General features: G+C 38.2%; 1 protein-coding gene and 1 pseudogene across 1 annotated transcript; both read right to left on the bottom strand.

Annotated features, from left to right (window-relative positions):
• Nucleotides 1-28,558: 28,558 nt before the first annotated feature.
• On the bottom strand, nt 28,559-36,661 carry LOC142538622 (uncharacterized; annotated as a pseudogene).
• Nucleotides 36,662-39,290: 2,629 nt separating this feature from the next.
• Nucleotides 39,291-40,609, bottom strand: LOC142539100 (uncharacterized). The gene is made up of 2 exons (XM_075644390.1): nt 40,379-40,609; nt 39,291-39,967 (listed from the first exon to the last, which is right to left on the bottom strand). Exons 1-2 carry the CDS (start codon nt 40,518-40,520, stop codon nt 39,438-39,440), a joined length of 672 nt encoding a protein of 223 aa, XP_075500505.1. The 5' UTR covers nt 40,521-40,609; the 3' UTR covers nt 39,291-39,437.
• Between the last annotated feature and the right edge of the window lie 31,480 nt (nt 40,610-72,089).

Below are 72,089 nucleotides of genomic sequence, written 5' to 3'. Positions count from 1 at the left end.
TAGGAAGTTAGCTATTCATTATTCAAAGTGTAAAACTTTGAATATGAAATTAACATGCTAATTATATTTAAATGAATAAATAAAGGAAAAATATAGAGAGAAATATTATGAACTCAAAGGTTTGTTCATAGAATGAGGGATATCTCAATACATTACAATGCACCCCTATTTATAGCCAAATTTGGGGAGACAACCACAAATAAAATATAATTTTTTTACACATAAGTCTTCATTGGTGTTCCAAGATATTATATTATATTACACACCATTTTTGAAAATCTTCTTCTCCGAATTTGCTTCTGCACATAAAAAAAACATGTGGATAATTGAGTTGTCTAGTTATGGTATTTTTTTCAAACCATTTGACCAAGTAATTTGAGATATATGGTCAAAATACTAGAGCATGGTAAAACTGCCACTCTTTTGGTAACTTTATTTGTTGCTTAATTTAATCCCAATTGTGAGAGAATTTTTATCTCATGCTTGCCACCAATATTATAGATATTAACATCAACTTTCTATAGGTCCAAGAATCATCTTAATCCCATTTGCAACGCCAAGTTTATTCTTGTTTTATCGAACCTGTAAAAAATAGTAAAAACTTGTAATTACACAACAACTTATATTTTATACAATTTATTATAAAACATATAATATTTAAACATTTAATAAAACAAAAACTATATATTTATATTATAAAACATTTAATTAATGTACAATTTTTATGTTTATCACTAGGAGCACTGCAGCACTACTGCTTTGCACCATACAGCACCGCGGCACTGCACTGGTACCGCCTAGACGCCTATCTGGCGCTGCAGCGCTGGTTTTGGTAGCTTTGGGCTTCGAGTTTAGGTGCTATTGCCTTCTTTGGGTACTAATACGTCGTTATGTCCAAGCTTGATGAGAGTAAGACTAGTGGTTATGAGTCTTGAATGTGATATTTGAGTCACAGTTTAATAGGGGTTCAGGTTTTTCCATTGCTTGGGAAATGTCAATTCTTCACATCAGGATTTGGTTCGGGGTTCGATGTCATGGTTTAGTATGATGTTTAAATTGGTCAAGTCCCGAGTGATCTAGAAATTTATAAGTTATTTATTACTTTGGTGGTGAGTTTGATTTGTATGATTAAGTTATGAAATTTGAGTTGCTTGAAAATGTGTTAGTAAGTGCAGCGAAAGCCCAAGCGAGATCCAACGAATCCCTCAACGCTATGTAACTATGTTCGACGTTCAAAAGAAAATATTTTATGTTTTTGAGGTATGCTAATTGTGTTGTGACCAAATATGAACGGATTTGGAAGCCGGAGAACGTGTCCGGGCACCTCTCAACCCCGGTATAGTATGACCGAGTTTGGATCAGGATTGGAAAATGGTAAAGTATGACCAGGGACCATTCAACCCGGTAAAGTATGACCGAAGATCTTATGTATGTGGTAATGGACTAACCTGCCAGCCCAGTACTGTGGTTTAGTCTGATCAGACACACTATATTATGAGTCACTTGCTTTGAAACATATCTCTATGCAAAATGATGATGATACACATGTTTAAGTATGTATGATGCAAGTATGTTTATGAAAACGTTTATGAACCGATGGCACGTCTATGGTATTGTAAGTATGTTCAAAATTAAGTAACGTATGTGCTACTTTAAAATGCATGTGGTTTTATTTTACGTTACTTGCTATTCCCAGTTTATACATGTTGAGTTTTTAGACTCATAAACTTTATCCATGCAGGTGAGGACGAGTATGAGGAGACGAGAGGCGGGGATCAGTGAACTGGCTCGGACTGTGCGGTGGACTAACCCGAGGACCGCTTAGTTTTCAAGGATTTTTATGCATGTTATTTGATTTACTCTGATTTTTAAGGAAATTATTTCTTGTTGTTTAAAACAAATACTTTTGCAAGTTCGTCACATTCCAAATATTTTGTCAAACATTTTATTTGTATTGCATTTTGAATGATAATTACTTATTTAAGAAAATTTTTATTTTTCCGTAAATTTGAAGTATGTTTATGTTTAAAAGTACGGTATGTTACAGAAGGAGTTCGGGTGTACTACTGACCCATTTGTGGCAGAGGGTTGGATACAGTGACTGGAATTGCACTTCAAGTATTTGGACATGAGACATGGCGACAGAGTCAGGTGCGCCACATTAATGCTGAGGGATGATGCATCCCTGTGGTGGTAGGGAGCAGCATATAGAGTGGATTTGACTACCCTCGCATGGAATCATTTCAAAGACATTTTCTACAATTAGTATTTTCCAACTGACGTTAGGGACGCCTGACATGAGAGTTTATGAGTCTCCGACATGGGGACTTGTCTGTGGCTGAGTTCATCAAGAGACTCACTAGAGGCTACCACTTTGTGCCCCTTATAGCGAGAGTAGCAGCGAAGAATTTTAGGCACTTTATGGATGGCTTTAGACCCACTATACACCGGGATGTCATGTTGATGAGGCTGGCTACTTATGATGCTGCCACCGCTTGTGCTTTTCAGGCAGAGCAGGCCTTGAGGGATATTGACGCGGAGATGCAGAGGAAGAGGCATCAAGCCCAACAGAGCCCACAACCGCAGAAGAAATAGTTAACAGGGCCACCTGGGAATCAGGGGAAACAAAAGCCCCAGGGACAGTTCAAGAAGCCCGGACAACAGAAGACACCACAGGCTCCAGGTGCTCCTAAGCCAGAGGAGAGACAGCCTTGCAAGGAGTGCAACCGGTTCCACTATGATAAGTGTATGTAGGGGACCTTCAAGTGTTTTATCTGCAAAGAAGAGTGCCACAAAGCAGGTGACTGCCCTAGGAACAAGGGACCTATCACTGGCAAAGCCTATTTGATGCATACCGAGGAGGCGGAGGCTAAGCCAGATTCGACACTGATCACCGGTAGCATTTTTTCTTAAAACTTTTTTATTTATCGCCCTGTTTGCGTGGAATATTATGTTGCATGATGGGATAAACTTTGGGATTGAGAACATAGAATAAGTAGGTTGCATGTTCTAGTAGGTGGACTTAAGGGTGAACTGACTTAATTAAGAGCCTTAAAGGTCAAATTGCAACAACCCAAAATTTAGAAGGACCAAATTGCAAAAATCTAAAGTTTAGGGGCTAATTTACAAATTTACAATAAATAGGAGCTGTTTTCGCGTTTTTGGAAATTTAGGGATCCAATTTAATGACTGTAAAAATTCTTAAGCCTAAATTGATTTGATTCGAAGTTTTTATGGGGTTGGAATGAAAATTTTCGAAAAATGGGGGACAAATTGAAGAAAATTCGAAACTTTAGGGTTGAAAAAGCAATTTGAGAAAATTTCTAGAGTCAAATTCTGTAATTTTTGAAGGATTACTAGGAATAAAATGGGGATTTTTGGGAGTTTTGGGTATTTAACGATATAAAATTTCCTTAAGTCTCAACACGATTGGATTTGATGGTATGTTTTGTCGCAGGAAGGATATATATTTCAATTGTAGCCACGTATACATTGCTAGATTCCGGAGCTACACATTCATTTATATCTAAGACATTTGTCAAACGACTAGGGATCATACCAGAGGCCATGGATTTGGGATTTAGAGTTTCGATTCCTTCTGGCGATCAGATGTTTACCTCGAAGATAATGAAGAGTTTGGAGCTTTGATTACAGAAAAATTGTGGTACATGCAGATTTTATTGTGCTACCGTTTCCTGAGTTCGACATTATTCTGGGTATGGAATTGCTTTCTTCGAACCGAGCCCAGCGGAAGTCAATTATTATTGAAGCAGCCAGACATCAGCAGATGTCTTACATCATTTCTTGCATCTGTGCAAGAAAATTTATGTGGAGAGGCTTCCAAGAATTTCTGGCGAGTATTGTGACAGTGAGCGAGCCAGTCAGTCAGAGGCTAGAGTATGTCGAGGTGGTCAGTGATTTTCCCAGTTTTTTCCCGAACGATGTTTCAGACATTCCACCAGATAGAGAGATTGAATTTTCTATTGAGTTGATGCCAGGTATAGTGGCGATTTCTAAGGCACCCTATTGTCTAGCACCTGCAGAGATGAAAGAGTTGAAGGATCAGATTCAGGACTTGCTAGACAAGGGTTTTATTCGCCCGAGTTTCTCTCCATGGGGCGCACCGGTAATGTTTGTGAAGAAGAAAGAGGGCAGTATGCAGCTCTCTATCGATTACAAGGAACTGAACAGGTCGCAGTCAAGAACAAGTATCCTCTACCTAGGATTGCGAATCTATTTGATCAGATTCAGGGAGCATCAATGTTTTTAAAAATAGATATCCGATCAAGATACCACAAGTTGAAGGTGAGATAGTCTGATGTACACAAGACGGATTTCAAGTTGCATTATGGACACTCTGGATCAATTCGTCATAGTTTTCATACACGACATTCTGATATATTCGAAGAACAGAGAGGAGAATAGTCAGCACTTGAGGACCGTGCTACAGGCTTTTGAGGACAGACAGTTGAACGCCAAGTTAACCAAGTGTTAGTTCTGGCTAGACAGAGTGGCGTTTTTGGGCCACATCATATCCCGAGATGGAGTCGAGGTTGATCCCAGCAAGGTTGAGGCAGTCAGAGATTGGCTAGTGCCGAAGAGTGTGATCGAGATCCGCAGTTTCTTTGATCTAGCTGGGTATTACAGGAAATTCATCAAGAGTTTTTCTTCCATTATGTTGCCATTAATCGCATTGATGAAGAAGAATGTGAAATTTTCTTCGAAATATGAATGTCAGAAGAGCTTTGATAGACTGAAGCAGGCATTGACTTAAGCGCCAGTCCTAGCTATGCCATCAAGGCAAGAAGATTTTTTGCTATATACGAATGCTTAGATGCTCGGTTTGGGCGTAGTTCTGATGCAGCATGGACAGAGTTATTGCCTATGTGTCCAGACAGCTGAAGGTGCATGAGAATAATTATCCGACTCATGACCTCGAGCTAGCAACAGTAGTATTCGTCCTGAAGATTTGGAGGCACTATCTATAATGGGGAGAAGTGCAATATTTTCACCAATGACAAGAGTCTGAAGTAATTTTTCACACAAAAAGACCTGAATATGAGGCAGCGGAGATGGTTGGAGTTAGTGAAAGACAATGATTTCCCATTAGCTACCATCCGGGTAAGGCTAATGTGGTCGCAGATGTCCTGAGCAGGAAGCACAAAATGATTGCTCAGTTGTCGGTACAGAGACCATTGCGGCTGAGATTCAGAGGTTTGAGCTTACAGTTTATTCCAGGGGAGATTCTCCCAATCTTTCTACCGTGACAGTACAGTCGACACAGAGGGACATGATTCGAACAAGGCAGATTTTTGATGAGCAATTACAGAAGTGGAGGCAGAGAGATGTGTCTAAGGGCCTGTGGTTGTATTCAGTTGAGGATGGCATAGTCAGATATCGTAACCGACTGTGAGTTCCTAGCGGTGATTCCATGAGAGAAGATATTATGAGAAATGCCCACAACACCCGCACTCCATTCATCAAGGGAGTACAAAGATGTAAAAAGATATGCAGTTTTTGTATTGGTGGCCAGGCATGAAACGAGATATTTTGCGTTTCATGTCTAAGTTTTTGACATGTCAGCAGGTTAGGGTCGAGCATCAGAGACCTGTAGGAAAGCTGTGACCGCTCCCTATTCCCGAGTAGAAATAGGAGAACATCACTATGGATTTTGTGACAGGGCTACCGAGGATCGTTGGATGGTATAATGCCATTTGGGTGATAGTTGATCGGCTTACCAAGTCAGAACATTTTCTGCCGATCAAGAAGACTTTCACCATGACACAGTACCCAGAGCTGTATATCAGAGAGATAGCCAGACTGCATGGATTCCAATGTCCATCGTGTCAGACAGGGACCCGAGATTCACGTCTGAATTTTGGAAGAGTCTGTATCAAGCATTGGGTACCAAGCTACTTTTCCGTACAGTCTTCCATCCTCAGACTGACGGTAAGTCTGAGAGGTGATTCAGATATTGGAAGGACCTGCTCAGAGCTTGTGTGATCGACTTCCAGGGCGGCTGGGAGCCGAAGTTACCTCTTGTGGAGTTCACGTACAACACCAGCTATCAGGAATCTATTGATATGGCTCCATATGATGCACTTTATGGGAGAAGTGTAGATCACTAATCTATTGGGATTAGGTAGGGGAAAGAGCAGAGTTGGGGCCAGACAATGTCAGACAGACTGAAGAGCTAGTGGTCAAGATCCGCGACATGATGAAGACCACTCAGAGCCTACAGAAGAGTTATGTAGATCAGCGGCACAGGAATCTAGAGTTTGCAGTGTGTGTATTCATGAAGGTCACACCGATGAAGTGTGTGATGTGATTTGGCAAGAAGGCCAAACTCAGTCCTAGATTCATAGGACCATTCGAGATCCATGAAAAACTTGGGACACTAGTTTACAGAATCGCATTACCGCCGAATTTGGCGGGAGTTCATAGCATGTTCCATGTCTTTATGCTGCGGAAGTACATGTTGAATCATTCGCATGTGCTCAATTCGAGGCTCTGATGCTGACGACAAACCTGTCTTTCGAGGAGAGACCTACCCGGATATTGGACAGTCAGGAGAGGAAGCTCTGGAATAAGGTGATCTAGATGGTCAAAGTCAAGTGACTAAATCATTTTGAGGAGGAGGCTACTTGGGAGACTGAGACATAAATGAGGGGTCGTTACCCGGAATTATTCGGCACGTATTATATTTCGAGGACGAAATTCAATATAAGAGGAGAAAAATTATAAAGTCTATAAAATTCGAATTACGTAACCTGACTACATGCAATATAGGGTTTTTTTTAAAATATGTGTTTAATTATTTTTAATGCATTAACTGTATGATCATGCCATGAATAGGTGTTTTATGTCATGATTCGTTAGATTTCATGTTATAGGGCTTTTAACAGTATTTCAAGCTCGAACGAGGAACAAGATCGGGAACAGTTAAGAAAAAATATTTTTATTAAATAATTATTTTTAATTATTTAATATATGGTATAAATATGGGTTATTTAGCAAGTCCGAGGACTTGTTGAGGGTCTAGGAAATATTTTCTAAAACGTACCTAAACGAAATATTTTACGGGAGTATTTTTGGCCTTAATGAGACTATTTTAATACATAATGGGTCCAAAATCCTACTTAATCTCATTATTTATTTCATTAAAAGCCCATTATACTAATTATATTTTATTTAATCTATCTCCCAAAACCCAAAACACACTACCTCATTTTCGGCCGCCTCTCTCCCCACCTTCAGCAGCACCTATTCCACTTGGTTTTTCTCAAGGTTTTTTTTCAAAGGAACTCCTCCCCGAAGGTTTTCGGCCGCCCCTCTCCCCACCTTCAGCAGCTATTCCACTTGGTTTTTCTCAAGCTTTTTTTCAAAGGAACTCCTCCCCGTCCCTTCGATGTCTGTTATACGCGATCGCATCAAAGTTTTTGAGCGTAAATATGCAAAGGCATGCCCTATACCTCGTTTTTTCTCATCATTCACATAATTTTATGTTTGTTTTTATGTTTATGCATGAGAAATACCAGATTTATCATCTTGCATCGGCTTTACATGTTTTTTAACAAGAAAACCTTCATAAACTATGTCATAGAGCTCACGTTTTTCCTTGTGCGTGTAAGGGGCTGCAAGATCACAACTTTTAATGGCTGTGGCATGTCAAGATCGAAGTCTCTAAGGGGTAGATCAAATCGGATCAGGTCTAGGTGAAGGGGCCGATCGTTTGGGTCGTGTGTTGTAGATATCAGATAGATTAGGTAAAAAGGAAGATCAGCCGTGCATGGCTCGTTCCAGGTGCTGTTTTAGGTCATGAGTGGTCCGTGTCAGGGTTTGTGATGGTCCTTGATTGGCTGATAGTGAGTTCAGGCGTGGATCGAAGCCTGATGACAAGCTAGGTCAAAATTTCTGGCTAGTTCGGGTAATTCTTTGATGAACCAAGTGATCTACGTGCATGGGGTTAAAGTCCACGTCTAGGTCCGTCCAAGAGGGTCCAAATGTGGTCTTGGAGAGGTTGGTTTGAGTATAATCCAGGCTGGTTGGGAGTAGGGTAAAGTTTGGCTTCAAAATTTGATTTTGGGATTTTCCCTCAGGATTGGCGCCGTGGCACTGGCACATGGCGCCTAGGCTCTTAACAAGCGCCGCGTTAAGTGCCTATGCTCTACATTACATGGCTCCTAGGCGATAGTGCAGTATATGTAGTTCCAAGGTTTCTATGGATATTGCTCGTTTTGGGGGTTCCAGTAGGTCATCCCTACATGTCAATGATTATAAATACTTTTTGAGGTGTTTTAATAAGTTTGGTTGGCTTCAGGTCGAAATTTTGAGGTCCTAGGATAAAATAGTCAATTAGGGTTTCCAGAGGCAAAATTGTCATTTTTCACCCGAGTCGAGTTAGCTGTCCTGACAGCGCTCAGTTAACTGAAACTTCATGTTTAAAATGTTATGCTTATTATGAATATGAATTTCTAAGAAAATACGGAAAATACATTGTTTGCTTGGTTTTAAGAAAAAGTACATATATTCATGAATTTTATAAGTGGTGAACACGATGATATGTTTTTCAAGGAAGTGAGTTAGTTGTGATTAATAAGAACACGAACATGTAAGGCGAATGCCCAGTGGATGGGTAAAACTGTCGCTGATGTCCCCGCCGCCGGGTACCTTGGTTAGACGTAGATGGATCCATCGAATTAGAGTTGATACGAAAGTCACAACTAATGATCTAAATTCAATAAAGGAAAATGAAAACGTATATGATTACATGATGAGATATATTTTGAATATATTGACGTTACGATATTTTTACGTTCATGCTTTTAAGATCGTGAAGTTTATTTTAATTACAGTACTTTTAAATGTCGCATGTTGTTTATACGTATTTGTTATAATGGTTCAGGTGTGTTGTGTCTTTAGACTCAGTAGGTGTGATTGATATAGTGAGTATGATGAGGTAGAGACTGGAGGTGCCGAAAACTGAGTAGGCGGAGCTGGGAGTGTGCACGATAACCCGAGGACTTTATGTTTTTCCTCACTATATATTAATGAGTCAGGAGTGAAACATAGTTTTTATGCATTTTATACATTTTGATACGTTGATGATTTGGTAGGCTTTTGAATATTTCATGTGAGTCTTTTTAAAACAGTAGTCTAGGGTTGGGCTTATGTTTAGGCTTTTATTTAATGGCAGGTATTTTTATTTAGTGGTTGAGTAGCTTTTAAAAGCGAACAATTGACCGCTTTTATTGCATGCATTTGTTTGAATATAATTTCGAAAATAGCTTACAAAAAAAATTTATAGTAGTATTTTAGTAGTAGACGTCACACTAATGTATACAATCATAATTGTAGACTATTCCACTCGATAAGTGAGAACCACTTGGACAGTCCGATGGAAGGTTGTTCAGTGAATCATCATACGATCACCCATCCGTGTGAATGGACATCTCCATGACTTTGCAATGAAATATGGCGTTTGCATCACAGATGCTAGCCTAAAGTTCGAGCGACTTTTATCCTTGTTTTAGGCGGTTGGTTCAACTAAGAACCTATTTAGAATATGCTATACACTTCCTAATGAGTTTCATGATCTGACATTGGAGACATACCTCATGGTACCTATTGTATATTCAAGGACTTTATCTATGTAGCTTGCATGGGTATACAGATAAATTATGAAGGATCGTTTGCTAAGCATCTTTCGGATGCTTCAAACAAAATATTCTCAAATGAGCTGCAATAGCTCGTGTTCTAAAAATATTAACACCGATGAATTAAATCGAGTTTGGTTTAAAACCAAGCGGAAGAAACTCGAAGTAATCCTTCGTGAAGAAGACTGTTATATTAGAAAATATTTTATCTTATGTAAACTGAATAATCGAAAAAGGGTAGATTAGTTTTTGCATTCATGAGTTCAGTTATGGTGACAACTGAACTGACGGATACTCTAACTGATCCAAACAGTTTGAAAACAATAGTTAAACAATTAAATACACAAGATATGTTTATGGATGTTCGAAGACTTCAACTGCTCCTACGTCACCCATTCTACCGCCTCGGGTAGGATCCACTAGAAGACTTTTATTTATACAAAACTTTTTACAAACCCACTAGCTAGGACTTACACCACTGCCTAAACTGAACTCCTAGACTAGACTGAAGGCAGAACCTTCCAGTCAACACTTCTTTAATGTCTATGTGAGAAAGACTACATACACAAGTTTAACGTCTTTGTGGAAGACTGTATTTGAGTGATTGAAAGTGTTTGTGTGTGTGAGAACTGAACAAGGATGTTCTCACACACTGAGGGAAATAAGCTTCTAATCTAAGCTGATATAACTGTGAAGAGTTCTCTCTGAGCTGATTGCTTCTAAAAGCTGATGTACAATGAGCGTGCCCTTTCGTTTCTCTCGTATATGCTTAAAAACTTCTTTTTTCTCACTCTTTTTCTTGTTGTTGCTCTGCTTCTTGTTGAGTCTTCACTGATCTTCTCTTTATATATGCGGGAGAACTGAACGTACAGTGAGACACACTTGTTGTATCCGTTGCATCTTGAATTCGTTTCTTGTACTTTGTGTCTCGACTTTTCGACTGCCCTTCTGAAACGTTTTGTCTTTAATGATCTGATGCAACGTCCATTATTGTCCTTTGACTGGACAATGGCTTTATACCTTCACGTACAGCTGGATTCCATTGAAAGAGTTTGTCTTCATCCATAACTGAAATATTCTGACTGATGCTTCGAACTGATCAGTTGAACTGATCTTCAGTTGGGCTGATGAAATCAGTTGACTCGTCATTTGAACTGATTTCACTCTTGTTCAGTTGAACTGATTTAACTCTTGTTTAGTTGAACTGATCTCAGTTGGGTTTCTTCATCAGTTGAACACTCTTTCGGCTGGCCAGGCTTCTAAAGTTCTCCTGCTCAACCACCTATCAACTGGACAATCAGCTGGACTGCTCAATTGACGTAACAGTTATACTGATTCATTTTGAGCGGTCAGTTGGGTCTTCATTTTGCGATGTAAACAGCTCGTGAGTAATCCTATATGCTGCACACTAAGGTAGATTATTAGTAACACAATTGACAAGTTTTGTTATCATCAAAATCAAGATTGCGAACTTGAAAAGTTCCAACAATCTCTCCCTTTTTGATGATAACAAAAACTTGACCAGTTAAGCGCAATATATTCAGTTCAAGGGTTAGTATATTCAAACATCATTCAAGGCTTCCCCTTTATAACTGAATTTAAATAAATTTTGAAAAAAAAAACTCCCTCTCCAAATCCAAAAAAAAACTTTTAAGAGAGATAATCAGAATTAAGAAAATACTTTTCAGTTTATGAAAAGAAAATAATTTTTCTTAACAACTGAATTTTAAAACTGATTGATAATACTTTTATTTTGAGAGAAAAACGAAAAACTCCCCCTCAGAAACTGAATAAGACCCGTATCCGAAAGATATTTATATAGTCATTCATTCAGAAATTATAATTATTCAAGCAATGTAGACAAGAGATTTGGAAATGTCCATTCAGTCACAATGAAACACAGACTGAACAAATATGATGTTTATTTAAATAAATTTCCTTGTATTTACATCTGAGTACATACATCAGTTGAACAAGAAAGATTACTACAACGGTAGCATATTTTAAACAACAGCAGATATCAGTTGGTTTATGCAACAGAACTGGATATACCATCAACTGGTTGCTTGACTGCTTGAACTACTGCATCGGTTGTGAGTTCATTTTGTTAGAGAAACGAGTTAAACTGCTTGAACTTTACTTCTTCGTAGACTAACTGGTCGAGCAGACTTTGACTAGGCTCAACTGGAATACAGTTGGTGATTTAATCAAACAACGTCCCAGAATGGATGATTTCGTCTGAAGAACAGCTGACCTGGTAAACTTGCAACTGAAAACTTGTTCAACGCTGTGCATCTTTGTAGATGATTCTCAGTCCCCTGCAGGCTGATTAAAACCCCTAAGCAAAGAGTTTAAAGAAGTGGCTACAATATTAGTTGCAGAGACAATACTGTCAACTCTTTTCTAAAGAGCGACATATAAATATTTTCAAATAGTTTTGAAAAAATTATGAAATACTTTTAAATAGCTTTTAACACTATTTTTAAAATAAAATTTTAAAACACAGTTTTCTTCAAATGTTCTTCTTAGATCAACCTGCTCTGATACCAATTGAAGGATCGTTTGCTAAGCATCTTTCGGATGCTTCAAACAAAATATTCTCCAATGAGCTGCAATAGCTCGTGTTCTAAGAATATTAACACCGATGAATTAAATCGAGTTTGGTTTAAAACCAAGCGGAAGAAACTCGAAGTAATCCTTTGTGAATAAGACTGTTATATTAGAAAACATTTTATTTTATGTAAACTGAATAACCGAAAAATGGTAGATTAGTTTTTGCATTCATCAGTTCAGTTATGGTGACAACTGAACTGACGGATACTTTAACTGTTCCAAACAGTTTGAAAACAATAATTAAACAGTTAAATACACAAGATATGCTTATGGATGTTCGGAGACTTCAACTGCTCCTATGTCACCCATTCTACCGCCTCGGGTAGGATCCACTAGAAGACTTTGATTTATACAACACTTTGTACAAACCAACTCAGCTAGGACTTACACCACTGCCTAAACTGAACTCCTAGACTAGACTTGAAGGCAGCACCTTCCAGTCAACACTTCTTTAATATCTATGTGAGAAAGACTACATACACAAGTTTAACGTCTTTGTAGAAGATTGTATTTGAGTGATTGAGAGTGTTTGTGTGTGTGAACTGAACAAGGATGTTCTCACACACTAAGGGAAATAAGCTTCTAATCTAAGCTGATATAACTGTGAAGAGTTCCCTCTGAGCTGATTGCTTCTAAAAGCTGATGTGCAATGAGCGTGCCCTTTCTTTTCTCTCGTATATGTGTAAAAGCTTCTTTTTGCTCACTCTTTTTCTTGTTGTTGCTCTGCTTCTTTTTGAGTCTTCACTGATCTTCTCTTTATATAGGTGGGAGAACTGAACGTACAGTGAGAATCATTTGTTGTATCCGTTGCATCTTGAATTCATTTCTTGGACTTTGTGTCTCGACTTTTCGACTGCCTTTCTGAAATGTTTTGTCTTTAATGCTCTGATGCAACGTCCATTATTCTCCTTTGACTGGACAATGGCTTTGTACCTTCACGTACAGCTGGATTCCATTGAAAGAGTTTGTCTTCATCCATAACTGAAATATTCTGACTGATGCTTCGAACTGATCAGTTGAACTGATCTTCAGTTCGGCTAGTGAAATCAGTTGACTCGTCATTTGAACTGATTTCACTCTTATTCAGTTGAACTGATCTCAGTTGGGTTTCTTCATCAGTTGAACACTCTTTCGGCTGGCCAGGCTTCTGAGGTTCTCCTGCTGAACCACCTATCAATTGGACAACCAGTTGGACTGCTCAATTGACGTAACAGTTAGACTGATTCATTTTGAGCGGTCAGTTGGGTCTTCAATTTGCGATGTAAACAGCTCGTGAGTGATCCTAGATGCTGCACACTAAGGTAGATTATTAGTAACACAATTAACAAGTTTTGTTATCATCAAAATCAAGATTGCAAACTTGAAAAGTTCTAACAAATTATAATGTCATAATCGAATGGAATCGTAAAATATTATTACAATAAAAAATTTTTATAACATGAACCACAAGTTGGCTTGTCGGGAACCTACTCTAGTACAATGTGCTACTTGCTTCAAGTTCTTCATACTTGAACTCAAATTATACCAATAATTGTAACATTCATTATTTAATTATCAAATTTTCTTCATTGTACTTTTTGTTTTGAACAATTTTCAATTACAAAAAAAAAAACATTTTGTGATAGGAAATGTGTTTAACTTATATATGTCATGCATTATCATGATACTTGTGAACTTTGTCAACTGTCAGTTTGTGAACTCTTTCCCCAAGATCGGCAGTTTCAATTTCCTCACATTATCAGTTAAGTTAAATTCCAAATCTTTCATCATATGAAATTACCTTATAAAATCCTTTATAAGCAATATGTTTGATCTCCGTCAAACTACAGTCGCCAAATTTAACTCTTTAAACCTGACTATCTCAACGAGAACAACGAATTCGATACTTGTGTGACCTTCAATGGTTCAAGGATACAGCTAGCTGTAGGTTCACAACTTCATGTGATTCATAATAAAATTTATTCTTATTTAGGCTCACACTAATTAGCCTCATTATTTTTCATCAACTTCTTGATCAATAATGTCAAACTAAAGTCTGATTGCGCCCACCAGATCATGGTAAGAGCTTCCAGTAGCATCACCCTATGAACCCCTAATTATAACTGATAGTTTCTGCAAGAACCTTAAGTTATGATTAACGTATAGTACGGTCTCTTCAGCTCATATATCCTGATCGAATCTACAAACATATATATATATGAAGAGTTTCATATGAAGTCAATAACGATATGTTATATCTTGGAGTAATAATAGTGTAATCGTATGTGAACCTAGAAAAACACATTTCTCTAAAACAATTTCTCAAGATCGGCAGTTTCAATTTCCTCACATTATCAGTTAAGTTAAATTCCAAATCTTTCATCATATGGAATTATCTTATAAACTCCTTTATAAGCAATATGTTTGATCTCCATCAAACTAGAGTCGCCAAATTTAACTCTTTAAACCTGACTATCTCAACGAGAACAACGAATTCGATACTTGTGTGACCTTCAATGGTTCAAGGATACAGCTAGCTGTAGGTTCACAACTTCATGTGATTCATAATAAAATTTATTCTTATTCAGGCTTACACTAATTAGCCTCATTATTTTTCATCAACATCTTGAGCAATAATGTCAAACTAAAGTCTGATTGCGCCCACCAGATCATGGTAAGAGCTTCCAGTAGCATCACCTTATGAACCTCTAATTATAACTGATCGTTTCTGCAAGAACCTTAAGTTATGATTAACGTATAGTACGGTCTCTTCAGCTCATATATCCCGATCGAATCTACAAACATTGATATATGAAGAATTTCATATGAAGTCAATAACGATATGTTATATCTTGGAGTAATAATAGTGTAATCGTATGTGCAACTAGAAAAACACATTTCTCTAAAACAATTTCTCGCTCTAGCCAAAGACACCTAGCACTATTAACTCATTAGATCACATAGGATATCTGCACTCGTAGGAAAATAGTTAATCACCGACTAGAATATATTGGATCCAACGTATTTCGAAACTACTCTCAACATCGCCACCTGATGATCCTGAATAGAGTAGTTAAACGCATCAAAGTATATGCTAGTATGTAGAACATTTTCGTTGTCTCGGGTTAAAGGACTAATGGTGTAAAACCATAACCACATATTATTCCAATCGATAAATGATAACCACTTAAACAGTCTAAAGGAGGGTTTTTTAGTGCATTATCAAATGATCACATATCTGTATGAATGAACATCTCTATGCCCTTATCAATAAAACATGACATTTAAATAACAGATGCTAGTCACAAGCTCAAGTAAATTTTATCCTTATTTTAGGTGTCTATTTATATTAGAAACCTATTAAGAATATATTGTACACTTCTTAATGAGTTTCATAATCTTATTTTGAGAGACAAACTTCATGGTACCTATAATATATTATATGGCTTTATCTATGCAGCTTGAATGAATATACAGATAAAATAAATGTAATAATTTCATAAAACTGTGAAATATTATTTAAATAAGTATTTTTTTTATATAAAAGTTAATAAAGCCCAAGCTACACATTGGATCGCTGGATACCTACTCTAACAATCCCCCATTTGCCCTATAACCAACTACCCATATATTTTAGACTCAGTACTTCTCGATGCTTCTCAAATAATTTTCTGAGCAGGGGCTTCTTCAGTGGATAAATAACATTATCTACAAAGGAGACTCTATCCACTGATATGTCTCATCTTCCAACAATCTCTCGGATTATGTGGAACTTCCTCAGTATGTTTGGATCGCTGATTAGACCTCGGTTCATTTGCTTGTGCAACGACACCTATATTGTCACATTAGACCGGGACTGGATCAACATTTTGATTAATTACACCCAAATCTTTAACGAAATTCCTCATCAAACCACTTCATTTGCTGCAGCCGATGCAGCTATGTATTCGACCTCAATGGTTGAATCTGTTTTGTTGTCTTGCCTGATAATTTTCTAAGAGACAACACCAACATTGAAATTGAAATAGAAATCCAAAATTTGATTTCAAATCATCGATATCTGATTGGAAGTTAGAATTAGTATAACCTTCAATTATAATTCTCCACTCTTATAAACCAATAACAAATTTTTAGTTCTTCTCAAGTACTTAAGAATGTCTTCCAAGGCTTTGCAGTGCAATGGATGGGGATTAAATTGATATCTGCTTGCAACACTCAGTGCCAATACAATATAAAGTCAAGTAGATATCATATCATACATTATACTGTCTATAGTTGACGCATATGAGATGCGGCTCATGGTTTCTATCTTATCATTAGTCTTAGGGCACATATTTAGAGATAGAGTCACGCCATGACACATTGGAAGATATCATCTATTGGACTCGTCCGTAGATAATATCCTCAGTATTGTATCGATATAAGTGGACTGGGTAAGCCCTAACATCCTTTTCGATCTATCCCTATATATCTGTATTCCTAATACATAAGATGCTTCACTAATATACTTTATGATGAATTTAATAGCTAACTATACTTTAGTTTATTGTAATATCCTTACATAATTTTCAATGAATAGTATGTTATCAACATAAAGTATTAAGAATGACTCTGCACTCCCACTACCCTTCTTATATACAAAAGGTTCCTCAGGATTCTTCACAAAATCAAACTCTTTGGTAATGTTGTCAAATCAGAGGTTCCAACTTTTGAGTCCATAGATGGATCTCTGAAGTTTTTATACTTAATGCTCACTTACTAGTGATGTGAATCCTTCAGGTTGAGATATGTAAATCTATGCCTTAATGTCACAATCAAGGAACTCTTAATTCACATCTATATGTCATATTTCATAGTCATATTGTGCTGTTATGGCTAGCAATATCATAATGGACTTGAACATTGCAACTGGAGAAAATGTTTCTTCATAGTCAATACAATGCCTTTGAGTATATCATTTTACTACCAATATCGCTTTGAAGGTCATCACCTTCTCACCGCCTTAAGTTTTTTTTTGAAAATCTATCTGCTTCCTATGAGAACAATTCCAGGTGGATCTGCTAAGGACCTACTTGGTTCGAATACATGGAGTGCATCTCGAACTACTTGGCCTTAAGCCATTTAGATGAATCGACATCAGACAATGCTTCTTTAACTTTCTTGGATCACATTCAAGAATGAGCTCATCTTGTCCTTCTTCATGAAGCAAGCTCATCCTCTTAGGTGACCTCGAGACCCTTTTGGATCTCTTAAGAACTTGTGTTTCTTCAACTGGCTGTTGGGGAGTGAGTTCTACTATTTCAGAAGTGGGTGGTTCCCGAATATCTTTGAGTTCTATCATTCCGCCTTTTCTATCCAATAGAAACTCCTTATCAAAGAATGTAACATTTCTTGAAACAAACACCCTTGTTTCATTAGGATTATAGAAAAAATATCTAAAAAGATTATTTGGATATCCTACAAAATAGCACAAATTGGCTCTACTATCTAAATTATTTCCGACTTCCTGCTTCACATATGCAGGACACCCCCATATTATTAAGAAATAATATTTGGGAGGTTTTCTCATTTATATCTCGTATAGAGTTTTATCAACTGCCTTTGTATGGACTTGGTTCAATAACTTTACCACGATTTCAAGTGCAAATCCCCAAAGTGATGGTGGAAATTAAGTGAATCCCATCATAGATCAAACCAAATCCATCAATTAAGATTATTACTGTAAGGTCTAGGAAATTCGAACTACGTAACCTGAAGGCATGCAATCTAAGATTTTATTTAGAATATGTGTTTAATGATTTTATACATTTAATGCATGATTATTGCATGGTTATAGTTTATTTCAAGATTATTTTAAAGTTTCAAGCATTAGGGTTTTAAGTGACATTTCACGCTCGAACGAGTAACGAAGAACGGGAATTATCAGGAAAAATATTTTTTTATTGAATGATTAATTTGAAGTTTTTTAAGGGTGTTTTTCGAAAATTGGGCCTTGGTGGGTATTTTTACTCGCCGGTCATATTTTTAATCGGTACGCAAATTTTACCGAGTCAAGGGATTTTTGAAAGTTCGGGCAATATTTTCAAAAATTTAACTAAACAAAATATTTTTCGGGAGTGTTATTGTGCTTGTTGAGTTTGTTTTAATGCTAAATGGGCTTAAAACCTTTTTTTTCAATTGAAGCCCATTAGTACACATTTTAATTAACCTAAACTACACTTAAGCAAACCCTAACCCTACTTATTAGCTTGTGGTCGTCCCCTCCCCTCCATTCACCAGCCTTCTTTCAAAAAAACTGCAACAACCAGCAACTTTTCTCGAAAACCTTCTCATATTTTCAAGGAAGTTTCCTCCCCGCTCCTCCAGTGTTTGTCCGACGCGCGTATTTTCAAATTTGTGAGCCTATAAAAGTTAAGGCACGCTATGTATCTTCCTTTCTCATCATTTGTGTTGTAGTTATATGCTGATATGCGTGCTAGGGTCGAAGGTTTCTTAGTTCTTGCATGTTTAATCGTTTATGAATTCGGTTTGTCATGAAATCCACATGTTATGCATACAACTCACGTTTTTCTCGATTAGGTGGTGTAAGGGTCTACTGGTCTTTGTGTTAGGGTGCTGAACACATCAAGTATTAAGGGTCCTAAGGGCTGGAGTCACGGCTTGATCGAAGGGAAGGGTAGTTAGGCGATTTGGGTTCGGTTAAGGCTTGATGGATGCAGCCGTGCATGGCTCGTTTCCAGCCAAGGATGCAGCCGTGCATGGCTCGTTTCCAGCCAAGGATCCGACCCCCTTGGATCTGTGACAGGGCTAGGAGAGGGTTGTGAGTGGCTGGCCGTGGTGCATAAGCTGCTCGAAGGGCGTGGTGCTAGTTTGCTCTTGGGTGGTTCGAATGTAGATTAGGATGGATGGTTGCGCACGTCCGCGAGTTTGGGGGCTAAGGGCGTGGTTAGGTCGGTCCAAGAAGGAGTACTCGGGCTGTTCAGAGTCCTTGGGTGCCCTAGTTCAGGGATGGTCCAGCCTAGAGTCTAGCTAGGGTCGGGTTATTCGAACTATGGTGCATTAGGGTTCGGCCGTCCTTGTTGCAGAAATATTCAGTAAGGGCCGAGGGATTTTTCGAGGGTTCTTGGTGGTCTGAAATGGATTTTTAGGGGCATGGCTACGCATTATTAAGCAATGGTTTGAGTTGGGAAAATTTTGGTTAATTTTCGAGCTGATTCAGATTAAAACCGGGACCCCGGTCCAAGTTTTAAGACAAATCGAAAATTTTTTGAATCGAGCTCTGGTTTACGTCTAAGAAATGTTTAAAAATTTTTTTAGGTTGTTTTAAAGAGTTTGATAAGTTTCGGGTCGAAATCCAGAGGTACAAGGGTAAAACGGTTATTTTGGGTTCTAAGGACAAAATGCTAGTTTACATTTAAGAAATGTTTATAATTATGTTTTAGGTTGTTTTAAGGAGTTTGATATGTTTCGGGTCGAAATCTAGAGGTACAGGGGTAAAACGGTCATTTTGGGTTTCTAGGGGCGAAACTGGTCATTTTGCATCCGAGCTGAGTTTTTAGTCCTGACAGAGTCTTGAGCACAACTTTCATTCTTTAAATGTTTATGTTATCCTGAATACGAATTTTTATGTAAATATGAAAAATACATCGCGTACTTGGTTTAAGAAAAAATTTATGTATATGCATGATTTATTAAATGATGAATATGATGATATGTTTTGAAGGATAGGAGTTGATTGTGACTAATACGATGACATGATGACATGTAAGGCCAAGGCTCAATGGACGAGTAATGCTCTCCTTGATTGTTCCCGTCGCCGGGTTCTGCGGTTACACGTAGATGGATCAATCGACTAACATAATAATGCGAAATTGACTACTAATGAATACAATTCAATTAAAAGAAATGAACACGTATATGATATTATGTTGAGATATGTTTTGACGCGTATGCTTTATTATGTATAAGTTTATGCTTAAAAGATCATGAAATGTATTTTTATTACGATATTTTCACTGCTGCATGCTATGCATATGTATTTTTTATAACTTTATATGTTTGTTAAGTATTTAGACTCACTAGATATGAATGATGTAGGTGAGCACGTCGATGAGGAGGTTGGAGGTGCCAAAGTCGAGTAGGAAAGGCTGGATGTGCGCACATGACCCGATGACCATATTTTCTACACATCATGTTTTTGAGTTAGGAGTGGATATGAATATTTGTTTACGTTTGTTTTTACATGTTGAAGATTTTTTCAAGATTTTTACTTGTTTCTTATTTGCATGATTTTGCAAACGTAAGTCTAGGTGTATTGACTTTTATTTTATTTAAACTGCAGTATTTTATTGATTACGATTATTTTTAAAAGGTGTATTTTTCAGTAGTCTTGCATGCATGCCTAGAAGGTGATTTTCTAGATTTAAAAATAAAATAAAATCGTAGCATTTTAAAATTAGTAGACGTTTCAATTACGTTCTGACTCACAATTCAAATAGGGTGTGGCATGGGGAGCCCACTAGGAAAACATGTTTTTCATTTTTTATGGTAGCTTCATAGCTAGCAAGCATGTTGACCAACTCTTCAAGGTTAGCCTCCAGCTTGTTCATATTGATTTCACTAGAAACCCATCAAACGACGGTAGTAGTGATAGCAGTAGAATGTCCGTAGACAAGTTTTTTGGAATAACAAGGTTCAGGCCCATCAGATTCTCAATGAGCCCAATCATGCTAACATCATGCTCATGGTTCGAGACCCCTTCTCGCATGTGTGGTGTCATGAACTTTTTTACAGTAGCATGCCTTAATGAATGTGTTTGTTCACCATACAACTCTTGCAAGTGACCATAAATTTCAGCAGCATTTAAAGCTTGTTCAAACCGCTTCTGCAATTCGTTTGACATAAAAGCCAGCATATAGCTCTTAGCTTACATATCATGGTCTCACCATTTCTCAAGTCTATCCTATTCCTCAGCAGGAGCATTGCCAGCAGCCAATTCGGAGGCGCTTCTTTTAGCACATATGCTGTTTTCTCAGAATTTAAAACAATTTTTAAATTCCCTGGTCATTCAGGTAGTTACTTCCGATTAACTTGTTTTGATTGAGTATAACAGATGTAGGATTTCATAATGAGATCGTATACTTACTGAAATGGAAACAAAATACACATTACTAACTATTATAAAATATTTTGTAAGACATAAAATATGGAATTTTGTTTTTATGAATTTCTTCCCATTAATTTGACATTTTCACCACCCTTTGATGAAAACGGAAAATCAAATTTCCTTAGTGAGTATGCAAGGCTCAACTGTTAAATTATGATCCCGAATAATATCAGCCAATTACAATTTTCAAAAGGTAGAGCCCAATTGCAACCCCTTGCGACTCTCACGTAATTTTGCCTCACTTTTGAGAAGGGCTCAATAATATGATCCTCCTTTTCATAACATCTCGAGCCCGACTCGTCAATGTTGAACCTTAGTGGAAGGCCGCCATAAGATCTTCCAATAATATGAGCCAAATTTATGGGAGTTCCAAGTAGTTCATGTCAAATATGTCAATAGAAGTCACATCTTTTCGGCGTCCAGCCTCTCCATTAATATGAGCCTAACACTGACCGCGGGTTGTCTTCATCATGCAACCATTGTTGATGGAAGACAAGAAAATATTAAACTATCTTTTAATTTTCTTTTAATGAGATTGATTTAAATTTTGGATCTCATCCTAAATGAGCGATTTTAATTTTAAAAATTTGTCTCAGCATTAGTTTTAAAATCTCTTGTCATGTTTATTTGTATGTTTGTCGAATTCATTCAATTCTTGTTATTATATTAATTATAACAGTTCATACTGATTATTGTTAGTATATCAGATACATTATAGATATTAAAAGATGATCGATAATCGAGAGATAATTTATCCATATAAGCCATATATGGATCCATGTCCAAAACCTAGGTAAACGAAGTGATGCAAATGCAATATTACATAAGCTTACAATATTTTACACGTCTTCAAATTCTCGAGGGTCTGGGCTCACCATCTTCAAATCTTGATATTATACTAAATCTAATATTTATATTAAATTTTCATGGCACATTTGGATACAAATTTCAGGAGTGAGAACGAGCCACTAACCAGACCTACTTTAAATAATTAAAAACATAAAAAATATCCTAACATACACCTAGAAAATTGGTCATTGCTCTCGATCATCTTTTTACCATATAATATCAAATATTATATTAAATTCAAAATATTATATATTATCAAAAAAATCATGTAATCTTGTAATTATCATTAACAGTCATAATTAATACGTTAAATAAATATTTTATTTAACGTCAGTTAATTAAATTTCTGGTAAAACACCATATACTATAAATAATTAAAATCCAATTCTAATTATTATTTTATAAGAAAAAACTTTAATTTTATAAAAATTTATTCCAAGGGTAAATACGATCATACTTTCATAAAATATCAATTTAGCTCCAATTTTTTTTTTTAAATTTGAAAATCGCCTCGAGCCCAAAATATTCGAGCTCGTATTGGTCAAGGATGCTCGAGACTATCTCAAGCACTCAGCCCGTCTGCGCAGGGAAATATGCTGCTCTCCATAGAAACCCATTTTTTTTATTTTAAAAAATATTTGGGAAACTCTGCCTGGAACAGTTCCAGGAAGAATGAGAAAATTATATATTTTTTTATTGAAATGCTGTATTGCCTGCCCACATGTGCTGTCTGGAGCAATTCCATGTAGTCACAAATTTTTGTTTTTGTTTTTCAAAACATTTTTCATTGGCTGCGATACTGTTAGAAACAAATTAACTCAACAATATTTAAATAATAAAATCATACCATAGAGAAAAAATAGCTCTAATACCACTGTTGGAGTAGTCTTTTCCTCTCATCCAAGGCGCAACGAGATTTTAAATATTAGAGTTTTGACGTTCAAAACATTCTTTGGACGTCTTATGATTTAAAACATTCATATGGTGTGAGAACCCAAATTTTGGGCATGTAATTAAATAAATATAGACATGTATAAGAATTTATTTTCGAGTTATAATAAATTAGAAAATATAAATAATACATGATAATCGAAATCCAATACAAAATATACACATTATTTTCGAAATTTAGGAAGGATATCAACCTAATTAGAATAGTATATTGCATGCAATGCAGCTTTCTCAACAAGGAAGCTAGCAAATTTGCAATATAGTCCAGATATATCATGAACCTGTACGAGAAAGCAGTCTACGTTCAACCATCCAGTCCAGAAACCATAAATTCAAAATTTGCAATATATTACACAAATTAATTGTTATGGCATAATTCTAAATATGGAATACATATCCCGATAATTAAGAAATAATTATCTCGCAGAAAATCAATCGGTTTACGGTAGGATTCTCTCCCAGAACCTATAAATACCTCCTAAGCCTTTAAAAATTTCACCCCTCATTCTAGCAAGAAATTTTCGAAATTTGCTCTCACAAACGCTCTCAAGAATTTGCGAAATTTTTGTTCTCCAAAATTCTGCTGCAGTCATCAAAATTCTTTTGAAGTTCAGAAATTGGTTTCTCTCGCTCGGGAACTCGGAATCTGATCTCCTCTGTTCAGAATATGATTTCATATGTTTTGAACAACAAATCCAAAATTTCAGCAAAATCCAACAGTTAGTTTTTCGTTTATAGAATTCGCAAGAAAACTGCTCAGATTCTAGGCGAGAATAGCATACCTACGGTTTTTCATGCATAAACAGATTAAAACCACTTCCAAACCTGATCTCACCGTTCATAATTTATTTGAGGTACTTATGAACGAACTGTAAAATTTTGAGCCCGATCCAACGGTGCAAGTGCAAAGAATTTTTTTAAGACGGTTGATTTTCCGGACGATGTGCTGCTGCTTTTTAGAAGTGTCAGTTGCATGATTCTTTTATGTTTCTCGAATTCATCACGTTTTCTTCAAGTCTAAGGTAAGTGGGCTTGTTTTAAAGATTAAATTTCATTTATGCATATTTATTTATTTTTTCAAAAATACGGTCGAGTACACGTTCTTCTTCTACTCCGTACTCGTGTTTGTTTTCATACGGTTTTGGTCACTGTGAGGAGTCGACTATATATGGGTAGGAATCCCAACCATGACGTACCCTTACGCGGTGGTGGTTATAACCGCTATACAGCCTCGCCCTATTAGAGGAGTAAAAATTAGATACTGATATCAGTAAACCATAGAAAGTAGATGAATCTCAGTGCTGGTCAATGTTATGCATGTGTTATGAAGTATGTACACAAGTCATGTGTTTCGAAATTTGTGCATGTTGTTATATTGTGCTCGATACGGCCTCACTTGCTGAGTATTTCCCAAAATACTCACCCCTTACTTCCTCCCCACACAGATAAGAACGAAGAACAAATGGATGAAGAGGAGCAAGAGAAATTTTGGGGATGGTAGAAGGTCCCGAGTTATTCCAGAAGTTTTAAAGCTTAGTTATGTTTATCGCTTCCGCATTATTAAAATATTTTTAATCATTTATTTTGTTATTAAAGTTGTAAAGACGATTTTTTGTTGATTATGAGAAATAAACTGGTTTTGGTGTATACTGTACTACGAGGCATGTTGTTTGACGATTATGTGATTGTTGAGCAATGCCGATGTCGACTAACCTCGGTCTCGGGGCGTGACATTTAAGTGGTATCAGAGCCGTTAGGTTCATAATCCAGTTGGGAAGAAAATTTTGTCAGATTATGGCAAAAGGCTGATGCAATCCCCCTTTGGAACGACCAATAAGTAATATTACAACTTTTTGTGAGGCGTGGTCCGAAAACGAGAAATCCTTTATTTAGACAACCGAAATCGCGTTTTTGCTATTTTAGGAATGTTTCGTAGAACTCATAACTTTTCGTAAGAAACTCAGGATTTAATTCCGTCACCTGTTCTGGAATCCTCTCGACGTATTCTTTCTATCCATAGGTCAATATCCAAAATTTTCATTTTGGAAAATTTCTCAAAAAATTCCGTTCAACGCGTTTCTTGGACTACTTGTCGAATTTTTATGGAATTATATTATTAGGACAATTAGTATTTGTCTACATTGTTGGGAATATACATATATGAGATATATTGACATAAGCTTTCAATTTAAGATGCAAGATCTGACTCGAATATGATAGGTTATTTATGAAAACTAATATAAGAAAAGTTGATATAAGAATTATATCATAAGTTTTGGGTATTTTACTATAGAAGTTGATTTTGTGTCAATAGTTAACTATGTGAGCATAAAGTTTGGGTTATTAAGAATGTTAAACGCTATCTTTAAATATATATGATTTTGGAATATCTTGTATAAAATGAATGTGAGAAATAATATCTTCAGTTTAAGAAATTTATATTATTTTCGGATAACCAGTAGGCTATGACCTTACATAAATAAAATAATTTATGAAATATTGGTGGATATCAAGAAAAGTATAGTATAATAAGTTTTGACTTTCTAGGGTACTAATAATGATTCAAAGATAATGACATTCAATTAATTCCTTTGTGTTTAAGCGTGATAGGCTAATGGTCTTGATGAAAGTAAGATTTAGAAATAATAATAATAATTATTATTATTTGAGGTAACGACTAGATTATAATTTTCGGGATTTAAGTCAATAAGGTATAGATCAATATTGAGTTAAGTTCAATATTCTATATGGGTTTTAATTTTTGAGAAAGTAATCGGGATAATTTAAGATAAGATAAAATTAGAATAAATTTGCATATATTCAGTGCCGACTTGATTCAACTCACTTTGATAGATTTTGACGTCATCATAGGGATGAGTTGGTTATCTAAGAGCCGTGCAATAGTAGATGGCTAGAGTAAGAATGTCAAACTCTGAACCTCGAATTAAGAAGAAATCAGTTACCATGGCGATGCCAAGGAACAGAAATACATTTTTTCTGTTACCCAGACTTGGAAAGCTATAATATCGGGAGAAGAAGTTTACCTAGCAATGGTGAACAAAGTGCAAGAATGAGATGAACTGAAGTTGGAAGATATTCCAGTAATACGAAAATTTTCGGACGTTTTTCCAGAAAAGCTTCTTGGAATAGGTTTCGGACTGCGAAGTAGATTTTCGAGATAAATTCGGTACTTGATGATGTACCAATCTCAAATGCACTGTACCGAATAGCTTCAGATGAATTCAAGGAGATAAAAGAATAACTCCAAGAATCGTTAGAAAAAAAAATGGATTAGGCCAAGTGCATCTCTTTGGGGAGCTCCCGGTCCTATTTGTTAAGAAGAATTATGAAAGTATGAGATTGTGTATAGATTATAGAGAACTCTATAAGATCATAATAAAGAATGAATATCTTCTTCCAATGATAAAAGATCTTTTTGATCAACTTAAAGGAGTCAAATTCTTCTCCAAGCTCGACCTGAGGTCAAGCTATAATCAGCTAAAGGTTATAGTAGAAGGCATCTCAAAGACAAGCTTCATAATAAGGTACGAGCATAATAAGTTCACGACAATGCTATTTGGATTGACAAATGCTCCAACAGTCTTCATGGACCTTATGAACAGAATGTTCAAAATGTTCCTTGACAAATTTATAGTGGTATTAATCGATGACATCCTTATCTATTCTCCCAGCGAGGAAGACCACAAAGAGAACCTTCGCCTAGCTCTACAAACATGAAGGGAAAAAGAGACATACGCCAAATTCAAGAAATGTGAATTCTGGCTAAGAAGTGTGACTTTATTAGGTCATATGAGATCGAAATCAAGAATATCAGTGGAATTAAGAAAGTAGAGGCAATTCTAGATTAACCGAGACATAAGAATGCAACTGAAATTAGAAGCTTCTTTGGATTACCAGGCTATTAGCGGAAATTCGTTGAGGACTTCTCTTAAGTAGTCGTATCACTGACGAGACTCGCACAAAAGAACTATTCAAATGAAGAAAGATGTGAAAGAGTTTTCAAACATTAAAGGAGAAGGTAGCATCTACACCAATGTTTGTATTATATACTGAGGACAAGGATTTTACAATCTACAGCGAAGCATCAAAGGAAGATCTCAGAGGCGTACTCATGCAAGACATGCGAGTCAACTAAAGCTGCATGAGCAAAAATGCCCTACTCATGATCTCTAGTTGGCATCAGTGATCCTTGCTTTGAAAATTTGGAGACGCTATCTCTACGATGCCAAGTTTAAAATATTCACAGACCACCAAGCCTCAAGTATTTTTCATGCAAAAAGAATTAAAATGAAGCAAAGAAGGTGGATAGAGTTATTCAAGGACTGTGACTTGACAATAAGCTACCATCCCGATAAGGCAACTAAGGTAGTCGATGCTTTAATTCAGAGTAACATGGGTGAGATAACCTTAGCATCACTCTTTGCGCAACCATGCCTTCGGGAAGAATTCAAGTTAAATCAGAGTCGAGACAAGACACTCGAGAAGTTCAAAGAACAAGACAAGGAAATAAAGTAGTCAGATTTTCAAGTGGACCCAGACGGAATCCTAAGGGATTAGAGGACGATTGTGTGTGCCAGACATCGACAATCTTCGATAAGAAGTGATGTAAGAGGCACATAAGTCGTTCCAGATCTATATCGTCAGTACAAAGATGTATAGGGATTTGAAAGAAAATTTCTGGCGAAGCAGGATGAAAATAGATGTCGCCAAGTTTATATTTAAGTGATAAGTATGCCAACAAGTGAAAGTCCAGCGTCAACGACCGGAAGAACTACTGCAACCGTTAGAATCCTAGAATGGAAATGAGAACATATTTCCATGGATTTCGTTGTAGAATTGTCAAAGTCAACACAGATTCATGACGGGGTATATATAATCGTAGATAGACTCATAAAATTTGTGTACTTTCTACTCATCCGAAGGAATTATAATATTGACAAATTGGCTACTCTATACATGGATAACATTATACGGCTACATAAAGTGCCTACAATCATAATGTCGGATAGAGATTCAAGATTTGTGTCACGTCTGTGGTAGAGCTTTCAAAAAATCATGAGAACAAAAGTTACTCTTAATACGTCTTATCACCCTTAAAATGATGGTCAAACAAAGAAATGATTCAAATCATAGAGGGTTTGAAAGGGTATGTGTCATAGACTTCAATAGTAATTGAAGTGAACATATACCCCGATAGAATTCGCATACAATAATAGTTATCACGTCAATATTGAAATGACTCCATTTGAAGCCTTTACGGACGGAAGTGTCGATCACCACTGTACTGGGTCGAAATAGAGGAGACATCCATAACAGGCCATAACTATTCCAAGCAACAATGGAAAAATTGGCCATTATCAAAGATAGAATCAAGGCTGCATAGGACAAGCAAAAGAGTTAGTCTAATCTTAAAAGGAGACCAATGGAATTCACAGTGAGTGAAAAGGCTTATATAAAGGTCTCATCAATGCAAAGAATCATTAGATATAGTAAAGCTGTAAAAGTGAATCCTCGATACATAGGACCATTCAAAATTCTGGATAGATTGGCACGTTGGCTTATAGAATGGCATTGCCACCAGATATATCTAGAATCTACAATGTATTTCACGAACTAAAGAAATACGTCCCGAACTCAAGCAATGTTGTGGAAATTAAACCGCTCATGATCAAAGATAACTTGGGGAAAGAGCTGAAATATGAAGATGTCTCTACTCATATTGTGGACATCAAGGACAAAGTACTGAGATGACGTATTATTCCCTACGTCAAGGTGCAATGGTCAAATCACACAGAACGACAAAACTACTTGGGAGTTTGGAGAGAAAATGCACAACCAATATCCCTATCTTTTCGAAGGTCAAGACGACTCAAGTTTCTAGGACGAAACTTACAATAAGGAGGGAAGGATGTGAAAACCCAAATTTTGGGCATGTAACTAAATAAATATAGACATGTATAAGAATTTATTTTCGAGTTATAATAAATTCGAAAATATAAATAATACATGGTAATCGAAATCCAGTACAAAATATACACATTATTTTCAAAATTTAGGGAGGATATCAACCTAATTAGAAGAGTATATTGCATGAAATGCAACTTTCTCAACAAGGAAGCTAGCAAATTTGCAATATAGTCCAGATACATCACGAACCTGTACGAGAAAGCAGTCTACGTTCAACCATCCAGTCCAGAAACCATAAATTCGAAATTTTCAATATATTACACAAATTAATTGTTATGGCATAATTCTAAAAATGGAATACATATCTCGATAATTAAGGAATAATTATCTCGCAATTTTTAAAGGAAAATCAATCGATTTATTGTAGGATTCTCACTCAGAACCTATAAATATCTCCTAAGCCTTTAAAAATTTCACCCCTCATTCTAGAAAGCAATTTTCAAAATTTTCTCTCACAAGTGCTCCCAAGAATTTTCGAAATTTTTGTTCTCCAAAATTCTGCTGCAGTCAACAAAATTCTTTTGAAGTTTAGAAATTCTTTTCTCTCGCCCAGGAACTCGGAATCAGATCTCCACCGCTCAGAATATGATTTCATATGTTTTGAACAACATATCCATATTTCAGCAAAATCCAACAGTGAGAATCCCAACTATGACGTACACTTATGCGGTGGGGGATATAACCGCTATACGGCCTCGCCCTCTTAGAGGAGTAAAAATTAGGGACTGATATCAGTAAACCATAGAAAGTAGATGAATCTCAGTGCTGGTCAATGTTATGCATGTGTTATGAAGTATGTACACAAGTCATGTGTTTCTAAATTTGTGAATGTTGTTATATTGTGCTCGATACGACCTCACTTGCTGAGTATTTCCCAAAATACTCACTTCTTTACTTCCTCCCCACCCAGATAAGAACGAATAACAACTGGATGAAGATGAGCAAGAAAAATTTTGGGGATGGTAGAAGGTCCCGAGTTGTTCCAGAAGTTTAAAGCTTAGTTATGTTTATCGCTTCCGCACTATTAAAACATTTTTAATTAGTTTATTTTGGTATTAAAGTTGTATAGACGATTTTTTGTTGATTATGAGAAATAAACTGGTTTTGATGTATACTGTACTACGAGGCTTGTTGTTTGAAGATTATGTGATTGTTGAGCAACGCCGATGTCGACTAACCTCGGCCTCGGAGCGTGACATATGGTGTTTAGATTTGTTTACTTTTACGTATTTAATGCCAACTCTGATTAGTTTGGTTTTTAAGTGGATATAACACTTCTTGTAATTCCGTAAAACGGATCTCCAGTCCATGATCGAAGACTGGATTCTTTGTTTAGATCGCATTAGAGACCTTAAGCAATTTTGCGTCGAGACTAGTTTGCCTGAATTCCAAGAACCCGGCGGAGATGTGACAGTGGAAGTGGTCTTGAAATTTTTCTTCAAAATTTTTATGATGGCCGAAAATTTTGTGGAGGAGAGGGAAAAAATTTTGGTGGACAAAATATGTGTGTATAACTTGTGTTATTTTATATGACTCTCAATGGAGTCGGTAAAGAATCAAAGTGTATGCTAGTATGTAGAGCCTCGATATTGTCCCGATCAAAAGACTAATTGTGTACAACCATAACCACGAACTATTCTACTCGATAAATGATTACTACTTGGACAGTACGAGGAAGGGTTGTTCAGTGCATCATCAAATGATCGCCCATCTGTATGAATGAATATCTATATGCTCTTACCTATGAAACATGACATTTACATTATATATGTCAGTCTCAAATTCAAGAGACCTTTATCCTTATTTTAGGCGACTGATTCGACTAGAAACACGTTGAGAATATATAATTCACTTCTTAATAAGTTTAATGATTTTACATTGAGAAACAGTTCTCATGGCGCCTATAATATATTCAGGAACTTTATCTATGCATTTTGCATGAGTATATAGATAAAATAATTGTCGTGATTTAATAAAACAATAAAATATTACTTAAATAAAGATTGCTTAAATAAGAGCCAATAAAGCCCAAGCCACACGTGATGTGAATCCTCGTACGAATAAATAGCAAACACGATTAAAATCGAATCGCGCCTTCTATTCAATAACGACAAGGATCGATGTGTGTCCCGATCTTTTGAATCAAGTTTGAATTTGTGATATTCACCTCTAAATTATAAAAACTTAGCAATAAATAATCACGATTAAACAATTGAGAAACAGACGAACCTTCAAAGAACTTGTCCTTGACAATCCGTATGAAATCAATCGACAAACGCCACAAAGTTAAAACTTTGATAAGTTTGATTTTGGTTGACAAAGCAAGAGCCTTGAAAAAGTTGAGAGAAAATCTCAAAAAGTTTGATAAAATATCATCAATAATCTGAATTGTGTATCAAATTTCGTCCATAATATCCTTACATATCACAAGGATATCAAAATCTAGTTACCAAACAAATTAAAACACTAAATAAGGAAAAAAATATTTTTCTCGGAACAGTGTCCGCTCAGGCGGATACTTATGTCCTCCCTAGCGGAAGGTCTTCGGCCCTCTCCTTCCTTGGTTCGCGCTCGGGCGGTAACTTTGGTGCGCCCGGGCGCGAGGCTCTCGAATTTTTATTTTTCAGGATGCACTGTACCCGCTCGGGCGGTAACTTATATCCGCCCGGGCGCAAGTCTCTCGGGATTCTTCAACATATATTGCTTGAATAATGCTCCCTTGGCTCCCGAACTCGCTCCCATGAATCACGCACCATTCGGCACTTTGCTCCTTGAACGTAAGCCCTCCTCGATTGCTCATAAGCCCATTCACTGCTTCTGTGAACCTCTTCAGGCGTCCCCTCGTGATTGGTCCCTCTGGCAACTCTAAAGGGTCCCATGCTTTCCTTGGGACTTGACCACCCGTGTTCGCATCATCCTCCCCTTCTTGAAAAGGAATTTGTCCTCAAATCTTGCTCATCGCCTACATCAAATAAAGAAAAATCACTAACATTAAAAGTAGAACTGACGTTATACTCACCTGGTAGATCAAGTTTGTAGGCATTGTCATTGATCCTTTCAAGGACTTGAAATGGTCCATCGCCCCTAGGTAATAGCTTTGAACGCCTCTTTTCAGGAAACCTTTCCTTCCTCAAGTGTAGCCACACCCAATCACCTTTCTCAAATACCACCTTCTTCTTCCCCTTGTTGGCTTGCTTGGCATATTGCTCATTCTTCTTCTCAATGTTGGCTTTGGCCTTTTCATGCAAACTCCTAACAAATTCAGCCTTCTTCTTGCCATCCATATTCAACCTTTCACTCACGGGTAAAGACATCAAATCCAACGGAGTCAAAGGATTAAAACCATAAACAATTTCAAATGGCGAATAATTTGTAGTAGAATGCACGCAACGATTATAAGCAAACTCAACAAATGGCAAGCACTCTTCCCAATGCTTTAAGTTCTTTTTAAGAATGGCACGCAAAATTGTCCCTAAGGTTCTATTAACTACTTCAGTTTGTCCATCCGTTTGAGGATGACATGTAGTAGAAAACAACAATTTTGTGCCAAGTTTAGCCCATAAAGTCTTCCAAAAATAACTCAAGAATTTAACATCGCGATCAGAAACAATAGTCCTAGGCATGTCATGCAACCTAACAACTTCTCTAAAGAACAAATCCGCAATGTTTGATGCATCATTAGTTTTATGACAAGTTATAAAATGTGCCATTTTAGAAAATCTATCAACAACAACAAATATTGAATCCCTCCCCTTCTTAGTCATAGGCAACCCCAAAACAAAGTCCATAGAAATGTCAATCCAAGGCTCACTAGGAACAGGAAGTGGTGTATACAATCCATGCGGTTGTGCTCTAGACTTAGCTTGCCTACAAGTTATGCACTTATCACACACACGCTCAACATCACGTTTCATATGTGGCCAATAGAAATGTTTATGCAATGCGCCTAAAGTTTTGGCCACCCCAAAGTGCCCCATTAAACCACCCCCATGTGCCTCCCTAACAAGTAATTCACGAATTGATGACTTGGGAATGCACAATTTGTCTTCTTTAAACAAGAAACCATGATGCAAATAAAATTTGTCATCTGGACCATGCATACAAGTTTCAAACTCACTCTTAAAATCATCATCTAACACATATAACTCTTTTACATGCTCAAACCCCAAAAATTTTGACTCCAAGGTTGAGAGTAGTACGTACCTCCGTGATAGTGCATCGGCCACTACGTTCTCCTTACCTTGTTTGTATTTTATGATGTATAGGGAATGTTTCAATGAATGCCACCCACTTGGCATGCCGCTTGTTCAACTTCTGTTGAACCTTAAGGTGCTTTAGAGACTCATGATCCGTATGGATCACAAACTCCTTAGGCCTCAAGTAATGTTGCCACATCTCTAGAGTCCTTACAAGTGCATAGAGCTCCTTGTCATATGTTGGATAGTTAGCTGGTCCATTAAGTTTCTCACTAAAATATGCCACCGGCCGTCCTCCTTGCATCAGCACTTCACCAATACCTACACATGAGGCATCACATTCAATTTCAAAGGTATTAGCAAAATCGGGTAAAACAAGTAAAGGAGCATTAATTAATTTTTTCTTAATAAGATTAAAAGACTTCTCTTGCTCCTCGCCCCAATGGAATGGAACGTTTTTCTTGATCACCGCCGTCATTGGTGCTGCCAGTGTGCTAAAATCTTTTATAAACCTCCGGTAGAAGCTTGCCAGGCCATGAAAAACTTCGAACTTGACCAACAGTAGTAGGCGTTGGCCAATCTCGAATAGCACTTACCTTGTCTTCATCAACTTGTATACCCTGTGAACTTACCACAAAACCAAGAAAGACAAGTTTGCTTGTACAAAAATCACATTTCTTCAAGTTAGCATACAAATTTTCAGCCCTTAGTGTGATTAGCACAAGTCTCAAGTGATTAACATGCTCATTCAAGTTTTACTATACACTAGGATATCATCAAAGTAGACCACAACAAATTTTCCTATATGTGCACGCAAGACATGATTCATCAACCTCATAAAGGTGCTAGGAACATTAGTTAAGCCAAAAGGCTATGACCATCCACTCATACAATCCATACTTGGTTTTAAAAGCAGTTTTCCACTCATCACCTTACCTCATCCTAATTTGATGATAGCCGCTTTTCAAATCAATTTTGCTAAAGATACAAGCACCATGCAATTCATCTAACATATCATCTAGCCTAGGTATGGGATGCCTATACTTAATGGTTATGTTATTGATTGCTCTACAGTCCACACACATTCACCATGAGCCATCTTTCTTAGGAACTAATAAAACAGGAACAGCACAAGGGGACATGGACTCACGCACAAAACCCTTGTCTAACAACTCACTTACCTGGCGTTGAAGCTCCTTAGTCTCCTCCAGGTTGCTCCTATAAGCTGGACGATTTGGCAATGCACTCCCGGGTACCAAATCAATTTGGTGCTCAATCCCCCTCAATGATGGTAGTTCTTGAGGTAGCTCTTCCGGAAATATATCATCAAATTCCTGCAAAAGTGAAACAACAATGCTCGGAAGGGAACCGGCTATATCACTTGTGTTAAAGAGGATCTCTTTATAAAGAATCAACACAAGTGGTTCATGTGTGTGCATCAATTGCTTCAACTCACTTTTTTGGGCCATATATGTTTTCTTTTTGGCCTCTTTCCTCTCATTTTCTTTTCCCTCATTTTCTTTCCTCTCCTTTTTCTTTTGTATGGCTATCTCACTTTTTTTGTCACTCTTTTTTTCAGCCATTTCATTTTTATTTTCAAAGGTCATCTCACTTTTTAATTCACTCTTTTTTCGGCCTCATCTCTCTTCTTTTATTTTCAATTGGTCCTCCAACACTTGCTTTGAGGACAAAGGAAGTAATACAATGGACTTCCTTCTTCAACACAAATGAATACCTATTCTTGAACCCATCATGTGTCACTCGTCTATCATATTGCCACGGTCTACCCAACAAGATATGACAAGCATGCATGGGTACCACATCACACAAGACCTCATCCACATACTTCCCAATAGAAAAAGGCACTAGCACTTGCTTGTTAACCTTCACTTCCGCACAATCATTCAACCATTGAAGTCTATATGGTTGAGGGTGCTTTAGTGTAGGCAAACCCAATTTCTCCACCATTTCAACACTAGCCACATTAGTACAACTCCTCCCATCTATGATTAAATTGCAAACCTTTTGACTCACAAAACACCTAGTATGGAACAAGTTCTCTCTTTGGTTAGTCTCCTCTTCCTTGACTTGGGCACTCATGATACGCCTAGTCACTAGTGCTTCACCTACAACCTGCCTCATACCCCTCATTAGGATCCTCTAACGCAGGCATCTCATCATCATCACCCTCACTTTGAGACTCATATTCACCATAGTCATTTAAAATCATCACCCTTTTATTAGGACATTCACTCGAAATATGCACTAACCCTTAACACCTAAAACATTTAGTATCTCTAGATCGATGAGAAGGAGTTTCAGATTTACCTTGCACTCCTTGCTTAGGTGCCTCTTGCTTGGTCTCAATGCTAACCACCTTGTTCTCCTCACGTTTCACCACATTTGATCGCCATGAAGATGATGAACCCCCAGTTTGATTGGTGCGGCCAACTCCATGCCTTTTAAGTTGTTGCTCCACTTTTATGGCCATTTGCACCATCTCGTCTAGATCCAAGTAGTGCCGAAGCTCAACTTAATCTTGGATTTTCCTGTTCAAACCACAAAGAAAACGTGCCATGGTCGCCTCATTATCTTTCTCAATATTGGCACTAATCATGACTACTTACATCTCCTTATAGTAGTCCTCAACACTCTTCACCCCTTGCCTTAAAGCTTGTAATGGGCACAAACCTCTTCCTCATGACCCTCTTCATCTCATCCCAAGATTCAATGGGTCTCTCATTATACCTCCTCCTAGTGGTCACTAATTGATCCCACCAAATGAGAGCTTAGTCTAAGAATTCAACCACCGCCAACCTAACTTTCTTTTGTTCGGAATAGTGGTGACACTCAAACACGAACTCTACCCTCTTTTCCCACTCTAAGTACGCCTCCGGGTCAGATTTCCCATGGAATGAAGGAATTTTCATCTTAATACTACCCATGTTACCATCTTCCCTATTCCTATCATATCTACCTCGCACGGCTTCTCTTTTTCCTCTCCCAAATCCTCTACCTCTTCCATTCCTACCCCAGTTCTCATTTTGACTCTCCTCGTCTCCTCCCAAATCATATTCCTCATCCTCTCTACCCAAATCCTTAGGTTTAGATTTACTCTCGCTAGTACTAACCTCAAGTTTATCCAACCTTTCATGTAAGGGCTCTAATTCATTTCTCATCATCCTACTAAAATGCCCAAACAACGCCTCCATTTGAACCTTAGATAATCCTTGGTTCGAACTATCTCCTACCTCCCTCTCCATTTACTTTTAGAATTGTACCTGCAAGAAAACGTTAGTAGAAAACAAAATAGTCCTCACCCAAATTCTCACGGTCACTCCAAAGAAAATTCACTCGTCTCTCCTTCCTTATTTTTTTTTGCTCACAACAAATACTCACCGTTCACTCCAAAGAAAATTCACTCGCACTCAAGTACTGTCACTCAAATTCGAGAGTTCTCTCTAGGTGCTCAAGCTTTGTATTTGAGTATATCAAACAATCAAGTTTCAACTCGTGAACAAATGTGATCGACTCACTTGGACTGCAGTAATCAAGCAATTTGAAGATAATTAATTTTTTTTTGACTGTGAGAGACAATTGAATATGACTCTATAAAGGAAATAGAACAAAATACCACAAAGAAATAAGAGGGAATTTTCTGATTTTTGGTAGTTTATTTTATTTTTATTTTTTTTATTTATTTTTTTGCTCTAAGAATTCCGAAAATTCAAAGAAAAAAATAAGGCACAAAATTTTGAGTGTCACAGATCCACGAACGACGAAGAATAATAGAACAAATCAGATCTGAAAGCGGAACGAAAGAAAATTTAGATCTGATAATAGAACGAAGGGTAAACTTACTTAAATTCAATGAGCCAAAGCTCTGATACCAAATGATGTGAATCATCGTACGAATAAATAGCAAACACGATTAAAATCGAATCGCGCCCTCTATTCAATAACGACAAGGATCGATGTGTGTTCCGATCTTTTGAATCAAGTTTGAATTTGTGATATTCACCTCTAAATTATAAAAACTTAGCAATAAATAATCACGATTAAACAATTCAGAAACAGACGAACTTTCAAAGAACTTGTCCTTGACAATCCGTATGAAATCAATCGACAAACGCCACAAAGTTAAAACTTTGATAAGTTTGATTTTGGTTGACAAAGCAAGAGCCTCTGAAAAAGTTGAGAGAAAATCTCAAAAAGTTTGATAAAATATCATCAATAATCTGAATTGTGTATCAAATTTCGTCCATAATATCCTTACATATCACAAGGATATCCAAATCTAGTTACCAAACAAATTAAAACACTAAATAAGGAAAAAAAATATTTTTCTCGGAACAGTGTCCGCTCGGGCGGATACTTATGTCCGCCCGAGCGGAAGGTCTTCGGCCCTCTCCTTCCTTGGTTCGCGCTCGGGCGGTAACTTTGGTGCGCCCGGGCGCGAGGCTCTCGAATTTTTATTTTTCAGGATGCACTGTACCCGCTCGGGCGGTAACTTATATCCGCCCGGGCGCAAGTCTCTAGGGATTCTTCAATATATATTTCTTGAATAATGCTCCCTTGGCTCCGAACTCGCTCCCATGCATTACGCACCCTTCGGCACTTTGCTCCTTGAACGTAAGCCCTCCTCGATTGCTCATAAGCCCATTCACTGTTTCTTTGAACCTCTTCAGGCGTTCCCCTCGTGATTGGTCCCTCTGGCAACTCTAAAGGGTCCCATGCTTTCCTTGGGACTTGACCACCCGTGTTCGCATCAACACGTTGGTTCGTTCAACACCTACTCTAACATGTAGATAGATCAAGTTCATCAACATTAATAGTGTTATTATTTTCTTGTTGATCCATATTTGTTCGACTATTAATTGTTTCTTCCGTTTACGTTCTCTTGTTGGTCGGAATTTTTTTTATCAATATATCATGTCTGACTTTGAATTAATTCTTCAACTTTTTATTTCTGTTTCTTTTTAGATAGCAAGATAAATGTTTAGGAGAGCCATTGTTTTTATTAAGCCTTACAAAAATATTAAAAAAATACATGAGTGTAAATAGTTCACTAATTTCTATTATCAACAATGACGAAAATCTAAAATGAAGAATACTAAAAGAATTAAAATTTAATTTTATTGTACGAAAGAACCCGAACCTTGAATATATTATATATATCTCCAGTAAAGAAAAAAAAATCCTAAATTTCCTGCATAGATTATCTCAAGACTCAAATCACATTAATAAAAGGAAAAATAATACTATTACTCATTTAATTCTCCTTAATTCGTACGATTAACAAAAACTCGACAATTGAATGATAATTTATAACATAGGGCATTCACTAGAGACAATGAGTTATACCTAAATTTTGTGTATCGAAATGTGAGAGAAAAGTTGAAATTTACGAATATAATATGGTCCTAAGGCAAGGCTGGACATGAAGGAAAATTATTGGTTTAGTTTGTCAAGTCCCAAAAAAATGATTTTAATTTAAACTCTAAGCCTAATTATCCAACATAACTCCTGTGAGACGATTTTACATGTCAATTTTGTAATACATATATTCTATTTTGATCACCTATAAAAAATATTACTTTTTATGCCAAAAATATTACATTTTATGGTAAATATGAGCATTGTTCACGCATGTCACGAATAAATATTGTGACATCTTTTCTCCATAGGCCTACTCATTATCCAAGCATTTGTAGGTCGCAAAAATATACTAGACACCTTTATTTTCGGCATGTTGGTGTTGCTAAACTCCCTTCAAATAATTCAGGTACTACGTAATTTTGGTCATTCTCGGAAAAATTTGCGACTCAAGCTCGAGCTGTCTCGATTTTTCCAAAAATATGTAGCTAACCAATCAAAATTCCCTTGGTCGTGAGGGTGATACCATTATAATCAATAAACAAGAAATACATAACTAGTTTATATGTAATGATGTATCAAATACAAAAGAGCTAGCCTATAATTATCGTTAAGAAGACAAAAACAAAAACCTATTGAATGCACTGGAAAACATACATCCCATTACACCAGAGAAAGACCACACACAACAATCACCAAGTAAAAGCTACAATCGATGAACATAGCTCGAATCGCCTGATGCAGAACCAATCCTAATTCCAACACCTTGACGGCTCCTCCCCAGTTCACCCCATCGAAACTCAGTTCTTTGTGCTCATCTTCCTCTCTCGTTTGCATGTAAAGGGCTAGTCGTGCAGCCACAATCAACAGATCAGTCAGCAATACGACATATAGAGGCCTATAAGCGATGAGGCTCTTTGATTTCACCACATTGTGAGGGAGATTAACATGGGATAGGACTATAAGAATCGCGATTATAGTTGAACACACGACTCTTGTGTTCTCGGAGGAGATTATGCTGGAGTTTATTTCTTTGGGAGTGAATGAATCAAGAAGTTGGATGAGTGGTTTCTTGGATGGATTTCGGCCATTGGTTTTCGTCTTGCAGGTTGTTGGAGTACTGATGATTGATGATTCAAATTGTTCTTCTTCACTTTCCGGCTGTATGGGCGTTTTAGGAGCATCATTTTTACCTTCAAAGAAACAGCTGAATAATTATTAAAGTTAAGCTAAAATGCACTCCTTTCAAATTTTGTCGTGCAACAATCAAATTAATTAAATTTAATTATTTGATAATATACAGCGAAATATTTTGAATATTTACTGGTGGAAAATAAAGGAAAAATATGACCTCTATGAAATAATTATGTTATATTTTGGATTCGGTACTGCTTCATTTCATGAAGTTCAACAGTTTCCATCTGATATAACAATGATCAGAATAACATGTCAACATCTGCATGCAAACTCCACAATTAATCAACGTCGACCCCAATATATATCATGAAATATTTAATCCATCTTCGATTTCAACGAAGACGTATAATTAAACCGATCACGAGCCGAAGATATATAGACAATAATAGAGGAAATCACGTACGCACCATTATCATCTGTTGTGGCCTGTTGAGAGTCATATTGTGCGGGTAAACGATCCATATCAAGGCTTTGGAGCCGACCCGTAATCAGTGCCATCCGATCTGACCCTCTGGACGATATCCACCTCCTCCTTTCTTCCCTCTCCATTTCTCTATGTATACACGTGTGTTTTGTTGTGCGTGTGATCCAATGATCAATGGTGATATAATCCACTGGAGAATTTTCGGCTTGTCCTGTTTTGTATGCCAGACTTGTTTACACCTAATGCGTGTATGCTAAAAATTGGATCATGATAAAAACAAAAGGTTTGTCAAGGAATCTCTTTTTTTCCTAATTTCCAAATTGCAAGTACACGTATTAGTTTCTTAATTATCAACTTGTTGGGGGAATAATCCACCGTAAACCACATAATCAATCATGTTAAATTACTAAAAATTTGATTGAAAATTTAAGCGGATGTATATCTGAAGCCATAATCCTGAATTTTTTAGAACTTGCATTGATCTTCTAGATTTCCGCGCTCTTTTCCTTGAAAGAATCATTTAATTTTCTCTTATGAACTATTTTCTTAATAGAAATAGAATATCGAACGAGTTACGCGCAATGTTAGGATCGCTTAAGGGGTAAATCATTGAGCTACAATAGCTCGGTTCATGAAATATTGAACGCCAATAAATTAAATCGAGTTTGATTTTCAAATCAAGCGGAAGACACTCGAAATAATCCTTCGTAGAAATCGATTAAATATTTTGCAAAGCATTTAAAATATATGGAAGTTGAATGAGTAAAAAATATTTTGGTTGAAGCATTTTATCAAACACTTTGTATGCAATAATTTTTTATTTGAAGAACACATAAAATGCTTCAACAAATGGATCTTTAAAACAATGGAAATGATAAGTAAATGCAATAAACAAATAGACACAAATTTCTTTATAGATGTTCGTAGACTTCAAATGCTCCTACGTCAACTCTTCTTCCACCTTGGGACGGATTCACTAGAAGACTTTGATTTATATAATTCTTTGTACAAACCCACTCTGGAAGGACATCACCCAACTAGAAATCCTAGCACTCAAGATTGCAGGCATCACCTCATAATCAGTATAGTGTTTAATGTCTCATATGCAAAGACTACAAACACATTGTTTTACGTGTTTATGTGAAGACTCACTCAACTAATATTTCAATTTCAACTCTCTTATATATGTGTGAGTGATTGTGTGTGCGAAATTTATCATTTACAGTGTACATCTCAAATGTATCCTCACACAAGGGCTTGTGCTCTCAACTAGCTGATTTCTTCATGCTAGCTGCCCACGCTTTGAATCCTCTTCAAAAACTCTTGTTTCATCTTCAAGATGTTGTATTTATAAGCCCCGACAATGATATATACGTTAGACACAAGAATATGACCGTTTGAAAGTTTTTGTAATGTACTTGAAATTACAACAATCAAATTCGTCTTGCTGAACATTTTCTCGAGTGGTCAACTGGTAAATTGGTTCTGTTCAACTGGTCCGATTCAGTTCAACTTCTCTGGTTGAGTTCAGCTGGTCTGGTTCAGTTCAACTAGTCTGGTTCAGTTCAACTGCTTCAGTTTCTGTTGGTCCAGTTCAACAGGTCTTCTCAGTTCAACTGGTTCAGTTTCATTTGGTCAGCAGATGGTTCAGTAATTGGTCAGCTGCTGGTTCGGTTCAGTTCAGTTGGTGTGCTGAAATCAGCTAGGCTGATTTCAGTTTGTACAAAACCAGTAGCTTCATCGTCATTTATCAGTATCTTATGCTTCGATTCAGACTTTGACTTCTGAAGATGATTTGTCGATCATCGTCTTATCTTTTAAACGCATATTAAATCGCTTCATTCCAATAAACAAGCTGAGAGATATGAGCAAAATACTGCAACTACTCATACCCAACTGATTGTTGTTTTCGTGCAATCAGTTAGACCTTGAAAACATCTGCATTTGCCTAACTGACGTCAAAAACGGCTTGTTCCAAATTGATTTTTATGATCAGTCAAGTTGGCAGATTATCATTTGAATCATGCAGTTGATAGATATCATCAAAATACCGAAGGTTGCCAGAAATTCAGTTTGTTCATAATTCAGTTTTAGTTTTCTTCTTCCGTTGGTAACTTCACACTTGAGTAAATATGTTAGAAACACAATAGTCCATGACCTATATATAAATAATTTTTATCATTATTTTCTGATATTTCTGTTTTAGCTCATCATAAAAATAGAAAGTATACTTTCGTCTCTATACATTAAAGAACCACAATCTATTAGATATATTAAAACCCAATAACCAAATCTTTAATTAATCACTTTAATTTTGGACTTAACCCAAAACATATGATCATTTAAATATAAATCCATATAACTAAAATTGATCCAACACAACTTACATATACAAGATATCGTGGGATGAAAAAAATTAATTTATAATATTGATGATAAATAGTGGTGGAACAAATGCAAAACTAGTTGAACGAATCCATATAGCATTCAGAACTTATTCACCATAAGAATTTTCGACTATCGATGAGACTACATGAAATGATTCTTGTCGTTAGGGTTAGAGACAACTTATTTTTTATTTTTTTTCTAAACCATTCGGCCGAACCACATACACATATATATAGAAATATTTTGCACCATTTAAAAATAACATCACCAACTAATTATTTGAAAATCTCAAAAATGCAATTCAAAACTTGAAAATGTAAATCGTCAACCAAACCTAAATTTAACATTTTTCAAAATAAAGCATAAACATCTTAATATCTCAGAAATCCCTCAAAAGCATCATAAGTCATAATATCCTTAATGTAAACTTAAATCATAAATGTAATGCGAAAAACTAGCGATGGTACTCGGGTTGTGTGCACTTTCAGTCCAGCTAGTTCACCCATCAAGTCCTCCATCAAAATCATTCTCACCTGCATCTGTGAAGACCATGCACTATGGAAGTGCGCTAATTGTGGAGGAACTCATACAGCCAAAATCACTCCATTTCAGCATAAATCTCGAGTGAGCACCTTGAACCAAAAAGTGGCCACATTCATCCGGGAGAGGTTAGTGCAATCACCCATTGATTAAGCCATCAGCGTCATTCGTGGAGCCATCAACGCAGCGTCATTCGTGGAGCCATCAACGCAGCGTCATTCGTGGAGCGACTTCAGAGCTTACCTTGTAGCAGATTATTCGTGCCTATAAAAAGGAAGGCTTCTCATTCGAAACTTGCACATCCAAATTCTCGAAATCCTCTCTAGCAGCACCGTATTCTCCAAGCTCTTCGCCCTCTAGTAACAAAGCTCTGCTGCAATCTCACCGTTCACGTTTACGTTTTCTTGAGCAGTCAGAATACGGTAAGTGGGCTTTTGCTATATATCTTTCTTTCTAAGTGGGCTTTTGCTATATATCTTTCTTTGTAAGTGGGTTCTTGATACTATTTTATTTGGCACACTTATTTCTTTTTAAGTGGGCATAATATGTTTCGAAAATAAATTAAACATGACTTTGAAAATTCGGTCGGCGTGATATATTCATTTCCATTTGGTATTGAAATCCCTTGAATTGTTCTTTGTTCGATATCAGTTAAATATGTGAAAGCATGTTTGAATTTTTTTTGAAATGCACTGTAATGACTCGATTTAGAAATGGTAAAGGAAATTCCGAACTTTGATATACTTTGTTTAGGCCTTGATGCGGTGGGTTATAATAACCGTTCCTTTGGCCTCGCCCCTTAGAGGAGTAACATATAGGGGACTGATCAGTAAAACCCATAGAAAATGAGATGAATTTCAGTGCTATATTCGTATTTGTGTTAGTATTTGATTCAACATGCTTAATATTGAAATTTTGATAATTTATTCATATGTATATCCTCGATAATGGTCATGCGCGATCGGCCCCCATTTACTGAGTATTTCTCCAAAATACTCACCCCTTACTTTCCCACCCAGATAAGAATGAGAATCAAATTGAGGATGAGGAGCAAGACTACTTTTGGGGATGGTGATGAAGCAGTCTAATTCGGGACCCGTCGATTATTCTGTCTTATGATTTCAGTATCGTGTATTTACGCTTCCGCATGTTTCTATTTCTTTTGAGTTGTAAAGACAGTGAACTTTTGGGAAATTTATGATAATAAACTGGTTTCGGTTTATGATGTACTACGAGGCTAGTTGTTTTTCGATCGTGTGGTTGTTAAACAACGCCGGTATCATAACTCGGTCTCGGGGCGTGACAACATCGATCACACCTAGTGAGTCTAATGACTCAACAAACCTTATCAGGATAACAAGTAGTACATATACAATCACATGCATCGGTAAAATACTTTTACTAAAAATAGCTTTTCATGAATATGCATAACTTTAAACATTGCCATTCATCATATAGGTAAGGTCTAGGAAATTTGAACTAGGTAACCTGACTGCATGCAATTTAGGTGAAACGTCTACTACTTAAAATATTGCTAGAATTTTTATTTTTTTTACAAGCTCATTTTCGAAATTCTTAAAAATTGCATGCATGCGACATTGCTGAAAAATACCTTTTAAAAATGATCGTAATTAAATAACAAATACAGTTAAAAATGGCCAACTCGTCCATAAAAAATGTGCGTAAAAACAAACAAGTAAAATTCCTAATTATCATCATGCTGTCAAAACCAGTGCATAAAATGTTCATGTTCACTTGGACCGGGGTCCCGGTTTTAACCCGAATCAAATTGAAACATAACAAAATTTCTCCCAACTTTATACCACACCTCAAACACGTCTTAACAGCCCTTAAAACATCTAGACTTGTCCACTAAAACTTTCGAACAGCACCTACAAGCTGCTGGAAAAATCGGCACTTGCACTCCTCAAACCCTAGTCGCACCAACTCATTGTTTTGGCTTCCCTTGACCTAACCAGTTAGGACCAGTCACGGACCACCCCCTCCTAGACCACCATAGGACCCTCCTGGACCAAACCATCTCAAGGACATAGCCCCATGCACGCCACAACACACGCTCACCCGAGGCACACCCAAAACTCGCTCAAAATCCTTCCCACTTGCTCGATCGGTTTCATGGTCACGTCCAACTGTGCCCGAGCCATATCAAACCATGACTCAGCCTCAATAGGGTCTGGTCCAAGGCTATGAATGGCCTCTCGCATCGCCAGCTCGCTCGAATACTCCGATATTGCCAACAACAACCCATGCGACCGAAATAAACCCTTCGACTCGAGCTCCACTCGACTCCAGCCCTTATATAGCATAAACCTCGACGTGAACAAACCCTCAGCAACCCCTCGGCAGTCCCTTTGCACTAAGATCACAAAATACCTGTGTTACAACACATTAATGCATTTTATATCCAAAAACTTGAATCAAACCGAACCCTCATGATATCCGAAAGGAATCCTCATGCATTTACACATATATCAGCAATAATATGGCGTGAATGAAGAGAGAAAGAAGATTACATGCATACCTTAGTGATTAAAGAATCAAAATCTTGAATATCTATGCACGGGACGTGAACCGGAGAGGCGGGGAGAAGCTTTGCTTCAAAATGAGCATTTGGCTACTTAGAATTCACATGGAGGCTGCTAGGTAGAGGGTGAGGGATGGCTTCTAGGGTTGTATTAGGTTTAGGTTTAGTGTAGTGTAGTGTTAAATAAAAAACAAAACAATAGTGGGCCTTAACTTGAATTTTAAAAAGATTAAAAGGGTTTTGAGCCCATTAAGCATTAAAATAAACTCAACAAGCCCAATAACACTAATGAAAAATATTTCGTTTTGATATATTTTAGAAATATTGTCTGGACCCCTCAAAAAGTCCTGTGAATCGTTAAAATTTGCGTACCGGTAACAATATAACCCGGTAACAATATAACTCGAAAAATATCCCTCGTTTGAGCGTCAAATTCAACTTAAAACACTGATGTATGAAACTTTAAAATAATCATGCAATAAACTCTAACTATTTAATAATCATGCATCAAATGTATAAAAATATTTAAATACATCTTTTAAATAAAATTCTATATTGGATACATTCAGGTTACGTAGATCGAATTTCCTGGACTATACAACTCTCCCCCCCTTAAAACAAAATTTCGTCATCGAAATTTAAAACTTACCGAATAACTCCAGGTAGCAACTCCTCATCTCGGTCTCCGTCTCCCAAGTAGCCTCATCCTCGTAATGATTCAGCCATTTGACTTTGACCATGTGGATCACCTTGTTTCGAAGCCTCCTAACCTGTCTATCCAAAATCTGACTGGGTCTCTCCTTGAAAGACAGGTTCGGTGTCAGCTGAAGTGGCTCATAGTTCAGCACATGCAAAGGATTCAATATGTACTTCCGCTAGCATAGAGACTTGGAAAACATTATGAACTTCGGCCCAATTCAGCGGTAATGAAACTCTATATGCCAGTGTCCCAACTCTTTCCAGAATCTCGAACGGCCCTATGTATCTCAAATTGAGCTTGCACTTATTCCCAAATCTCCTCACACCCTTCATCGGTGTGACCTTCAAGAACACATGATCTCCTACGACAAACTCTAGATCTCTGCGCCATTGATCTTAGTAACTTTTCTGTCGGCTCTGAGCGGTCTTCATCCAATCTCGGATCTTGACCACTAACTCTGAAATCTATATGAAAAACTTCGGCCCTATCTCTGCCCTCTCTCCTACCTCGTCCCAATACAATAGATACCTACAATTTCTCCCATACAATGCCTTATAAGGAGTCATACCGATAGACGCCTCATAACTATTGTTGTATGTGAACTCCAAAAGAGGTAACTTTGGCTCCCAGCTGCCTTGGAAGTCGATCATGCAAGCTCTGAGTAGGTCCTCCAAAATCTGAATAACACTTCTCTGACTGCCCGTCAGTCTGAGGATGGAAGACAGTACTGAATAGCAGCTTAGTACCCAATGCCTGATGTAGACTCTTCCAGAATGCATACGTGAATCTCGGATCCCTGTATGACACGATGGACACTGGAATACCATGCAGTCTGACTATCTCTCTGATGTACAGCTCTGCGTACTTAGTCATAGTGAAAGTCTTCCTGATCGGTAAAAAGTGTGTCGATTCCTCCAGTTGTCCTCAGAAGCCCTGTCACGAAATCCATGGTGATGTTCTCCCATTTCCACTTAGAAGAGGGAGTGGTCTCAGCTTCCCTGCAGGTCTCTGATGCTTTGCCTTGACCTGCTGACATGTCAAACACTTGGAAACGAATAGCAGAATATCCCGCTTCATGCCCTGCCACCAATAGAGAGACTGAAGATCCTTATACATATTCGTACTCCCTGGATGGATGGTGTACGGGGTATTGTGGGCCTCGTCCAAGCTATATGCTCTCACGGAATCACTGTCCATAGTCGGTCCCTATATCTGACTATGCCATCCACAACTGTATACAGTCTACGGCCCTTAGCCTAGTCCCTTTGTCTCCACTTCTACAACTACTCGTCAGAAGACTGCCCTACCTTGATTTTATCTCTCAAAGTCGGCTGAACTGTCAGAGTAGCAAGAATTGGGGCATCGCCCCTGGCATAAACTGCAAGCTCGAATCTCTGTATCTCCGCCTGCAGCAATCTCTATACTAACAAAAGAGCAATCACTGCGTGCTTCCTGCTCAGTGCATCTGCAACCAAATTAGCCTTACCCAGATGGTAGCTAATATCACAGTCATAATCCTTCACTTGCTCTAGCCACCTCCTCTGTCTCATATTCAGCTCTTTCTCAGTGAAAACGTACTTCAGGCTCTTATGGTCCGTGAAAATCCTGCACTTCTCTCCATACAGATAGTGTCTCCAAATCTTCAGAGCAAATACCACTGCTGCTAGCTATAGGTCATGAGTCAGATAATTATTCTCATGGACCTTCAGATGTCTCGGCGCGTAGGCTATAAATCTGTCATGCAGCATCAAAAATGCACCCAAGGCGAGCTTCGGGCCATTTGTATAAACCAAGAAATCTCCTTCCATGATGGCATAGCTAGAACTGGTGTAGTGGTCAATGCCTGCTTCAACCTGTCAAAGCTTTCCTGACACTCAGATCCCTTGATAAACTTGGCGTTCTTCTTCGTCAAGGCAGTCATAGGCACCGCAATAGAATAGAATCCCTGAATAAACTTTTTTTAATAACCATCCAATCCCAAGAAGCTACGAATATCTGTCACACTCTTAGGCACTAGCCAATCTCTTACTGCCTCAAATTTACTAGGGTCGAGCTTTATACCATCTTGAGATACAATGTGGCCCAAGAATGCCGCTGTGTCAGGACAGAACTCACACTTATTGAACTTGGCACATAGCCATCTGTCCTGTAAAGTCTGCAGTACGGTCCTCAGATGCTGACTGTGCTCCTCTATGCTCCTCAAATAAATTAGTATGTCATCTATACAAACTATGACAAACTGATCCAATTATGGCTGAAACACGCGATTCGTAAGATCCATGAAGATTGCTAGCGTGTTCTTCAGTCCGAAGAGCATCACCAAAAACTCATAGTGCCCATATCGCAGTCCTGAATGCCGTCTTATGCATGTCAGACTCTCTAACCTTCAGCTGATGGTATCCGGATCGGAGGTCTATCTTCGAAAAAACCGATGCTCCCTGAAGTTGATAAAATAAATCTTCAATCCTCGGCAACGATTACTTGTTCTTGACTGTGACTCTTTTCAGCTCTCTGTAATCAATGCAGAGTCACATACTGCCATACTTCTTCTTGACAAACAAGACCGGCGCACCCATGGGAAAAAAACTAGGGCTAATGAAACCCTTAGTTAGCAAATCCTGAATCTGATCCTTCAGTTCTTTCACCTATGCAGGTTCTAGATGATAGGGAGCCTTAGAAATAGGCACGGTACCCGGCATAAGCTCGATAGAAAAATCCACCTCTCTGTCTGGTGGAATGCCTGAAACATCGTCAGGGAAAACACTGGGGAAATCTCTGACCACATCAACATCCTCTAGCCTCTGACTGGTTGGCTCTGAAACTGACATAATACTGGTAAAAAACATCTGGTAGCCTCTCTTCATGAGCTTTCTTGCACACACTAGAGGAAATGATGTGCGACATCTGCTGGTGTATGGTTGCCTAAAAAATAAACGGCTTACTGCTGGGCGGTCGGACAAATACTGATCTCTGTCGGAAATCTATGACAACTCAATTCAAGGGAAAGCAGTCCATACCCAAAATAATATCAAACTCCGGCAATGGTAGGACAATTAAGTCTGCCTGCACCTCATATTTCTGTAAACAAATCTCCAATATCTTCACTATCAGAGAAGTAAACATCTGATCCCCGGATGGAATCGATACTCTGAATCCTGAATCCATCGCCACCGGTATGATTCCTAGTCGCTGGACGAACGTCTCAGATAAAAAAGAATATCTAGCTCCAGAATCTAGCAATGCATGCGTGGCTACACCTGAGATATATATCTTTCCTACGACGAAACATACCATCAAATCTGTTTGCGTTCGAATTTAATCCTCAAATTTCAATAATTGCAATTTGACCCTTAAAGTTTTCGAATCTTACACTTTTGGCCGTATAATTTTTGAAATTTGCAAATTGACCCATAAAATTTCGAATTTTATCCCATAAAACCGTAAGATTCTCGAAAATTAAGCATTAAGTCCCAAAAATTAAGAAAATTTGAAAATAGCTCTTGAAATTTTTGAGTTTTGCAATTAGGTCCTCATATTATTGGTTATTACACTTAGGTCCATAAAATTCTCAATTCAAACAGTTCAACCCTAAATTCAAGCTAGGTAGAGCATGCATCCTAATTTCTTATATGTTCTCAATTCCATAAATTAATTCTCACAACAATCATATAACCCATGCAAGCAAAACAATAAATTAAAATCTTAAACATAAGGGTTACCCGTGATCAACGTAGAATCTGGCTCCGCCTCAGCCTCCTCGGCATGCATCACGTATGCTCTGCCAGTAGTGGGGCCCTTGTTCCTTGGGCAGTCTGCCGCCTTGTGATCCTCCTGCGCGCAAGTGAAGCATTTGTAAGTCCCCCATCAACACTTGCCGAGGAGGAACCTGTTGCACTGCGTGCATGGTTGTCCCTCTGCCGACTTTGGCACCCTTGGTACCTGTGGTGGTCTCTGCTGACCAGGCCTCCTAATTTGTCCATGGGGCTTCTGCTGTCCTTGATGCCTCAGTGGCCCTTTTAAACTGCCTCTTCTGTGGTTGGGAGCTGGACTAGGCCTGGTGCCTCTTCCTATGCATCTCAAAGTCTATGTCCATCAAGGATTGCTCCGCCTTAAAAGCACATGCAGTGGCCTCATCATAGCTCTCCGGTCTCATAAGCATCATATCTCTACGCAATGTGAGTCTTAGACCATCCACAAAATGTCTCAAATTCTGTGCGGCATCTCTACCAATGAGGGGCTCAAAATGACAGCCCTTGTAAAACTTTCGGATGAACTCCACCACAATTGAGTCTCCCTGGCGGAGACTCATGAACTCCCTCATCAGGTGCCCCTTGATATCAGCTGGGAAATACTTACCGTATAACTCATCCTTGAACTGATCCCACGTGAGGGTAGTCAGGTTCAGCCTGTGCGCTGCTCCCTCCCATCAGGAGGGATGCATTATCTCTTAAAATATATGCGGCGCACCTGACCCGGTCGCCATCCCTCAAATCCAAGTACTGAAAATGTAGCTCCAAGGATCAAATCCAATCTCTTCCAGGAATAGGGTTAGAGGAGCAGCCTCCAAAAGTCTAGCCATACCCTCCAGTACACGGGTAGCTGCATCTATTGGCGGTGGTTGTGGTGGAGGCCTCTGCCGACTCAAGGAATATCATCCTAACAATATATACTGAGGGCACGTTGGGGATGCATGATATCTGAATATAGTCCAAATTCTAAACGTAACACATCATGCAATTTAATCTAGTTTTTAAAATAGTAAATATTTAAATAATTAAAGCATCTAAACATGTTCTGTAAATCATCGTAAAACTTAAAATATGCATTCATGCATGTGATAGTAATATCTTATTTAAAACATAAAAGCTTACAGACTTGAGGTGTAACGTAACGCACTTTAAAACTACGGAAAATAAATTATTTTTCTTAAATAAGTAATAAACTTTCAAAATGCAATCTAGATAAATTGCTTGACTAAATATTTGAAATATAAACAGGTACGAACTATTTCCGTGTCAATAATGTCACAGTCAAAACGGGCTTGCAAAATGTACTTGTTTAAATAACATAAAGTAATTTTTATTAAAATCAGAGTAAATAAATTTAACATGCATAAAATTCTTGAAAACTTAAGCGGTCCTCGGGTTAGACCTCCGTCCATTCTGAAGCAACTCACTAGTCCCCACCTCTCTCCACCTCGTACTCGTCCACACCTGCATCGATCTAGCCTAGTGAATCTAAAGAATCAACATGTATAAACTGAGAATACCAAGTAATACATAATAAAACCACATGCATTTTAAAGTAGCACATACATACTTAAACTCTAAATATACTTACATAAACATAGACGTGCCATCTTTTCATAAACTTTTTTATAAACCTGCTTGCATAATACATACTTAAACATGCATAACAATCATCAATTTGTGTGGAGATATGTTCCAAAGCAAGTGACCCGTAGCATAATGCGCCTGATCAGACTAAACCACAGTACTGGGCTTGCAAGGATCATCACAGTCTTTCGACCTAACGTCCAATCCCACATACATAAGATCCACGGTCTTGCTTTACCGGGTGAATTTTCCTTATTCATGCTTTATCGCTTCCCAATCCTGATCAAAACTTGTTCGTGCTTTATCAGGGTGGAGAGGTTCTCGGACACGCTTCTCCGACTTTCAAACCCGTAACATAATTGGTCACAAGACAATTCACATACCTCAAAAAATATAAACATTTTCTTTTTGCACGTCGAACAGCGTTGATGGCTTCGTTGGATCTCGCTTGAACTACTGCTACACATACTAACACATTATTCATACAACTTAAATTCCATAACTTAACAGTATCAATCGTACTCACTATCGAAGTAATTTAAACAACTTATGACTTTCTATACCACTCGAAACTTGACCATGTTTAATCATCATACTAAACCATGACATTGAACCCCTAAACCATCTGATATGAAGTATGAACATTTACAAAGCAATGGAAGACACGTACCCCGCTTAAACCATAATTCAATGATTCCTATTCAAGCTTCGTATCAGCAAGTCTAACCCTCCCCAAGCTTGGTGATAACGATGCATTGATACCAAAACAAGGCAATAGCGCTGAAACCTAAAGCTCCTCAAACTCCTGGACCAGCGCCTAGGCGCCTGAAGTGTAGCGCTGCAGTGCCAGGTTAAGCGCCTAGGCGCTACATCCCTGCGTCGCGGTGCTATCTGTGGGAAAAGCAGGCGTTGCGGAGCTCCTCGTACAGCGCTGTGGCGCTAACAGTACGAAAAACAAGCGCTGCAGCGCTCCAAATAAGCGTTGCGGCGCTAACCTTGGATGACTCAAACCCAAAATTCGGTATAATTCACTTCCCTACGACTTCTATTGTAACCAAACCCTTACAAACCCTAAATGAAACACCGATTACCGTCTGATCACAACACAAGACATACCTAAACACAATAGTGACCACCCGACGGTTCCCAACAAAGCCTGCAACCAAGAAACCTCAAGAAAACATGAAGAACAACTTTTGATAGTATCACTGTTTGAGAAGTCACACGAGAATGATCATAACTCACTCGTCTCTTGTCCAAAAATTACGAATTTACTGTCAGTTTGAAGATATTAAAAATTACTACGTTTTATATATTGGAAGGTTTTCCAGAAAACGATCAAAAATTCGCAGGATTTTAAATTATAGCAGATTCGGTTTTTGAGATCTAAATGTTGTTCCAAAATCTTTCCAAGCATCATTGCTCAAACTTTGCATAACATATACGGATTTTTACGCGCAATATGCATAAAAATATTTACTATGACAAGATCGATTCGGAAAAATGAAAGATTATACATGCCTTGATGATTAATACTCACGATACGAGGAATATCGAAGCGAGGAGATGCAAGAATCCATCCGGGACAACTTGTGGCACGTTTTTTCTACTAAACAACGTGAGTCTCAGAGTGAGGCTGCTGAGAAATCGTAGGGAAATGAGGTTGGATGCTGGAGTAACTTAAGAGCCCTAGCCTTCCTATCAAAAAGAATAAAACATAAGGTGTGTGCGTGTGTGTGCCGATGAGAGAGTGTGTGTGTGTTGATTAAGGAGTTAATTAGTGGCTTAATTAGACTAACAAAATAGCTAATAATCAATTAACATGTTAATTAAAATTCTAATCCAATACTATTATTTCACAACTAATTATACTAGAACCCTTAATTTTAATGGAATAAACGTGTGTCAAACTTTTAAGATTTAAAATCCCCAACTATTCAAATTAGTATTTTTAAAAATCTTAAAATCTTAAAATCACCTAATAAATTATATTAGGCTTTAAAATGCTTTGAATTTCATAAATCATTTAAAATACCAATTTGACTGAAATACATGAATCGCCTAAATCGTCACCAGTCTATTTTCACGATCTCACATCAAATATTCACTTGAAACAATAAACTCAAGAAAACGTTTTAACGTGCAACAAATAAAAATCAAAAAATTTAAAATAATGCAAATCATTAATCATGCATCGATAAAATCATTTTAAAATTAAAAAAATAATTTAACAATTAAATAAATGCATGAGTTTACGGGTACTGATTTTGGGCTCTAAAATTCCTCCCCCACTTAAATAACCTTTCGTCCTCGAAATTAAATCTTACCAAACAACTTCGGGTAGCGACTTCTCATATCTGCTTCAGCCTCCTAAGCGGCCTTCTCCACTGAATGATTCAGCCACTGGACTTTGACCAACTTGGTCACTTTGTTCCGAAGTCTCTGCTCATGTCTGTCTAGAATTCGGATAGGAATTTCTTTAAATGACATATCTGGAGCAAGCTGCAACGGCTCATGACTCAAAACATGCAAAGGATTTGCCATATACTTCCTCAGCATCGAAACGTGGAACACATTTTGTACTCCGGCCAGATTTGGCGGTAGAGCTACACCATAAGCAAGTGTCCTAACTCTGTCAAGAATTTTGAATGGCCCAATGAATCTCGGATTCAACTTGCCTCTCTTCCCAAACCTCACGACACCCTTCAAAGGTTCTATCTTCACGAATATGTGATCTTCTACGGCAAATTCGAGATCCTTTCTTCTCTTGTCAACATAACTCTTTGGCGAGGGCGGTCTTCATCCTGTCTCGGATCTTGACCACTACATCTGCAGTCCGGTGAACAATCTCTGGGCCAAGTTCTGATCTCTCAAAAATTCATCCCAATGAATCGGCGATCTGCACTTCCTTCCATACAATGCTTCGTAGGGAGTCATACCTATAGATGATTGAAAACTATTGTTGCAGATAAACTCCACTAGGGGTAGTTTTGATTCTCAATTCCCATGGAAATTGATCACACATGATCGCAACAAATCTTCCAATATCTGAATCACTCGCTCAGACTGGCCATCTGTCTGAGGTTGGAATGCTGTACTGAATAGAAACTTTGTCTCCATAGCTGCATGTTAACTCTTTCAAAAGGAAGATGTGAATCTGGGGTCCCTCTCAGACACAATAGAAACTGGGATCCCGTGCAATCGAACTATCTCCCGGATATAGAGCTCTGCATACTGAGTCATGGAGAAATTTGTCTTCACTGGTAATAAGTGTGCCGATTTATTAAGTTGATCCACTATAACCCAAATGGCATTAGATCTTCTGACTGATCTCGGAAATCCAACAACAAAATCTATGGTGATATTCTCTCATTTCCACTCGAGATAGGGAGCGGCTTTAGCATCTATGCTGGCCTCTGATGCTCTGCTTTCACTTGCTGACAAGTGAGACATTCAGATACAAATCGGCAAATGTCCTGCATCATCTTTGGCCAATAACACAACATCTGTAAGTCCTTGTACATCTTGGTACCCCATGGATGGATGGAATATGGAGATGTATGTTCCTTTGTCAAAATATCCCCTCTGATCGAATCAACACTAGGCACCCACATCCTTCTTCTGTAACTCACAATACTATCGTACACTGCCCTTGGCTTCATCCTTCACTCTCCATTTTTGTAACTTGTCATCTAAAGGCTGACCTCGACGGATTCGGTCTAGCAAAGAAGACTGGACTGTCAGATTAGCCAATTTGGGAGATCTGCCCTTAGGATAAACTTCTAGGCCAAACCTCTGAATCTCTGGCTGAAGAGATCTCTGTGCTGACAGCTGTGCTACGACTGCTTATTTCCCGCTCAAAGTATCTGCCACAACATTAGCTTTCCTTGGATGGTAGCTAATTTAACAATCATGGTCTTTTACTAACTCCAACCACCGTCTTTATCTCATGTTCAGCTCTTTCTTCGTGAAGAAGTTCTTGAGACTCTTATGGTCAGCGAATATCTGCCATTTCTTGCTGTACAACTAGTGTCTCAATATCTTCAACGCAAAGACTACGGCAGCTAATTCGAGATCATGAGTCGTATAGTTCTTCTAATGCACTTTCAATTGTCTGGAGGCATATGCTATAACCCGACCATGCTGCATCAATAATGCGCCTAAACCGAGTTTAGAAGCATCGGTGTATAACAAAAAATGCCTAGCTCTGGTGGCATGGATAAAACTTGCGCTGTGATAAGAGCTTGCTTCAATGTATCGAAGAAATGGAGACACTAAAACTGGCATGTTTTTCTGACATTCTTCAGTCCATACAAATTTAGCATTTTTCTTAGTCAATGAAGTGAGTGGCACTGCAATGGAGGAAAACCCATGTATAAATTTCATGTAGTAGCCTGCCAAGCTTAGGAAATTACGAATCTCTGACGCGTTCTTTGGCTCAACACATTATTTTACTGCTGTCACTTTAGCTTAATCCACCTCGATGCCACTGCTAGATACGATATGTCACAAAAATGCTACTTTCTCTAACCAGAATTCACACTTACTGAATTTCGCAAACAACTTGCGTCTCTACAAGACTTGCAAAACTGTACTCAAATGTTGCATGTGTTCCTCATGGCTCTTCGAGTACATAAGAATGTCGTCAATGAATACTATGACCAACTGATCTAGGTAGGGCTGAAATACTCAATTCATTAGGTCCATAAAAATTGCTGGAGCATTCGTCAGTCCAAATGGAATAACTAAGAAATCGTTGTGCCCATATCTAGTTCTGAAGGATGTCTTATGAACATCTACATCCTTTAATTTCAGGTGATGATACCCAGAACATAGATCTATCTTAGATAACACTGTAGCTCTTGCAACCGATCGAATAAGTCATCGATCCTCGGTAAAGGGTATTTGTTCTTGATATTTACCTTGTTTGATTCTCGGTAATCGATACACAACCTAATGTTCCATCTTTCTTCTTTAAGAAGAGCATTGGTGCGACCCATGGTGAGAAACTAGAGATGTTGAATTCTTTGTCTATGAGCTCCTGAATTTACTCTTTGAGCTCTAACATCTCTACTGGAGCCAAATGGTAAGGTGCCTCAGAGATTGGCACAGTGCCCGACACAAGGTCAATGGCGAACTCCACCTCTCTCTTTGGTGGAAGGCCTGTAACGTCTTCGGAGAAAACATCAGGAAATTCTTTGACAACTGGTCATCAGGTATCAACAGGGTGGGTGCGTCAGATTTTGAAGTAATACTGACAAAGAATGTCTGACACCCCTTATGTATATAAGTCTCTGTGCCTGCATTCAAGAGATCTTGCGAGGGAAACTTCTCCACCTGTCTGGCTCAAAAATAAATTGTTCCATGCCCAACGGTTTTACCAAAACTGATCATCTCTGAAAGTTCATTAGAACTCTATTCTTCATCATCATGTCCATCCCCAAGATAATATCAAATTCTGACATTGGCAACACAATCAGATCGGCGTAAACTAGGTGGCCGTTTAGTTCAAGATCGATATCTTTGACCACGCTAGTAGCTGATAAATCCTCCTCTGATGGGACCGTCATGGAGTAGCTCACGTCGAGTCCAATAGACTTGACATCCAAATAATTAGCGAATGTCTCTGAGATAAAAGAGTGAGTGGCCCCATAATCTAACAAGGCCTTCGTGGCTACTCTATTTATGAAGATATTTCCTAAGGACGTTAGCACAACACATAAACTTATACCCCAAAATACTAATCTTAACCTCATGCATAGTTTGAAATCTCTATCCAAATTTTCCAAAATACGGAAACAACATACTATTAATCACAAGTAAATTTGAAGCATGAATGTCAAAAATAATACGGTGTTCAATTAAATATGTTACCAGTCAGTAGAGTCGTGTCTGAGTTCGCCTCCTTGGCATGCATGGCGAACACTCTCCCTTGGGTCGGCTGCCTCCCATGCGGGCAGTCCTTGAGTATGTGATCACTGGCTCTACACTTGAAGCATTTGCCCAAACCACATAAACACTATCCCATATGATGACGGTTGTAATTCGGGCACGCTGGATACTCACCAGGCTTCTGAGGAGCCTTCTTTTGCGGAATACGACCTTTGCCTTTTGGCGGTCCCTAAAATGGTCTCTTTCCATGCTGTCCCTGGAAAGGTCTCTTAAACTGTTGTTGCTATAAGTGATGCTGTTGGGTTGCCTAATAGGGCTTCTTTCCCTACCTGTCATTCTCAATATCCCTCTGGTCCTGCTCTGCTGCCAAGGCTCTCGACACGGCCATGGCATAAGTGGTAGGACCGGCAACTCTAACATCACGGTGCAAGATCGACCGTAATCCATCAATGAAATGCCTCAGCTTCTCCCGGGCATCATTAGCAATTAGAGGCACGAAGTGACACCCCCTCTCAAACTTCGTTACAATGCTACGCTGTTGTTGTCCTATTGCAGTCATGAACTCCTTGCTCAGGCGGGAGCGTACTTCCTCAGTGAAGTACTTGGAATAGAAGACCTCTTTAAAACCAGTCCAAGTCAGGGTCTGGAAATTTACTGTAATGCCCGGAAAATTAATCCTAGTAATCTGTAATTATTGATTTATAATTTGATATGATTATGAAAGGATTAACCGAGACACGATTAGAAGTAACGTGTGAAAATGTATGTGCGAGGACAGTACCATCGGCGCACATGCGCGAATTGGACAGAAGGTCTCGCGCATATGCGCGACAGGAAGGCGCGCATATGCGCGACGCGCATATGCGCGAGCTGTGTGAAAGTTCAATCACAACTCAAGAGAGTCTCGCGTATATGCGCGGAAGGTGTCGCGCATATGCGCGAGCTGCCGAGAAGAAATGTGCGAAGACCAGAAGGTCTCGCGCATATGCGCCGATTTAGGTCGCGCATATGCGCGAGACGTGTTGCGCGTAGAGTTCGCCATTTGCCTTGCTGCATGTACGTTGATATATATATATATACATATTACACGTATTCCATCAAAGAAAGCAACGGAGAATTGAGAGAAAGTGTTGGTTCCTTGTGCTTCAAATTTCAACCGTGTAAAATCCGTCCGTCTGAATCGTAATCCGACTTCAGTACTGTACAACTGGACGTAAGTTTTGCTACGTTTTGACATGTTTTGAAATTATACTATGGTCAGAATTAAATAGGATTCAAATATGATGTTCTTGTCATGTTAGACATCATAGAATCGAAGTCAGATTAAGAAACGGACTGATTATGGAATTATTATCTGGTGATGTTATATTGACCGGGATATCGGGATTGTGCGGTTATACCGTTGATTTTGAATTATTGATCAGATTGGTATCGATTTAAACGGTATATTGATATGATATCATTGATATTGCTATTGCCAGATCGAGGGATTGACAGAGTTTGAATTCCTGACCGAAACTACAAACGAAAGGTATAAGTCAATGTGGTATCGAGAGATCGACTTAAGTCGGTTTAGACTTGAGTTTCCCTAAATCACATACTTTACTTTATTTCATTGATATTTGCATTGATTTGATTGATGTACTTGTTTTCTTGATTAATAGATAACAGGTATTAGACGAGTAATCTTGTGACAGAAGTGCCTGATAGTGGCGGGATCGCCACGGGCACATTGCACGATGTCACAAGATAGTGTATTGGCGATAGTGCCAAAGTTTGTCACCGGATGATTGGCTACAGATGTGGATAGAATTTGTGTTTCTTCTATTACTGTTGATCGATGTCGTATCGGTGTGGATAGAATTGGAGCTTCTTCTATTACTGGTGATCGATATTATATCGGTGTGGATAGAATTAGAGTTCCTTCTATTACTGGTGATCGATACCATATCGGTGTGGATAGAATCAGACCTTTTTCTATTTCTGGTGATCGATACCTTATCGACGTGGATAGAACTGGAGTCTTTTCTATTACTGTTGTTCGATATAGGAATGCCAACTTCTGAAAACCGGGATCCCTAGACTAGGATTGAGTCTAGTCTAAATTGTGTAGCTACGAGTATTGTCGACAGTTTGATATTAGTTATGTTTCAGATTTTGATACATATTGCTGTTACCTGTTACATGCTTTATACTTGTTTATATGATTGCATGTTTCGTTGATTTATACAGGGATTATATTCTCACCAGAATTATCCGGCTGTTGTCTTGTTTGTATGTGTACATGACAACAGGTGGGACATGATCAGGGTCCAGGAGATGAGGAGAGATCGTGATAGAGTGGAGACTTCGGACTTTGATGTATATAGGGTTTTGGCACTTGATAATTAGATGTTGAACCTTAGTTTTTACTGATTTGTAGACGGTACAGGACTTGTTCTTTATTTTATATTGAGTTGTATATTAGTATGATTTCACTACATTCCGTATTACAAAGAAAAAAATTTTATGACCCTAATTACTTGATTAGTAAATTGATCCTGATGACGATTAAGAACTGATTAGCGTCCGGGTCCCCACAACAGGTGGTATCAGAGCGATAGATCCTTGAGACTAAGATAGGAGCTAGTGAGCGGGGTAGATTGAGGTTTTCTTTCCTGCTTTTGATTGCTAGCATGACTTACTGCTTTATAATGCATGTTTATCTATTTATCTGACTTGATTTGAAAACATGTGTTATTGAGAATGGATCAGCACCGATTCTGGATCAGCAGTAAGATGATCGGAGGAGGACTGAAACATATTTGTGTATTGGGATTACTAATCATTTTGATTATCAGATATGCCTCCGAGAAGAATACCTGAACAAGGTAGTGCTTCAAATCCTCCCATGGATGTGACAGCTACTCCCATGGAGACCTTGTTAAAGAGATTTCAGTCGTTCCATCCACCAACTCTGAAGGGTACGGAGAATTCAATGGAATGCGAGAGTTGGTTAGATTATATCGAGATTTTGTTTGAGTCCTTGGACTATACTGATGAGAAGAGGGTGAAACTGATCGGGCACCAGTTACACGATGTGGCAAAGAACTGGTGGATTACCACAAAGCGGGCCTTGGAGCAACGAGGTACGACTATCACCTGGAATGTCTTTAGAACTGAATTTTATCAAAGGTTCTTTCCAGTGTCGTATAGAAAGGACAAGGGAGCCGAGTTTGCAAACTTCAGGCATGGCCAGCTAAATATTGAGGAATATGTGGCCAAATTCTCTACACTGCTCCGGTTTGCTCCCCACGTAGCTGAACATGATGAGGCCGTTGCGGACCAGTTCATAAAAGGCCTAAATCCTGAAATCTTTACCTTGGTAAATACCGGGAGGCAAAACAACTTTACTGATGCCTTGAACCGAGCCAAGGGAGCTGAAGCCGGTCTGATGAGACAGAAAGAGGCTTCGTTTGTGTCTTCAGCACCGAGATTACAGATGCCTCCACCAGCTCCTCGATATGAAAGCGGCAGTGGTAATGGGAAGAAAGATTTCCTGAAAGCTAAGAGAAAGCAATTCAAGAAACTTGGAAGTAGCTCATCCAGTTCGAGTGGCTCTAGAAAGACTGGTCAGGGCCAGAGTTATACAAGACCATACTGTAATACTTGTGGAGGGAAGCATTCCACAGAACAATGCCAAGGAGTGTTCGGCAACTGTCGTATTTGTAAGCAGCAGGGACACTTCGCCCGAGTGTGTCCCCAGAGAGGTGCCCAGGGATCCCAGGCCGCTGAGTCATCTAGATCAGTGGCTCAGACAGGGAGACGATCTGCTGCCGTTCATTCCTTCCAGCCAGCACCGCCTACTCAGTCACAGCCGAGGCCAGGAGGGAGCTAGACAGCGAGCCAGCCTCCTAGACAGCAGGCCCGACTATTTGCTTTGACTGAGGAGCAGGCACAAGATGCACCTGATGATGTCGTGGCAGGTAACTGTTTTATTTCTGGTTATCCTGCATATGTATTGATTGATACTGGTGCATCGCATACTTTAATTTCTGAGAGGTTTGCATTGAGTCATGCGTTACCTATTGAGTCATTGTCTGCAGTAGTGTCTGTTTCTTCTCCGTTAGGGAAAGGTTTGATGTCAGTGAAATCTGTTAAATCTAGTATACTGCAGTATGATGGGCATGAGATTAAGTTGGACTGTATTGTGCTTGGGATATCCGATTTTGATTGTATTATCGGTATCGATACGTTGACCAAGTACAGGGCTACAGTCGATTGTTTCCACAAGATTGTCCGATTCAGACCTGAGATGGCTGAGGAGTGGAAATTTTACGGTAAGGGTTCTTGAGCTAGAATTTCTTTGATATCTGCAATAAATATGACTCGATTGTTGCAGAAAAGAGCGGATGGATTCCTGGTTTATTCAGTTGATTTACTGAAATCGAGTCCATCATTGGCGGATTTGCCAGTGGTGTGCGAGTTTGCTGATATCTTTCCAGATGAGATTCCTGGATTGCCTTCGATGCGAGAGATCGATTTCAGTATTGAATTGATGCCAGGAACAGTTTCGATTTCGAGAGCTCCATACCGAATCGCACCGATCGAGTTGAAAGAGTTGAAAGAACAGTTGGAGGACTTACTGGCCAAGGGGTATATCAGACCGAGTGTATCTCCTTGGGGTGCTCCAGTACTGTTCGTGAGGAAGAAAGATGGGTCGATGAGACTTTGTATCGACTACCGGCAACTGAACAAGGCAACGGTAAAGAATGAATATCCATTGCCTCGTATTGATGATTTATTTGATCAGTTGCAGGGTTCTTCGATGTATTCTAAGATCGATCTGAGATCTGGATATCATCAGCTGAGAGTCAGGGATTCTGATATCTCGAAGACAGCGTTCAGAACCAGGTATGGACACTATGAGTTTATTGTCATGCCTTTTGGTTTAACGAATGCACCAGCGGTATTTATGGGATTAATGAACCGTGTCTTTCAGAAATATCTCGATGATTTTGTGATTATTTTCATCGATGATATTTTAATCTATTCAAAGAATGTGATGGAGCATGCTGAACATTTAAGAACTGTGTTGCGAATTTTGAGGGCGGAGAAATTATATGCTAAACTATCGAAATGCGAGTTCTGGTTGAAACAGGTTGTATTTCTGGGGCATATTATATCCGGAGACGGTATATCCATTGATCCAAGTAAGGTTGAGGCAGTGATTTCTTGGCCGAGACCGACCTCTGTACCAGAGATACGCAGCTTTATGGGTTTGGCAGGATATTATCGTCGATTTATTAAATATTTTTCGAGTATTGCCAAACCGATTACACAGTTGACTTAGAAGAATGCTCCATTCGTTTGGTCTGAGAAATGTGAGACCAGTTTTCTCGAATTGAAGAAAAGATTAACCAGTGCGCCTGTGTTGACGATTCCTTCAGGTACTGGTGACTTTGTGGTTTATTGTGATGCATCTCACCGAGGATTGGGCTGTGTGTTGATGCAGCGAGGACATGTTATTGCTTATGCCTCGAGACAACTGAAGCCCCATGAATCTCGTTATCCAATTCATGATCTTGAATTGACAGCCATTGTCTTTGCATTGAAGATATGGCGACATTATCTGTACGGTGAGAAGTTTGAGATCTATTCTGATCACAAAAGCTTGAAATATCTGTTTTCACAATCCGAGTTGAATATGAGACAGAGGAGATGGCTTGATTTACTAAAGGATTTTGATTGTGAAATCAAATACTACCCAGGGAAATCTAATGCAGCAGCTGATGCATTGAGTCGAAAGGTATGTTCTCTATCCTTATCGACTATGGGCGTTTCAAATTTAATAGAAGACTGCTGTTTGTCTGGATTAGTATTTGAGACAGATCGGAGACCTATGAGATTATATACTATGCAAGCTGAACCAGAGCTGATTTTGAAAATGAAAGCAGCTCAGAAAGTTGATCAGAATATACAGAAGTCGATTGCTATGGTTAAAGCTGGACATCGATCGGAATATCAGGTTCAAAATGATATTTTGTATGTGAATAATCCTCTTGTTGTGCCGAATGTTTCGGAATTAAGACAGCGAATACTATCAGAAGCGCACAACAGTCGTTTTAGCATTCATCCTGGTGGCAGGAAAATGTATAATGATTTAAAGACACAGTATTGGTGGAAACAGATGAAATCTGATGTTACTGAATTTGTAGCCAAGTGTCTGAATTGCCAATAGGTGAAAGCTGAGAGGAAGAAACCCGGAGGATTGTTGCAAGTTTGTCGATTCCTGAATGGAAATGGGAGAACATTTCCATGGATTTTGTGACACAGTTGCCCCGTTCCTCCCGAGGTTGTGATGTGATTTGGGTCGTGATTGATCGATTGACCAAATCTGCATGCTTTATTCCATATAAGATGACCTATAGATATGATCAGATGGCCGATATCTATGTCAAGGAAGTAGTCAGACTGCATGGAGTGCCGAAGTCGATTGTGTCAGACCGTGATCCTCGTTTTACTTCGCACTTCTGGCAGAGTTTGCAACAAGCTCTCGGTACTAAGTTACATCTGAGTACCACATATCATCCACAGACTGACGGACAGTCAGAGTGTACGATCCAGACATTGGAAGATATGCTGAGAGCTGTAGTGCTGGATTTTAGCACTAATTGGCAAGATGCGTTGCCTCTTTGCGAATTTTCGTACAACAATAGCTATCAAACGAGTATTGAGATGGCACCATTTGAAGCGTTGTACGGAAAAAAATGTTGATCCCCTCTTTATTGGGATGATATCTTTGAAGTTCCGGAGACTGGACCTTATATGATCAGAGATATGACTGAAAAAGTGAAATTGATTCAGAAGAAAATGAAGGCCGCCCAAGACAGACAAGCTAAATATGCCAACCTTCGACATAGACCGTTGGTATATGAGGTAGGGGATCGAGTATTCCTGAAGATTTCTCCTTTTAGGGGTGTGGTAAGATTTGGGAAGAAAGGAAAATTGTCTCCACGATATGTTGGTCCTTATGAGATTCTTGAAAAGATAGGAGATCGTGCCTATCGACTAGCATTGCCGCCTTCATTATCTGGAATACATGATGTCTTTCATGTATCAATGCTGCGGAAGTATCTCCCTGATGATTCACACGTTATTCAACCAGACGAGACCGAGCTGGATGAGACATTGAGTTATGTCGAGAAACCGATTCGGATTATCGATCGTAAAGAAAAACAGCTCAGAACGAAGATGATTCCGTTGGTGAAAGTACAATGGACTCGTCATGGCGTTGAAGAAGCCACTTGGGAAACTGAATCAGATATGAGACAAGAATTCCCAGCATTATTTCACTGATGTAAATTTGTGTTCAGTTTTATTACATACCTTCTTATTGATATGATGGATTGCCTGTGATTTCGGGGACGAAATCATATCTTAGGGGGGGGGGGGGGAGAAATGTAATGCCCGGAAAATTAATCCTAGTAATCTGTAGTTATTGATTTATAATTTGATATGATTATGAAAGGATTAACCGAGACACGATTAGAAGTAACGTGTGAAAATGTATGTGCGAGGACAGTACCATCGGCGCACATGCGCGACATGAGACGCGCACATGCGCGAATTGGACAAAAGGTCTCGCGCATATGCGCGACAGGAAGGCGCGCATATGCGCGAGCTGTGTGAAAGTTCAATCACAACTCTAGAGAGTCTCGCACATATGCGCGGAAGGTGTCGCGCATATGCGCGAGCTGCCGAGAAGAAATGTGCAAAGACCAGAAGGTCTCGCGCATATGCGCCGATTAAGGTCGCGCATATGCGCGAGACGTGTTGCGCGTAGAGTTCGCCATTTGCCTTGCTGCATGTACGTTGATATATATATATATACATATTACACGTATTCCATCAAAGAAAGCAACGGAGAATTGAGAGAAAGTGTTGGTTCCTTGTGCTTCAAATTTCAACCGTGTAAAATCCGTCCGTCTGAATCGTAATCCGACTTCAGTACTGTAATCCTATCGACGTAGGCTACAACTGGACGTAAGTTTTGCTACGTTTTGACATGTTTTGAAATTATACTATGGTCAGAATTAAATAGGATTCAAATATGATGTTCTTGTCATGTTAGACATCATAGAATCGAAGTCAGATTAAGAAACGGAGTGATTATGGAATTATTATCTGGTGATGTTATATTGACCGGGATATCGGGATTGTGCGGTTATACCGTTGATTTTGAATTATTGATCAGATTGGTATCGATTTAAACGGTATATTGATATGATATCATTGATATTGCCATTGCCAGATCGAGGGATTGACAAAGTTTGAATTCTTGACCGAAACTACAAACGAAAGTTATAAGTCAATGTGGTATCGGGAGATCGACTTAAGTCGGTTTAGACTTGAGTTTCCCTAAATCACATACTTTACTTTATTTCATTGATATTTGCATTGATTTGATTGATGTACTTGTTTTCTTGATTAATAGATAACAGGTATTAGACGAGTAATCTTGTGACAGAAGTGCCTGATAGTGGCGGGATCGCCACGGGCACATTGCACGATGTCACAAGATAGTGTATTGGCGATAGTGCCAAAGTTTGTCACCGGATGATTGGCTATCGATGTGGATAGAATTTGGGTTTCTTCTATTACTGTTGATCGATGTCGTATCGGTGTGGATAGAATTGGAGCTTCTTCTATTACTGGTGATCGATATTATATCGGTGTGGATAGAATTAGAGTTCCTTCTATTACTGGTGATCGATACCATATCGGTGTGGATAGAATCAGACCTTTTTCTATTTCTGGTGATCGATACCTTATCGACGTGGATAGAACTGGAGTCTTTTCTATTACTGTTGTTCGATATAGGAATGCCAACTTCTGGAAACCGGGATCCCTAGACTAGGATTGAGTCTAGTCTAAATTGTGTAGCTACGAGTATTGTCGACAGTTTGATATTAGTTATGTTTCAGATTTTGATACATATTGCTGTTACCTGTTACATGCTTTATACTTGTTTATATGATTGCATGTTTCGTTGATTTATACTGGGATTATATTCTTACCGGAATTATCCGGCTGTTGTCTTGTTTGTATGTGTACATGACAACAGGTGGGACATGATCAGGGTCCAGGAGATGAGGAGAGATCGTGATAGAGTGGAGACTTCGGACTTTGATGTATATAGGGTTTTGGCACTTGATAATTAGATGTTGAACCTTAGTTTTTATTGATTTGTAGACGGTACAGGACTTGTTCTTTATTTTATACTGAGTTGTATATTAGTTTGATTTCACTACATTCCGTATTAAAAAGAAAAAAATTTTATGACCCTAATTACTTGATTAGTAAATTAATCCTGATGACGATTAAGAACTGATTAGCGTCCGGGTCCCCACATTTACTGACACAGAAGTCACTCGAGCAAGTTTCAAAAACTTAAAAAATTCGTTTTAAGACATCTCAAAACATAATTATAAGCATTTCTTATACGTAACTCGAGCCCGTTTCAAAACTTAAACGGTTCATTTTAAAACTTGGACTGGAGTCCCGATTTTAAACCGAATCAAATCCAAACTTAACAAAATTTCTCCCAAATTTTTAGCACACCATAAACACTTCTTAACAGCCATTAAATTATCTAGACCAGTCCACTAAACCCTCGAACAGCTCCCACAAGCTGCTGAAAAAATCGGCACTTGCACTCCTCAAACCCTAGTCTCACCAACTCGTTGTTTCGCCAACCCTGGACCTAACAAGTTAGGACCAATCACAGAACAGCCCCTGCTAGACCACCCTAGGACCCTCTTGGACCGAACCATCTCAAGGACACAGACCCATTCATGCCACAACACATGCACACCCGAGGCACACCCAAAACTCGCTCAAAATCCTTCCCACTTGATCAATCGGTTTCATGGTCACGTCTACTGTGCTTGAGCCATCTCAGACCATGAGTCAGTCCCACCAGGGTCTGGTCCAAGGCTAAGAATGTCTCTTGCATCGCCGGCTAGCTCGAATCCTCCGATCTAGCCAACAACAACTCATGCGACCGAAAGAAACCCATCGACTTAAGCTATCACTCGAGCTCCACTTGACTCTAACCATTAAAAATCATAAACCTCAATGTTAATAGACCCTCAGCAACCCCCGCGGAAGTCCCCTTGCACGAAGATCACAAAATACGTGAGTTTCAACACATGAACACTTTAAATCCAAAAACTTACATAAAACCGAACCTCATGCTAGCCAAAAAGAATCCTCATGCATTTAGACATCTATCAGGATTAATATGGCGTGAATGAAGTGAGGAAGAAGATACATGCGTGCTTTAGCGATTAAACAATCAAAAGCTTGAATATCTATGCGCGGGACGTCAACATGAGAGGTGGGGAGAAGCTTTACTTGAAAAGGAGCTATGGCCGAGCATTTGGCTGCTGAAAATTCACGTGGAGATTGCTGGTGGAGGGTGAGTAACGAGTGCTAGGATTGTATTAGGTTTAGGTTTAGCGTAGTGTAGTGTTTAAATAATAAACAAAACACTAATAGGCCCTAACTTGAATTTTAAAAGGATTAAAATGGTTTTGAGTCCATTAAGCATTAAAATAATCCCAACAAGCCCAATAACACTCCTAAAAAATATTTGGTTTAATACATTTTAGAAAATATTGCCCGAACCCTCAAAAAGTCATCTGAATCGTTAAAATTTGCGTACCGGTAAAAATCTAATCCGGCGAGTAAAAAAAATACCCAACCAAGGCTCATTTTCGAAAAACACACTTAAAACACTTCAAATTAATTAATTAAAATTAATCATTCAATAAAAATATTTTTCCTGATAATCTCGGTCTCCGTTCCTCGTTCGAATACAACTTAAAACCCTAATGTATGAAACTTTAAAATAATCATGCAATAAACTCTAACCATGGAATAATCAAGCATTAAATACATAAAAATTTTTAAATACATATTTTAAATAAAACCCTTAATTGCATGCATTCAGGTTACGTAGATCGAATTTGAAACGACCTTGACTTTTTTTTCCTTTACTAATAAACTCGAAAATTGATGAACATAATAACTTAATATAATCATAATAAATTAACAACTAAAATCTCAAGAGCGTAAAATAAATCGCTAAATCATCAACTAGCCAAACATCCTACATCGAAATTTAAAAAGATTAAATGACAATAACATAAAGCATAAAAATATCTCTAATAAAATCATTAACATAAATTTTTTAAATCTTTCTATCTAACAAGCTAGTGCGGAAAATAAATGTCCCTCTGGAGTCTACTGCCGCACTCGATCCACTCAAGCGTCAACACCTCCTCAAATAATCAAATCCTGCATCATTCAAACCTAGTGAGTTTAATAACTCAGCACGTTCTAAAATGAGTAGAAAATAATACATATACAATCACATGCATTGAAAATCATATTTTTACTTAAAATATTTTTTTGAACATAAATAAACAGATAGGATCGGGTAAAGGTGAATGAATGTTTAGAAGAAGGGGGGTTGAATAAACAATAATAATTTTCACAACCTTTTCTCCTTTTATGAGTCAGTTTAGTGATAAACTGACACTCGAGAATCTTGTTAGTCGATATCAATCAGTTATCAATAAAAGTGCGCAAATAAATTGACTGATAGACACAATAAAACTGAAATAAGAAGACACAAGATTTTGTGGATGTTCGGAGATTTCAAACACTCATATGTCACCCTTCTATCTCAAAGATAGGATATTCACTAAAAGACTTTGATCGATACAAAGAGTTGCACAAACCCACTTCAGTTTTGAACTTGACAATGAAAAACTGAAACTCTTAGTTACAAACCCGTTTACAGTACTCAATTGGACTGAAATAATTTAGCTCAACTGATCTCTTCAAGATCAAGTATTATAATAATAACAGTTTGTGATTGTAAGCTCGAAGTATAGCCTTGAATGCATGGAATGTATACAATAAGCATGAGCTTTGAAATTTGCAATGATTTCAGCAGAGTAACAGCTCAGTTGATAGAATAGTTCATCGATTGGGTTGATTCAGATTCTTTCTCAGCTGCTCTTTTCTACTATTTATAGAATTTGCCTCCAACGGTAATACTAAATACAATTTGAAACTTTATATCCATTTTTTGCCACGTCAACATTCTTCTGAGAGTCGTACATTGCAGCTTTTCTGAAATACGGTGATCCCACTACTTGTTGCACTCAACTTTTGTATAGTTGTCGGTTGAACGTCCTTTTGCTTAACTGATGACGTGCACTGCTGAAAGATCAGTAGGTAGGATGTAGCTGATAAGCTCATAACTGATTGTAGTAACTTATCAGTTCCAACTGATCTGTCAGTTGTATGCGTAGTTCAGTTTGCTAGTCCAGTTGCCTTGGTCAGTTGTCTGCATAGTTCAGCTTGCTAGTCCAGTTGCCTATGAAAATCTGTGTACTAATCTTCAGTTATGGGCAACCGATAGTTTGTGTATTTTAGATCAGTTTCTATCAGTTTTCTTCATCAGTTAGTTCAATCTATTAAACGCTCAGTTTGTCAAACATTCGAAATTTAATTCTCCTTTTTTGGTGTTTGACAAAACTTAGAAATATGAACTTATCAATTGAACTCATTGTAGATAAAATAACATTTTATTGACAACTCTTTCAATGTACAGATTAGTACAAAGAATGAATGAATAAAAGAATCTTCTAACTGACTAAAATAATCTTCAAAATCAGCCAAATATCTTCTATTTCTTGGATTTCTTTGTAGATAGCTCCTGCTGATCTTTTTTCCGTCTTCTTCCCCTTTTTTGTCAAACACATCAACCTCTTTGGATAACATACGAACATCCGAGGAGAGGTTTGATACCTAATTCATCAGAATTTCTTGCCGTAAATCCATTCTTTTTGAGAAATTGTTTTCCAAAAAATCAAGGCATCTTGAGAACAAGGCTTGAGTTTGGAAGTGTGCTTCAGCTGACGCTCTCTCTTTTCTAAGTTCATCCATTTGGAGAAATAGTCAAGTTACATCCTTTGTGATTTGTTGTAGTCTTCCCATAGTGTACTCCTTTGCAGAGTCAAGCTTCATAGTATGCAGAAATTGGGTTGATTTGATGTCATATATGGAAGTCATTACACTGACAAGGTTGGTCTGAATGACCTGAATTTCTTCGAACATTGATTCAGTTGCTATTGATATACTATGAGACATGGCTCCGGAGGTTTTTGGTTCCTGCTCGCTGTTTTCTTGATTAAAGATCACCAAGAACCTATCATTTGTTTCAGTTTCAAGACTAACCATTTCTGAAATATCATCTGGTATAGCTTCCCGCTGAAGCTGTGGAGGAGAAGACAGATTCAGAACAGCAGTGGAACTAGTAGGCTCTATAGTTGGTTGATCAGCTGAAACAATAGTTGGTTCTTCATTTGGTTGCTTAGCTGATTCAGAAAATGGTTCTTCACTTGTTTGAACAACTGAAGCTGTGGTTGGCTTTTCAGCTGAAACCTCTTCAGATTGTATCAAATGCAGCTGAGCCTCTTCAATTATTGTTTGAACGACTTGTTCAGTCATTGTAGATGACTGAACTGGTTCTTTAGTTATGTGATAACTGCCTGTTCAGTCGTGGCAGTCGACTGAACTGGCTCTTCAGTTGGTTGCGAAACAGCCTGTGAGTCTGGTTCTTCAGTTGCTATTTGTTCTTCAACTGCTTTTGTAGTAACCGGCTGAATATCAGTGGCAACTGATTTAATAACTCGTCGATGTTTGCAAATGATAATTCAGCATCAAAATATAGTTGAAGTTCTGCAATTTAGGATTGAGGAGCAGAAGTTGACGGTTGCGCATCCTTTGAAGAAGAAGCAAGTTACTTGCTCAGAAGATTCAGCAACTGGTTCCTAGGATGGCTATTGCGGTTGAACTGATTGTTTAGCTTGCTCTTCTGTTGAAATATTGTGGGAATCTGAATGAATAGTCAGTTGTTTATCTAGTTCCCAATGTTTAATCTCCATCTGTAGTGATATAAGATCCGAGCTCAGTTGATCATGAAATGCTTTGTTATTAAAGGCAGTTGGACTGGTGGGATCATAATTTTGGTGTAGCTGAACAATCATTTGTCTTAACTTCTTTGCACGTACTAGATCAAAGAAGTACTTCTTCCTCTGCAAAGCTTGAACATCTGAGGCCTCTTTGACCATTTTCAGGACTATAGTTTCCAGGTCAATAAATTTCTTCAAAACTGATTTCTTCTATAGTTGTCTGGCAAACATTTCAGTCCTAAACCTGACCCATTCATCAT

The sequence above is a fragment of the Primulina tabacum genome, chromosome 3 (genome assembly GCF_025594145.1).
Source record: "Primulina tabacum isolate GXHZ01 chromosome 3, ASM2559414v2, whole genome shotgun sequence".
Lineage (NCBI taxonomy): Eukaryota > Viridiplantae > Streptophyta > Magnoliopsida > Lamiales > Gesneriaceae > Primulina > Primulina tabacum.
This window is presented reverse-complemented; position numbering and strand designations above follow the sequence as displayed.

What these genes read in the sequence shown, in the direction of transcription:
- LOC142539100 (XM_075644390.1), bottom strand. Translation starts at nt 40,520, where the DNA reads ATGGAGAGGGAAGAAAGGAGGAGGTGGATATCGTCCAGAGGGTCAGAT. An exon ending in GGCCACAACAGATGATAATG is followed by an intron (nt 39,968 to 40,378) that starts GTGCGTACGTGA and finishes GTTTCTTTGAAG; the next exon opens with GTAAAAATGATGCTCCTAAA.